Source organism: Lygodium microphyllum, chromosome 8 (genome assembly GCF_053477565.2).
Source record: "Lygodium microphyllum isolate KBCC chromosome 8, Lygodium_microphyllum_v1.1.10, whole genome shotgun sequence".
Classification (NCBI taxonomy): Eukaryota; Viridiplantae; Streptophyta; class Polypodiopsida; order Schizaeales; family Lygodiaceae; genus Lygodium; species Lygodium microphyllum.
In genome coordinates, this window is record NC_141142.1 from 160,861,147 (window position 1) to 160,933,235 (window position 72,089).

At 41.0% G+C, this 72,089-nt stretch overlaps 1 protein-coding gene across 1 annotated transcript; it reads left to right on the top strand.

Annotated features, from left to right (window-relative positions):
* The first annotated feature begins 30,178 nt into the window (after nt 1-30,178).
* Nucleotides 30,179-31,820, top strand: LOC148033075 (pathogenesis-related protein PR-4-like). The gene is made up of 2 exons (XM_087683808.1): nt 30,179-30,625; nt 31,022-31,820. The coding sequence occupies exons 1-2, from the start codon at nt 30,356-30,358 to the stop codon at nt 31,184-31,186; spliced, it is 435 nt and encodes a 144-aa protein (XP_087539934.1). The 5' UTR covers nt 30,179-30,355; the 3' UTR covers nt 31,187-31,820.
* The last annotated feature ends 40,269 nt before the right edge of the window (nt 31,821-72,089 follow it).

Consider the following 72,089-nt stretch of genomic DNA (forward strand, 5'->3'; position numbering starts at 1 on the left):
ATCATACTCTTTGATAGGATCCATGGGCTTCTCTAACTATCGGCTAGGGAATGGTGCAACACCTACTTTCATCTTTCCTCTTTCTTCTAGTAGTGGAAACATTTGAACATCTTCTATTACTGGGGGTACTTCTGCATCCTCCAACTCTTGGACATCTGGTCCTGCTTCTATAACTATCTCTGTATCCTTTTGTGGCACTGAACTACTTTGTGTTGCACTGTTCTATTTTGTATTATTTTGTTTCTCTTTTGGAAGTTTGAACTGCATAGTTTTGGAAGAGTGAACATTCTCTTTTGGAACTGTGGATTTTCTTTTCTTGGCACACATTATTGCCGCAACTTTGACTTCTAGCAAGTTGGAGGTAGGTTCTTGGACCTTCAGTAGATTATCAATGGTGTTGGATTTCACAAGAGTTGGAATGGAACAATCTTTTATAGTGTGGCCTTCTCCTTTGCATCGCCTGCATAAGGGCTTGTAGTCCATGGACCTTCTAGGGTTTGGACAATTTGGTGAGATATGTCCATTTTCTCCACATCTATAATATTGCACTTTAGATCTTTGTCCAATGCCAAAGTGGCCTCCTTTGTAACTTTGAAAGGGGAATCTCCTTGGGTCAAAGTTAGGATCGAGCTCTCTAAGGTTTTGTCGAATGTCTTGGGTAATCATCTTGGATTCCAACAAGTTGAATCTTGCTTCCTCATCTTTTTTTCTTCATTTATGAATCTCTTTGAAAGAGAAAATATCCTCTATATAATTCTTCCTTAAACAGTACAAATAAAAGGCTCCACGGATAGTTGGTTATAGGGTACATTCAGGAGCTAAATGTCTTGCCTAATGGCACTTACCGCACCATGTATTGGATCAAACCACATCTCTCCCACCTCCTGTAGTACTAGATATGCTAGTGGTATTCACCTTCAATGTTTGCAGCTATTCTGTAATCACATCTATCAACTCTTTCTTGATGCTTGCAACTAAATTGGAAAAATAGTCCTTCAATTTTTCTCCTCCTAGAGTACTCATAGTAGGGTTTTGGAAATTCTCTGTAATCACTACATAGACTGATTGGGTTGGTCCAGAGGGTCCTCTATTTAGATTTAGATTTAGAGCTTTGGTTGAGATTGGGGGTTGTTGATTCAAGTTGGTAGGATTCCACTATTGTTGTTTAGTTGCAATTGGGGGAACTGTTTGAGGCAAATGCTACTATCATTGAACCATCATTTGAGGTACTGTTGACTGTGGTGATCACTGTGGATTTGGTGCACTATACAACTATAGTGTTTGCATCTAAGTGTAGGGATAGAGAAGAGTCCCTGGGAATGCATTTGGTGGATATACCATTCCTAACATGGAAGGAGGTAAGACTCCTCTTCTTAAGGTCATCGACACCTATGCTTTAACTTCATCATACAGTCTTGAACCTTCCATTATAGCTTGCAAGTTAACTGGCCATCTCAACTCCACAAACTTACGAACTTTTGGTTGTAGGCCTCTAAGAAAAACTCCATTTGGGATGCCTTTATCCAAGTGATGGCTTGTAACATTCTGCTTCCGCAAAGACATTTTCAATACTTCTCACCTTCATCGCATGCTTTTTCCTACAAACTTTTAAGTTAGTAAGTGTTAGAATGTTAGTAAGATTAGTTCTAAGGTTAATTAGTTATATAAGTTGGTTTGAATATTAGAAAATAGTTAGAATAGTTAGTGGTAAGTTGTAAGGATAATGTTAGTGGTTAGATAGGATAGTTTAAAAGGTTAATATATAGGTTAGTTTATATATATATATATATATATATATATATACATATATATATATATAAATGAAGAAAAGAACTGGTCATCGATGCCTTCTCACCATCCATGTCACAAGCCATCGCCAGCATCGTGATCATCACCCTCGTCATCTAAATCTTTGTCATCATGACGATCGTCTTCACGAGTCGCATCTCCCTCTCCTCGACAGACCTGCCGCCACTGTAATCTAGTCACCATGCAGAGTGGACAACTGGTGGCCTTGAGAGGCGATGTGGAGAGCATGGGGAGAGGGTAGGCTCCCCCTCCCAAGCCTATATAAGGCTTAAGACCCCCCTCCCATAACACACATTCAACAATGATGAAGAGACACTGCAGGGATTGAGAGAGAGAGAGAGAGAGAGAGAGAGAGAGAGAGAGAGAGAGGTGAGTAGAGAGAGAGAGAGAGAGAGAGAGAGAGAGAGAGAGAGAGGCAAGCCAATGCTAGAAGGAGAAGAGGAAAGCACTCTTGGAGCAATGGACTTCTTGCATCAAGGGTAGATCTGGAGTTGGAGATTATGAAAGTATCAACAAGTTGAAGAAAGACCAAGATTTCAACTGGGAGATGGCACTTGAAGAACTTTGGTGTTTTTGAACCCTTTTTCTATCTATGCTCACTGTTCTATTAGCCAGAATGAAAGAACTTCTATGGTTCTACACGCTCATAGGTCATAGTCTTCATTTTAATATCCATTGAAGGAAAAGGATACTCATAAAAGCTATATGTTGGTTATGTATTCTTTCATTCCTAGTTGTTCATAGATGTAGATAATCGTATGAAATTCCATATGTGATATTGCCTAGGCTAGATTAGTGAATCGTTCACATAAAATCATAGTTGTTACATCAACACCTTGAAATAGTCGCATGAAATGATAGATTGTGATAACCGAGGGCCTGATAAGTTAGGATCTTGTTGATGTACTTGATTAGAATAAGCAATCATTAAATGGATTAAAAACCCAAAAATTATGATAGCCTCGACTCTTGGTAAATTGGAAACTTATCTTGTAGATCAAACCAAGACAACTTGCAATCAATTGGATAATTTCTATTCAACCGAGCCAATCTAGGATCAAGTTGTTACTCCTAGGGGGGAAACTAGATGAACACTAGGGGGAACATGATTTCTCTAAGAAGAATTAAGAGAACTTAAGGTTGGAAAACCCCAGGAAGAAGAAGAGTATTGCATGCACTATGGTCCTGTTAGCAAAAATCCTTGCTAAGTAAACCCTAAGATACATATATATTGTTGATGTTAAGTTTAAGGCGGAATGCACCCTAGGCAAAAAGAATGGAGTGCTAAGAAAAATTATGTATAGTATCGTACTTGGGGATGAAAGGTTAGAGAGCTATTGTGTAGTAGACATTTGGACCTAAAACACACCCTTTGAAATAGGGCCTAAGTTATGATGAAACTTAATGACTAGCAAAGAAGGCTTGGAGTCTAGCTGTATAAACCCTAAAGGGAAGAGCCACCTAAGCTAATTAGGTGATTGTTATCTTAGAAGGATTTCTACCTTAGAAAAGTTTGTGTGTAAATTCCTTGAGAAAGTGTTTTAATACATCCAAGTTAAATTCTGGTTGTGCATGCAATGGGCTTGCGATGCCTTGAATCGAGTGGTTGTGCATTCAAATTGTTTGTTAATGTGGTTTTGGATGTTAATCCAAGTGGGGTGTGATTGATGATTTCATGGCCGGGTCTGTGATGATTGATTGCCATGGGGACAAATGATGTTTTCTTAGAAGATGACATTTGGCTGGTGACCTTGATTGTGTTTGATTCTTAAAAGGATTAATTAAGGAAGGATTCCTCTACTCCGACTCCCCCGGCTAGCAGTGATGCCCTATACCAAGGGGGTAATTTTATTTTCCACAGCGGGAGCTTGGACCGACTCCTGCTATGAGAGGTCTCTCCGCAGGGTTTACATTTAGGAGACACTGTGCTAAGGGTGCCCGGACATAGGCTGTAAATCCCTTTCACTGCCTAACCCCCTGCGTGAATCAGGATAGGATCCTGAGGCTCTAGATACTAGTTATAGGGAAGAATCTTGGTAGGATAAACCTTCAGGTTTTTATTTTCGGGATACAAAAGGATTATTTCTGCGGAGGCAGAAAGGGACACTTAATTCTCCTGTATGGGCGAGAGACAAACAATAACATGAAGATAAGTTAAGAAACTGTTTGATCTTGTTTTATCTTGTCTTTGTGTCCGTGTCCTAAATTACATAAAGGAACTTGTGATTAACGGGTTAATTAATGAAGTTGCTTTTATATGTCAAACATAATGTGTTGTAGGTAATTAGATAACTAAAACAGCCCCCGAGGAAAGCGTGGTGGATGTGACCCCGATGGGTCTATTCTACGGAAGGGTGGTCTCGGTTAAGTCGAGAGTTTTCCTCAAAGGAAATGTTAACGAGAAATGTTAGGAAAAGTCGGACGATGACCTTAGACAATGTTGGTTAGAACCCTGATTGATATCATTTTAGGGGACCGAAAAAATGGGACTATGCCCTATGGGCAGAGAGGTTGAGCGATACATCCCTCTCGTTTCCCATTCTCTTTGAACCAAGTGTGGTATGAGCCTGCTTTGGTCCAGTTGTATCTGCGCAAAGTGGAGCAGTTGTAGACCGATGCTAGAAGGCTGTTAGGAAAACTCGACTACTAGGAACCCGGACTTCAGGTCGATCCTAGTGGGAACGACTGTTGCGAGGTAGACTCGAGAGACCCTAGTTGGCAAACCCCGTGTCATTCCTTGGGAGTGCGATGTCTTCTAGATTTATCTCTCGATGGACTGCTAACATGTGTCATGCAATTTGAGGGATAGGCACGTTACATGGTTGGTCCATTGCTTCAATATGGATTCCATTCTAGAGACATTTTTCAATTTCTTGCATTAGGTACTTGGGTATTTTTGGAATAAAATTATTTATAGAAGGAATCACATCCATGTATTGTCAAGATTATGGGAGACAAGGAAGAAGTATCACTTGTAGCTTTCTTGCTTGCACAATGGGGGAATACACACACAGGTGGAGGCTGAAAATAGTTTTCCTTTTCTTAGTTGTGTAAGCCAAAAGAACTCTCGTACATAGAGATAGAAGAACCCTATATATGGGTCTCAAACCAAACTCAACTAACTAAGGTAGCATACTAATTGAGCCACAAACTAGAGTAGATAAGGATAGCTGTCATCTAGCTATTATTCATGGGCGGTATACTAACCGCATCTACAGCAAACAAGTCGGTGACATAAATGCACAACGGTCACCCTGGCATACCACGAGTGGAGCTCAATATGTCAACACTCCCCCTCGAGCTCAATCCCCACGACCTCTTTGGCTCCCCCTATCTCTAGAGTTACCACAACCTCCTCCATAGGAATAGTTTTCTTGAGTTTGCTGCATATTCGGATGTCTACCACGGCCTCCAGACCGGCCTCCTCTACCTCTGCCTTTACCTCTTCCAGCATTTGAGTAGAAGACAGCTTCTTTTGAAGTTCCTCCTGAAGAAGATGCACCACCATTTCTCTGCTCCTCAGAAATTAGAAGAGCAATCAACTCCTCAAAATCAGAAAATCTTTCACGGACGGAAATGGATGTTCGGAACTGTGCATAATCCCTTCCTAGACCATTCAAGGTCACAGAAACTAAATCATCATCTTCCACTGGCGACCCAATGGAAGCAAGTGCATCTGCAATCTTCTTCACCTTCATGTGGTAGTCATTGATGCTCATACTTTCTCTTTGCACATTGTGCAACTCTTGCTTGAGCTACATTTTCCTAGCTTGCGTATTGGTGCTATACATTTTTGACAAAGTATCCCATGCCTCCTTTGGCGTACTTGCATCTTGAATATGCACAATCATAGAGTCTGAAATGCTGATAGACAGCCAGTACATAACTTTCATGGCTCTCTCATGCCATGCTTTAAATGCCTGCATTTGCTGTTGATTGGGAACATCAGGAAGAACCGGTTCTTCTTCATTTCCTGCAACAAATTCCCAATATCCTTTTCCCATAAGGAAATTTGTCATTCTGAACTTCCATGCTTTGAAGTTGTTCTTGTCAAGCTTTTCAGTGACAATCTGTGAAAGAGAATCAGACGCCATTACAAAACACTGCAAAAAATTATGTCACTGCAAAGAACACAGTTTCAGCCTCACAAGGGAAAATCTGCAAAACTGACGAAAGTGGTATTTGACCACACAGTCACTTCCTAGTGATGATTTTGTATCAACAGGCAACAAGGATGATTTTGTAACTCCCAATGTCTCTGCGCACAGGTATACGATGCAATTTCTACAGTAACTTTTCATCGACCTGTAGAACAGTGGTCGCACAGCAAAAAACATGACCTTTTTCTAAGTGCATGCGGAAACCTTCCGCCTCCAAAACAGGCACCGAAATGGCATCGAATCAAAAAAACAGAGCAACCAAGGGCTAAAGCCCTATCCCACAGCATATACTGCCCTCTTGCTACACCGCGAAGGGCGTCTCAATTTGAGACAATGCACTCTTGAACTTTCGGGCTGTGCTACCTGCAGAGACTTGCTCCCAAAACAGAAAAATGAAAGCAACACTAGTCCTCTTACCAGAAAACCATGAACTTGGCTTGCTTTCTTGACCTCCTTACCCCGAACAAGGCTCGATACCATGTCAAGATTATGGGAGAGAAGGAAGGAGTCTCACTTGTAGTTTTCTTGCTTGCACAATGGGGGAATACACACATAAGTGGAGGCTGAAAACAATTTTCCTCTTCTTAGTTGTGTAAGCCAAAAGAACTCTCGTACATAGAGATAGAAGAACCCTATATATGGGTCTCAAACTAAACTGAACTAACTAAGGTGGCATACTAACTGAGCCACGAACTAGAGTAGATAAGGATAGCTGTCATCTAGCTATTATTCATGGGCGGTGTACCAACTGCATCTACAGCTAACAAGTCGGTGACATAAATGCATAACAGTCACCTTGGCATATCACGAGTGGAGCTCGATATCTCAACATGTATGTCCTCATCTATTTAACATGTTGAAAATTCTCATTACAAGATATAGGCCTTATATCAACGTTTAAAGCGACGAAAATGCAAATAATAAAATTTACCCCCGTCGTCGCAAAAAGTGTCGTTATTAGCGACTGTCAAGATCGTGGGAGAGAAGAAAGGAGTCTCACTTGTAGCTTTCTTGCTTGCACAATGGGGGAATACACACAAAGGTGGAGGCTGAAAACAGTTTTCCTCTTCTTAGTTGTGTAAGCCAAAAGAACTCTTATACAAAGAAATAGAAGAACCCTATATATGGGTCTCAAACCAAACTCAAACAACTAAGGTGGCATACTAACTAAGCCACGAACTAGAGTAGATAAGGATAGCTGTCATCTAGCTATTATTCATGGGCGGTGTACCAACCGCATCTGCAACACACAAGTCGGTGACATAAATGCACAACGGTCACCCTGGCATATCACGATTGGAGCTTGATATCTCAACACTCCCCCTCGAGCTCAATCCCAATTCCTGCACACCAAGCAGGTCTTTGAACTTGCGCAGCTTCTCTGTGCCCAATGCCTTCGTGAATATGTCAGCTACCTGATCCTCTGTGCTGACATAAACTAGATCAATATGTCAAGATTGTGGGAGAGAAGGAAGGAGTCTCACTTGTAGCTTTCTTGCTTGCACAATGGGGGAATACACATAAGGGTGGAGGCTGAAAACAGTTTTCCTCTTCTTAGTTGTGTAAGCCAAAAGAACTCAAGTACAAAGAAATAGAAGAACCCTATATATGGGTCTCAAACTAAACTCAACTAACTAAGGTGGCATACTAACTGAGCCACGAACTAGAGTAGATAAGGATAGCTATCATGTAGCTATTATTCATGGGCGGTGTACCAACCGCGTCTGCAACTGACAAGTCGGTGACATAAATACACAACGGTCACCCTAGCGTATCACGAGTGGAGCTCGATATCTCAACACTCCCCCTCGAGCTCAATTCCAATTCCTGCATACCAAGCAGGTCTCTGAACTTGCGTAGCTTCTCTACGCCCAATGCCTTCGTGAATATGTCAGCTACCTGATCCTCTGTGCTGACATAAACTAGATCAATAAGACCTAGTAAAACCCTCTCTCGCACATAGTGATAGTGCACCTCAATGTGCTTTGTTCTAGCATGATAGAGTGGGTTATTGGCCAAGTGTATACTACTCATGTTGTCACAATAAATGACAATTGTTCCATCTATAGACTGATGCATATCATAAAGTAGCTTATGCAACCAAGCTACCTCACATGCAGCCATTGCTGCACCCCTGTACTCAGCCTCTGTGCTCGACAAGGCAACTGTAGGCTGTTTCTTGCTGCTCCAAGTGACTGCAGCACTCCCAAAAGAGAACACATATCCACTGGTAGATCGTCTATCAGAAATACTACCAGCCCAATCAGCATCAGTGTATCCATGCAACTGTATCTGAACCTCAGTCTCATAAAATAGTCCATACTGCAATGTGGACTTCACATACCTGAGTATGCGTCTAGCCGCATCCAAATGTGGTTTCCTTGGAGCCTGCATAAACTGACTTACCAATCCAACAGCATAGCTCAAATCTGGCCTGGTAATAGTCATATAAATCAAACTTCCTACTATGCGTCTGTACATAGTAGGGTCTTCTAGAAGCTCACCTGCATCTGTGCTCAGCTTCACATTTTGCTCCAAAGGAACTGAAATAGGCTTATAGCCTGTCATCCCATATTTGGACAGCATGTCCAATCCATACTGCCTTTGCAAGAGCTGTATCCCACTTGGTGATCTAATCACGTCAATGCCCAAGAAATAACGCAGCTCTCCCAAATCCTTCATCTAAAACTTCTGCTTCAATAGCATTTTCACATGAAGGATATCTTCATCACTGTCACCTGTCATAATCAAATCATCAACATAAATGACAAGTAGCATAATACATTTCTCTGTTTTTCTCACATAAAGTGAGAAATCTGCCTTGGAAATTTGAAATCCAATAGTGACAAGATACGGTCCTATCTTGTCAGACCATGCTGTAGGTGCTTGCTTCAAGCCATACAAGGCTTTCTTCAACCTGCAAACAAACTCAGAATGAATAGCATGCACATAACCTGGTGGCTGCTCCATATAGACCTCTTCTTGCAAATCACCATGCAAGAAGGCATTTTTTACATCCATCTGATGTAAAGACCATCCCTTTGATGCAACCATAGCAATGACTGCTCTTACAGTTGCCATCATTGCAACTGGACTGAATGTTTCTTCATGGTCAATGCCATATGTTTGTGCATACCCCTTGACTACTAATCTTGCCTTGTATCTGTTCACAGAACCATCTGCATTGTGCTTCACCTTATAAACCCACTTACAGCCAATTGCATTCTTACCTTTAGGCAAAGGTACTAACTCCCATGTAGCATTTGCTTCCAAGGCATCCATTTCTTCATCCATGGCTTTCTCCCATTTTTCTTTTCCCATGGCTTGCTCAAAAGATGTGGGTTCTGGTTCCTGTATCACTTTGACCATATATGCATAGTGAATGGCTGTAAATCCATCATATTTCAGCCTATCCACAGGATACCTAGCTCTCGTAGACCTGCGCAAAGTAGGTTCACTCCCAGGTGCTCTCAAAACATCCCTGGTCTTCCTTACTCCAGGTGTAACAATAGAAGGAATACCCAACTCATCATCAATGCTCTGTTCTGAGCCACTGGATTCACCATCCACATAAGAGTGACCTGCATTCACATCAAACATGGGCTGATCAACCTTCTCTTTTCCTTTTCGTGATACCTGCATACCACTATCTACATTGCTTTGAGAAGATTCTCATGATCTCAATCTGTCTGTCCATGGCGAAGAATGTGAACCACTGCTAGAGGACGCTCCAGGTCCACTAATATTTTGTGACTGCTGCTGTGAATTCTGTGCAGCATTACCATTTTGTGCATCTACATCATCAATCACATTTACTAGTTTATACCAGCTACTCATCTCATCAAAAACAACATCTCTGCTCACTGTAAACTTACGAGTAGAAGGGTTATAGCATCTATACCCTTTTTCCTGCAGAGAGTAACCAATAAAGATGCACTTCTTAGCTTTTGGATCCAACTTGGATCTCAACTCATCTGGCACATGTACATAGGCAATGCAACCAAAAATTTTCAAATGAGAAATATCTGGTTTCCTACCAGTATACCTCTCCTCTGGAGTCATCCCATGTATTGCTGCAGTGGGAGTCCTGTTCATTATATAGACTGCTGTAGCAACTGCTTCAGCCCAATAAAAATCTGGCAAGTCTTTTTCATTGAGCATGGCACGAGATACCTCTCCAATATGCCTGTTTTTCCTTTCTGCAATTCCATTTTGTTGTGGGGTATAACTGCATGAATATTGCTGCTTTATGCCATGCTCCTGCAAGAACTTTGCAAACTCATTTGAGAGGTACTCTCCCCCTCCATCTGACCTTAGGCATTTTATTTGCAAACCTGTTTCTTTTTCAGCCATAGCTTTAAGGGTTTTGAAATGCCCAAAAACTTCACTTTTCTTTTTTATAAAATACACCCAAACTTTTCTGCTATAGTCATTAATAAAAGTGACAAAATAATGACAGCCTCCAAGAGATGCAGCTTTAGTAGTCCACACATCAGAGTGGATTAATTCCAATGGCTTCTCACTCTCTTGAACATGTCTAGGAAATGGTTTCCTTGCCTGTTTTCCAAATTGACAGGCTTCACATGCCTTATGCATTTCTGCAACCTTGAATTTTGGCAATCCTGCAACAATATTTTGGGCCTGCATTGATTTAAGTCGCTGTAAATTAACATGACCAATGCATTTATGCCAGATATCAATATCTGCAACTACACCGGTCCCATGTGCAAACATTGCTGCACTCAATTCAGACATGTCTGCATCCAATGTAAACATTATGCCCTTCTTCTTTCCTTTTGCTATCAAGCGACCTTTATTTTTCATATCCTCAACAAAACATCCATGAGGATTAAATCTGACCTGCAAGCCCTGCTCAACCATTTGACCAACTGAAACCAGATTCTTGGTGATATTCGGGACATGAAATACATCGGACATGTATTTCTTTTTCCCATCCTGCATAGACAAAAGAATTTTTCCAATCTGCACAATCGGATGTGCAGTATCATCACTAGTCTCCACAAATCCTGGTTTTCCCATTTTCCTTGCATCCTCCATCCATTCTGCATGACCTGTCATGTGGTTTGATGCACCTGAGTCAACATACCATACATCGTTGCTTTCTTCTGCACTTGTCACAGAATTGTTCATGTGCTGCACCATAAACAAATGCTCATTTCTGTCATCACCCTGTCTACTAGAAGATGCATAATTCCCTTGTTGCAGTTTTCCATTCATTATGTCATTCTGCTTTTTATAGCAGTCTTTAGCCATATGACCCATTTTACCACAGTAGTAGCATTCAACATTACTGTTTGCATTTTGGCCTCTTTGCCATCCACCACGACCTCTTTGGCTCCCCCTGCCTCTAGAGTTACCACGTCCTCCTCCATAGGACTGGTTTTCTTGAGTTTGCTGCATATTCTGATTTCTACCACGGCCTCCAAATCGGCCTCCTCTACCTTTGCCTCTACCTCTTCCAGCATTTGAGTAGAAGACAGCTTCTTTTGAAGTTCCTCCTGAAGAAGATGCACCACCATTTCTCTGCTCCTCAGAAATTAGAAGAGCAATCAACTCCTCAAAATTAGGAAATCTTTCACGAACTGAAATGGATATCCGAAACTGTGCATAATCCTTTCTTAGACCATTCAAGGTCACAGAAACTAAATCATCATCTTCCACTGGCGACCCAATGGAAGCAAGTGCATCTGCAATCTTCTTCACCTTCATGTGGTAGTCATTGATGCTCGTATTTTCTCTTTGCACATTATGCAACTCTTGCTTGAGCTGCATTTTTCTGGCTTGAGTATTTGTGCTATACATTTTTGACAAAGTATCCCATGCCTCCTTTGGCGTACTTGCATCCTGAATATGCACAATCATAGAGTCTGAAATACTGATAGACAGTCAGTACATAACTTTCCTGGCTCTCTCATGCCATGCTTTAAATGCCTGCATTTGCTGTTGATTGGGAACATTAGGAAGAACTGGTTCTTCTTCATTTCCTGCAACAAATTCCCAATATCCTTTTCCCATAAGGAAATTCGTCATTCTAAACTTCCATGTATGGAAGTTGTTCTTGTCAAGCTTTTCAGTGACAATCTGTGAAAGAGAATCAGACGCCATTACAGAACACTGCAAAAAACACAGCTTCACCCTCACAAGGGCAAATCTGCAAAACTGGCGAAAGTGGTATTTGACCACACAGTCACTTCCTAGTGACGATTTTGCATAAACAGGAACCAAGGATGATTCTGTAACTCCCAATGTCTCTGCGCACAAGCATACGATGCAATTTCTACAGTAACTTTTCACCGACCTGTAGAACAGTGGCTGCACAGCATAAAACAGGGCCTTTTCCTGAGTGCGTGCAGAAAACTTTCGCCTCCAAAACAGGCCCCGAAATGGCCTCAAATAAAAAAAACAAGCTCGGCAAGGGCTAAAGCCCACTCCCGCAGCATATACTGCCCTCTTGCTTCACCGCGAAGGGTGTCTCAACCTGAGACAATGCACTCCTGCACTTTCCGGCTGTGCTACCTGTAGAGATATGCTCCCAAAACAGAAAATGAAAGCAACACTGCTCCTCTTACCAGAACACCGCGAGCTTGGCTTGCTTTCTTCAGCTCCTTACCACGAACAAGGCTCTGATACCATGTCAAGATTGTGGGAGAGAAGGAAGGAGTCTCACTTGTAGCTTTCTTGCTTGCACAATGGGGGAATACACACAAGGGTGGAGGCTGAAAACAGTTTTCCTCTTCTTAGTTGTGTAAGCCAAAAGAACTCAAGTACAAAGAAATAGAAGAACCCTATATATGGGTCTCAAACCAAACTCAACTAACTAAGGTGGCATACTAACTGAGCCACGAACTAGAGTAGATAAGGATAGCTATCATGTAGCTATTATTCATGGGCGGTGTACCAACCGAGTCTGCAACTGACAAGTCGGTGACATAAATACACAACGGTCACCCTGGCGTATCACGAGTGGAGCTCGATATCTCAACACAATAAGACCTAGTAAAACCCTCTCCCGCACATAGTGATAATGCACCTCAATGTGCTTTGTTCTAGCATGATAGACTGGGTTATTTGCCAAGTGTATACTACTCATGTTGTCACAATAAATGACAACTAGCCCATCTGTAGGCTGATGCATATCATAAAGTAGCTTATGCAACCAAGCTACCTCACATGCAGCCATTGCTGCACCCCTGTACTCAGCCTCTGTGCTCGACAAGGCAACTGTAGGCTGTTTCTTGCTGCTCCAAGTGACTGCAGCACTCCCAAAAGAGAACACATACCCACTGGTAGATCATCTATCAGAAATACTACCAGCCCAATCAGCATCAATGTATCCATGCAACTGTATCTGAACCCCAGTCTCATAAAATAGTCCATACTGCAATGTGGACTTCACATACCTGAGTATGCGTCTAGCCGCATCCAAATGCGATTTCCTTGGAGCCTGCATAAACTGACTTACTAATCCAACAGCATAGCTCAAATCTGGCCTAGTAATAGTCATATAAATCAACTTCCTCCTATGCGTCTGTACATAGTAGGGTCTTCCAGAAGCTCACCTGCATCTACGCTCAGCTTCACATTCTGCTCCAAAGGAACTGAAATAGGCTTACAGCCTGTCATCCCATATTTGGACAGTATGTCCAATCCATAATGCCTCTGCAAGAGCTGTATCCCACTTGGTGATCTAATCACCTCAATGCCCAAGAAATAACGCAGCTCTCCCAAATCCTTCATCTCAAACTTTTGCTTCAATAGCATTTTCACATGAAGGATATCTTCATCACTGTCACCTGTCATAATCAAATCATCAACATAAATGACAAGTAGCATAATACCTTTCTCTGTTTTTCTCACATAAAGTGAGAAATCTGCCTTGGAAATTTGAAAGCCAATAGTGACAAGATACTATCCTATCTTGTCAGACCATGCTCTAGGTGCTTGCTTCAAGCCATACAAGGCTTTCTTCAACCTGCAAACAAACTCAGGATGAACAGCATGCACATCACCTGGTGGCTGCTCCATATAGACCTCTTCTTGCAAATCACCATGCAAGAAGGCATTCTTTACATCCATCTGATGTAAAGACCATTCCTTTGATGCAGCCATAGCAATAATTGCTCTTACGGTTGCCGTCCTTGCAACCGGACTGAATGTTTCTTCATGGTCAATGCCATATGTTTGTGCATACCCCTTGACTACTAATCTTGCCTTGTATCTGTTCACAGAACCATCTGCATTGTGCTTCACCTTATAAACCCACTTACAATCAATTGCATTTTTACCTTTAGGCAAAGATACCAATTTCCATGTAGCATTTGCTTTCAAGGCATCCATTTCTTCATCCATGGCTTTCTCCCATTTTTATTTTCCCATGGCTTGCTCAAAAGAAGTGGGTTCTGGTTCCTGTATCACTTTGACCATATATGCATAGTGAATGGCTGTAAATCCATCATATTTCAGCCTATCCACAGGATACCTAACTCTGGTAGACCTGTGCAAAGTAGGTTCACTCCCAGGTGCTCTCAAAACATCCCTGGTCTTCCTTACTCCAGGTGTAACAATAGAAGGAATACCCAACTCATCATCAATGCTCTGTTCTGAGCCACTGAATTCACCATCCACATAAGAGTGACCTGCATTCACATCAAAACATTGGCTGATCTACCTTCTCTTTTCCTTTTCGTGATACTTGCATACCACTATCTACATTGCTTTGAGAAGATTCTCCTGATCTCAATCTGCCTGTCCATGGCGAAGAATGTGAACCACTGCTAGAGGACGCTCCAGGTCCACTAATATTTTGTGACTGCTGCTGTGAATTCTGTGCAGCATTACCATTTTGTGCATCTACATCATCAATCACATTTACTGGTTTATACCAGCTACTCATCTCATCAAAAACAACATCTCTGCTCACTGTAAACTTACGAGTAGAAGGGTTATAGCATCTATACCCTTTTTGCTGCAGAGAGTAACCAATAAAGATGCACTTCTCAGCTTTTGGATCCAACTTGGATCTCAACTTATCTGGCACATGAACATAGGCAATGCAACCAAAAATCTTCAAATGAGAAATATCTGGTTTCCTACTAGTATACCTCTCCTCTGGAGTCATCCCATGTATTGCTGCAGTGGGAGTCCTGTTCATTATGTAGAGTGTTGTAGCAACTGCCTTAGCCCAATAAAAATCTGGCAAGTATTTTTCATTGAGCATGGCACAAGATACCTCTCCAATATGCCTGTTTTTCCTTTCTACAATTCCATTTTGTTGTGGTTTATGACTGCATGAATATTGTTGCTTTATGCCATGCTCCTACAGGGACCTTGCAAACTCATTTGAGAGGTACTCTCCCCCTCCATCTGACCTTAGGCTTTTTATTTGCAGGCCTGTTTCTTTTTCAACCATAGCTTTAAGAGTTTTGAAATGCCCAAAAATTTCACTTTTCTTTTTCATAAAATACACCTAAACTTTTCTACTATAGTCATCAATAAAAGTAACAAAATAATGACAGCCTCCAATAGATGCAGCTTTAGTAGTCCACACATCAGAGTGGATTAATTCCAATGGCTTCTTACTCTCTTGAACATGTCTAGGAAATGGTTTCCTTGCCTTTTTTCCAAATTGACAGGCTTCACATATCTTATGCATTTCTGCAACCTTGAATTTAGGCAATCCTACAACAATATTTTGGGCCTGCATTGATTTAAGTCGCTGTACATTACCATGACCAATGCGTTTATGCCAGATATCAATATCTGCAACTACACCAGTCCCAGGTGCAAACATTACTGCACTCAATTCAGGCATGTCTGCATCCAACGTAAACATTCTGCCTTTCTTCTTTCCTTTTGCTATCAAGCGACCTTTATTTTTCATATCCTCAACAAAGCATCCATGAGGATTAAATCTGACCTGCAAGCCCTGCTCAACCATTTGACCAACATAAACCAGATTCTTGCTGATATTCGGGACATGAAATACGTCGGACATGTATTTCTTTTTCCCATCCTGCATAGAGAAATGAATTTTTCCAATATGCACAATAGGATGTGCAGTATCATCACCAGTCTCCACAAATCCTGGTTTTTCCATTTTCCTTACATCTTCCATCCATTCTGCATGACCTGTCATGTGGTTTGATGCACCTGAGTCAACATACCATACATCATTACTTTTTTATGCACTTGTCACAGAATTGTTCATGTGCTGCACCATAAACAAATGCTCATTTCTGTCATCACCCTGTCTACTAGAAGATGCATAATTCCCTTGTTGCAATTTTTCATTCATGATGTCATTCTACTTTTTATAGCAGTCTTTAGCCATATGACCCATTTTACCACAGTAGTAGCATTCAACATTACTATTTGCGTTTTGGCCTCTTTGCCATCTACCACAACCTCTTTGGCTCCCCCTACCTCTAGAGTTATCACATCCTCCTCCATAGGACTGGTTTTCTTGAGTTTGCTGCATATTCTGATTTCTACCACAGCCTCCAGATCGGCCTCCTCTACCTCTACCTCTACCTCTTCTAGCATTTGAGTAGAAGACAGCTTCCTTTGAAGTTCCTCCTGAAGAAGATGCACCACCATTTCTCTACTCCTCAGAAATTAGAAGAGCAATCAACTCCTCAAAATCAAAAAATCTTTCATGAACTGAAATGGATGTCCGAAGCTATGCATAATTCTTTCCTAGACCATTCAAGGTTACAGAAACTAAATCATCATCTTCCACTGGCGACCCAATGGAAGCAAGTGCATCTGCAATCTTCTTCACCTTCATGTGGTAGTCATTGATGCTCATATTTTCTCTTTGCACATTATGCAACTATTGCTTGAGCTGCATTTTCTTGGCTTGCGTATTTATGCTATAAATTTTTGACAAAGTATCCCATGCCTCCTTTGGTATACTTGAATCCTGAATATGCACAATCATAGAGTCTGGAATGCTGATAGATATCCAATACATAACTTTCCTGGCTCTCTCATGCCATGCTTTAAATGCCTGCATTTGCTGTTGATTGGGAACATCAGGAAGAACTGGTTCTTATTCATTTCCTGCAACAAATTCCCAATATCATTTTCCCATAAGGAAATTTGTCATTCTAAACTTCCATGCTTGGAAGTTGTTCTTGTCAAGCTTTTTAGTTACAATCTGTGAAAGAGAATCAGACGCCATTACAGAACACTGTAAAAAATTCTGTCACTGCAAAAAAAACACAGCTTCACCCTCACAAGGGAAAATCTGCAAAACTGGCGAAAGTAGTATTTGACCACACAGTCACTCCCGCAGCATATACTGCCCTCTTGCTTCACCGCGAAGGGCGTCTCAACCTGAGACAATGCACTCTTGCAATTTCCGGCTGTGCTACTTGTAGAGATCTGCTCCCAAAACAGAAAATGAAAGCAACACTGCTCCTCTTACCAAAACACCGCGAGCTTGGCTTGCTTTCTTGAGCTCCTTACCACGAACAAGGCTCTCATAACATGTCAAGATTGTGGGAGAGAAGGAATGAGTCTCACATATAGCTTTCTTGCTTGCACAATGGGGGAATACACACAAAGGTGGAGGCTGAAAACAGTTTTTCTCTTCTTAGTTGTGTAAGCCAAAAGAACTCTTATACAAAGAAATAGAAGAACCCTATATATGGGTCTCAAACCAAACTCAAATAACTAAGGTGGCATACTAACTGAGCCACGAACTAGAGTAGATAAGGATAGCTGTCATCTAGCTATTATTCATGGGCAGTGTACCAACCGCATCTGCAACAGACAAGTCGGTGACATAAATGCACAACGTTCACCCTGGCATATCACGAGTGGAGCTCGATATCTCAACAGCGATGCCATAGAACAGTCAGTATTATCGTCGCTATCAACGTCGGTATTGGCGTCGCTATCAACGTCGCAAATGCGATGCTGATAGCGACGCCAATACCGACGTTGATAGCGACGGTTTGAGACATACATAACAACGCCAATAACGACACGAGCAATAAAATTTATGATGCTAATAGCAATGGTAACAGGGAAAAAAAAATTTGTGGCAAGGCAGCATATAGCACTGTGTACTTTATGAGAGTCATACAAAATAGTTTCTACACTACTGTGTACAATGCGGTTGCAAACAAAAACAATGTATACTGAAATCATAAAACTGATACATGAAATAAATACATGATCTCATAAAAAGCGATTGGTACAATCATGAAAAGATATCACTAATACATAGAAAATGTCTACATAGATCAGGCGACTCAAAAATAAAGGTGTGTGAGCTCCAGGAATCCAAGGGCGAGCTACGCATCCTCGTCCCCCAAAAGCTCGTCCCGCCACAAAGGAGCATCGAACGGACTCTGCAGAAAAAGAAACAACATATCAGTCCACCATACAATAATGCATTCAAATATCTCATGGTAACTACGGACAAGAAAGATGAGTGACTTACAGGGCCGCCGCGTCTATATAATCGGTCGATCAATGCAGTGAGACCGTGCCTCTCTGCATATCGAGTCTCAAGGCCAGTCGGATTGTGATTTGTAATGGAGTGCTGCAAAGAAAACAAAATGCTAACTGTTAGAAACATGATTGTTAGTACAAAGAATATTTCAAAAAAATAAACAAGCAAAACAAAAGAAAAACTTACAGTCCTCCAAGTATGTCCTGTGGCTGCCACTCCCAAGATGATGGACCACTCTGGCCTCGAGTCGTGCCCTCGCCGCCTCGCACTGCTGAATCCAACGTCCTGGAGAATTTGTAGCCTCCTCCCTAAGCACTAGTAGTTTGTATCTAACCACTCAGGCTTTGCATCCCCACTCTTGATTGCCTTGCGTTCATCAGATCATCTATATGACATGTATGCACGCATGCAATCCATCATCCAGCTCATAGAGAATCTATCTACTATGGCTAGCACCAGAAACTCCTCATGCAAGGATGCTACTATGTAGTCCTTGCTCCCCTCCGGTATGTTCTTCCAATTATCCAAACGTTGTGCCGAAAAACTTTTTGGCACAACTCTCTCATGTGAGCCATCACCCTCCTCCCCTCATCATTCATGATGATGGCTCCTGACCTACTATCGACTAGATATCCATAACCCCCTGGAGTCTACCTAAGATAGGTCCTCTCCCATCTGCGTCTACAATCCTGGGCATATCCAGGAGACCCTTGTGCATCCGGTGTACCGATGGGGGTAATATCTCTCGGAGTGGCACCCACAGGGGTGCCACTCTGTTGACGACTATGCAAAAGCCATAGTAACTGAAGTAGACGTCCCCACAGGTGTGACAAATCCTAGAGGTGACACAGCTCCATTTGAACGACGAGACAGAGACACCGCGTTCGTGTCTCCACAGCATCCACCTGAGCTTGAGGCACACTCCCTGGAAGGGCCACGAGAGTGAGGAGTCGCACCTGTATCCCATGTCGACTGCGGGCTCACTACCTCTGTATCTCTGCAGCATCCCCCTGATCCCAATGCACTCCCTCCCTCTGGCCCAAGTCGTGAGCGTTGAGCTTGTCTGTTTGAAGCCAAAGCATCCGATCGCGCTGAAGCAGATCTAGCAGAGCGCATTGACGAAGACCGAGCTCCTGGTCTGCCATCTCTCTGAATCTGGTGATCTGGTCTAGAGACATGAGTGCAAAGATGTCCTGTAACTCCTCATCGCTCATCCATCGACTCATCCTAAAAATGTCACCTACATAGACAAAAAATTGATGTTAGAATAATCAATTTAAATCACACAAAGCACAGTAATATAAATCATTAAAAAAAATCTCACTTAAAATGCATATTTTATGTACCTTTATAAGCGATTGGTCAACGAATTGAGTAAGTGGATGCTCCAGGTATGAAGTATCCTATGGTCCCATATTAATCTCCTAACACAACTCTGCATATACTGGAAGGTCGATAGACATGTCACCACAAAAGAATGAGTCCGCCTCATTCTCAAAGAATTCTTGGACTCCTGTATTTCCATCATTGTTAGTCAATGCTGGCTCCAAGCTTTTGACAACCTCTACCTCTTGCAATATCGACCCCTCTATTTGCATATTATCTTCATCTATGCCCGGAACATTACTTTGATCATATACTCTCGCACTTCGGGGAGTTGAAGGTATAACATACCACCATCGAGGTTGTCGGGGGTTTGGATAGAAGATTACCTGTTCACAAACACGTACAAGAGAGTTCAAACCATTGTGACATAAACCATGTCGTAATACAATTAGCAAGCAAATGAGTCCATGCACCTATTCACAATGGGCTGGAAACACAAAGGTGTTATGCAAATCCGTCCACTTTTTTTTGAAATCTATTTTGAGAAATCTAGATGGACCTCATCGAACTGTTGCTCCAGCTCCTCCAAGTACCACTTTGAACCACTCCACGTCGAATAATATCATGGAGAAGCTACGGTAATCCACCGTAACAATACTTTGTAAGTTCCCAAAATACTCCATCTTATCCACAACCGTGTTTGGATCCGTTGCTCGTCGCCGGCTCTCTTGCTCGAACCTTGCCATGACACCACAGTCCATTGTGGAGCGCATGTTGTCAATACGCTCCACGCGAAAATGCCGTCCGCGCGCTATATATTTTATATTGTACATTGAAACACTCAAATTATATGTCTTATATAAAATTTAGATACGACAGATTCTAAACCCCTCATCACCTTTGGACTACATCCCCTTGAGAATTCCCACTCCTCCATTAAGACCTCTATCCCTTCGCGAGACGCTGCGGTCAAGGCTCCATGCAACCATTGCGTTGACATAAACCGCGGCATCTCCTCCATGCCTTCAGGATATCAAATCGGTCGATGACGCATACTACGTCGGAATTCAGCTCGCGCTTCCTCTTGATCTTGCCTAACGATCTGGTACTTGGTGAGCCACGTCTCCATAGAGGCATGGTGTAACATACAAAAGCGATTCACCTTCTCTTCCATTGAGGCATCCATTCTTTTTTCTACCCCATTTCCAACCACCACATCTCCAGTCAGTCTATCATCATCCTTCAGCGACCATAGCATTTCATTGTTTGGTTTCACCGTTAGTAGCCATTGTGAAATATGCACTAGTGCCTCAGACACCAACCAACCTTCGGCCATGCTACCTTTTGGCCGAGCTCATTGTCGCACAAAGCCTTTTAGGGTTTTCATGAAGCACTCCAAGAAGAACATCCATCGTGTATGGACAGGTCCAGCAATCTCCACTTCATCCACAAGATGCACAAGAAGGTGGATTTTGTGAGAATGAGCGGGATCTAGGACATGGCAGTGAGTTATGGTGGATGGAAGGAGAAGAGTAAACTCATGATGGAGGAGACAAAGACACTGTTTGTTACACAAGTGAATTAGGTTCCAAGATTGAGACTTGGACTCATAAACACAATCTTGTGTATGTGGACAATGACACTGACACTTTACTGATAAGAAAAGAGTACTATCATTGCATTAAGAAAAGAAAGCAAGTACAATTCTTTATAGGAAAGTAGGAAACTCCAGTAGGCACCACTGTGCATATGGGATTGGTAAGCCTGCATGTCCTTGGCCCTGAAGCTCCATACAAAGAGGCTGTTAGTGAGTGTGATTGCTGAATCTCAACACCCCTCCTCAATTACAACTAGAAAGGCACAAAGTGTGTAGAGGCTGTAATGAGAACCACCTGCAAAGTGTGGGCACACCACAAACATGGTAGACACCAGAGGCTGTTGCAGAAAAGACTAAGTGTGGGCACCAAAACATGATGGACATCCAGAGGCTGTAACAGGGGCCTCACAAAGTGTACAGGGACTGTAGTGCCAGGTTACATGAGGAGTTTACAAAGCTTATGACAAGAAGCATTAGGGCAAGGAAATACAAGGCTTTTAAAACGGTCTATCAGAGTAATGAGAGTAGAAGGACTTATGAGTCTTGTCCTTCCGATCTTGGTGGTCTTCATCTTCATCTTCATCTTCATCTTCATCTTCATCTTCATCTTTTGGTCCATGGTCGTCTTCTTCTTTCACAGCTGCAAGATAGGCCTTTTGGGACCTCGTCCTAGCATGACAGAACTTCTCAATGTGTCCGGTCCTTTTGCAGAAGTCACAGAAGAGTGGTTCCTTTTTACCTTTGTATCTGTTGTTCACATATAACATTTGTTCATCCTTTGAAATTCTAGGCTCTTCTTTGCTTTTAAGTTTCTTTTCTTCCTCTAGCAGAGAGGCTTTAATATCAACAAGTTGAGGATCAGGCATATTGGTTAGAGTGGTTGATACATTATCATAGGCAGGAGGTAGACTTTTTAACAAGATACCAATACAAACATCTTCATCCATTTTTAGCTTTATCCCTGCAAGCTGGGTTAGGAGACTTTCCATGTAATTTAGATGGGATGCCAGGGATGTATGAGGCTTCATATCAAGTTGGAAAAATTCAATCAATAGACCATACTTAGACAACTTTGACTGTGCACCAAATAAGGTATCCAATTTGTCCCAAGTGTCATGGGACGTGTCACAAGCATCCACATGATGAATGTAGCTATCATCCAATTCCAACTTAATGATGGCTTGTGCCTTGTCATCATTCTTCTGCCAAGTAACTGCAAGGTCTGCATCTCGAGGTTTCTTTTCTTTGCCATTGGTGATGGCCCAGAGTCCCTTCTTCATCAGGATGAGCTTGATGCGGGTTTTCCAGGTGTGAAACCCGATTCCCTTGAACCGAGCATTTGGAGAGTCTTTTCCCATGTTGGATGACTAGAGCAGCAGAAAATCAGCTGCAAGATTCTCAGATTTTACAAGTGAAGGAGTAGATTACAATGTGTCAAGAGACACAAGTAATGGTAGTGTGATAACACACTATGTAGAGACTTGATGTTGAGCTTGAATCTTCCTTGCTTGGGGTCGTTGATCCTTCTTCAATCTTCTCAGGTCCTTCCTCTCCTTGATTTGGTGCTGGGACAGTAGATCAGAGTGGCAGTGGATTGCTCCAGGTGGCAGGAGAGAGAAAATGATGAGATTTTTGAGCTTTGATGAAACTGGCTATGGCTGACACTTTAGGGTTTTAGACAGGGGCCGGGTTTTTTGCAAATTGCAAGAGCTATGGTTGATCATTTCCAAAACTTTTTTAATGGAAATGTAGCTCTTTCCAAGGCCTATCAAAGCCCTATGATTTTCATCATCATCGTGACGTGTGCATGCCGAATTCGGCATATAAATAGCAGACGGCGGAGTCTGGACAGCGAGCTTGTATTCACGCAATGCTGGAGTACACGTCGACGAGCAATGTCAAACTTTGATGTGGTATAGAGGAGCGTCTAGAGCAGAGGAGAAGTTCTCCAAAAGAAAGTACTCAAAGATATGCTCTAGTTTGAGAGATCCAGAAGCTCCAAGGAGGTAGGGTGCAGGCTTGGCTATGGCTGCCACAGGTCAAGTGGAGATAGAGTTTAGAAATGAGCTCATTAGCTGGGACTCAGCTGTGGACTTGAGCTGACCTGAGTGAAGATGAGTTGAGAGAGGAGTGAAATGAGCTAGGCCATGCTCGACTGTGCTCTGATACCATGTGAGAATGAGCGGGATCTAGGACATGGCAGTGAGTTATGGTAGATGGAAGGAGAAGAGTAAACTCATGATGGAGGAGACAAAGACATTATTTGTTACACAAGTGAATTAGGTTCCAAGATTGAGACTTGGACTCATCAACACAATCTTGTGTATGTGGACAATGACACTGACACTTTACTGATAAGAAAAGAGTACTATCATTGCATTAAGAAAAGAAAGCAAGTACAATGCTTTCTTGGAAAGTAGGAAACTGCAGTAGGCACCACTGTGCATATGGGATTGGTAAGCATGCATGTCCTTGGCCCTGAAGCTCCATACAAAGAGGCTGTTAGTGAGTGTGATTGCTGAATATCAATAGATTTGTATCGTGAGCATGCTGGTGGGCAGGTATTTCTCAAAGAGACAGACCATCTCCACTGCTCCCTGCCTCGCGGATTCAATAGAGGACGTCTTAATCTCCTTCTGTGAGATCCATTGCACCAAAGATGACAACCTGTAAATGGCCCCGCATATTTTTGGAGTGAGACATCCTGCGATTGCGATCGGTAGTACAAACTGCCACAAATGAGAAAGCATGCTACATTCCAATTAGCAAAATGCCCACGCTAATTACAATCCATTCATAGTACAAACCTGACATATCTTATGCCAGTCATGGGATTTTAGCCCTGATAATTGGTCATCTTTAGAAAATGCAGACCTGAGAGAATGCATCATATCCATCGGAGTGTGGATATACTGTATTACTTACTTCACAATGCACTCTTCTTTAGTGGACAAAACCCAAGGAGCGCGAGGAAGTTGCACACGACCATCAGCACTTGACTGCGGCCAAAGTGCCTCCATCTTACCTACCTCCTTCAAATCTATTCGTGCCCCTATAGTGTCTCTCTTTCCTATGATGGGGTCCCATAATAAGCTGCCCACATTCTTGAAAATATGCATGGGATCCAACAAGTGGTTGACCTGTAAGTGGGTCCAATATGGCAACTCGTAGAAAACTAAGAACCGCCACATTCCATTTGGATGTAGCCCATGCCAAGCTTCCGTAAAACATGCCGTGCATCATCACGAGACTCAGTCATGGTATTTGTAGGTGGTAATATATGATTTGTAAAAGCATAAAACACCTTGAAAAAGCACAAATATTTGTAATAATAGTACCGAAAAAAAAATCAATGAAGCGTATGTACAAGGTACTTGAACAACTCGGTCACACTCGTATCGCTCCACCCGTATTTTGCTTGCACACTTAAGAGTGCAAGCAGTGTCTTCAGCCAAGATACTCGGCACCCATCATTTAATGGTATGGATGCTTCCTCTCTAAGCGGATCAGAAGTCTCGACATCCATGGGAATCAATACATCGATCATTGCCTCCATCTCAGGCTCTAAGATTGTAGGTAGGTCTGGAAGGTTGCATGTCTCCTCTGGCATTGATAGTATAGATTGGCCTTGCGAGTGGTGGATTGGCTCCTGCACTCCATCCATCGCACGCCCACATACTCTTCTAATTGGCCGCAAAGGGTGCACTCTCCCTTGGGACGAGACATCACCTCCCTGGATAGAAAATTTGCCAGCAAGACCCAATCTTATTGTATATGGTATTCAATTAGCTTGCGAGTACAATGCATGATTGATATTAACTTCAAATTACCGTTTGCTGAAAATCCGCAATCGCCTGATCAATGATCTCAGATTGAAACTCGCCAAATCGCCGTACGTGTTCTATAGACAATCGACGTTTTCGTCTAATTGCCAACTTGCATTGAGAGCAAGGACATGGGACACGTTGATTAAGATACGCCTCGCGATCTTGAACAATAGGACCTTCGTTTTCCATTTTGTCTACGTTACAACAAACAATTTGTTTTTGTTATCATTCTTTTCTTTTCTTAGATTGTTATCCTCTCCTTCCATCTCTCTCTTTTTCTATGACCTAGTATATAGTATCATAGAACACTAGTATTTAGTACCTCGCTCTTTCCCTCTCTCATTTCCTCTCCCTCCCTCGCCCTCACCCTCTCTTTCTCTCTTTCCCTATTAGATTTAATGATATTTCTCTTTTTTTCTCTCCTCTCTCTCTCTCATTTCCTTTTCTCTCTCCTCTCCCTCTCATTCCTCTCCCTCCCTCTCTCTTTTTCTCTCTCCTCTCTCTCTCATTCCTTTTTCTCTCTCCTCTCCCTCTCATTCCTCTCCCTCCCTCTCTCTTTTTCTCTTTCCTCTCTCTCTCTCATTCCTCTCCCTCCCTTGCTCTCTCTCTCATTCCTTTTTCTCTCTCATCTCTCTCTCCTTTCCTTTTTCTCTCTCCTCTCCCTCTCTCATTTCCTCTCCCTCCCTCGCCCTCACCCTCTCTTTCTCTCTTTCTCTATTAGGTATAATGATATTTCTCTTTTTCTCTCTCCTCTCTCTCTCTCTCATTTCCTTTTCTCTCTCTACTCTCCCTCTCATTCCTCTCCCTCCCTCTCTCTTTTTCTCTCTCCTCTCTCTCTCATTCCTCTCCCTCCCTTGCCCTCTCTCATTCTATTTTCTCTCTCCTCTCTCTCTCTCATTTCTTTTTCTCTCTCTCCTCTCCCTCTCTCATTTCCTCTCCCTCCCTCGCCCTCACCCTCTCTTTCTCTCTTTCCCTATTAGGTTTAATGGTTTTTCTCTCTTTTTCTCTCTCTTCTCTCTCTCTCTCTCTCTTTTCTCTCTCCTCTCCCTCTCTCATTTCGTTTTCTCTCTTCCTCTCCCTCTCTCATTTCCTCTCCCTCTCTTGCCCTCACCCTCTCTTTCTATCTCTCTTTCCCTGTTAGTTTTAATGATTTTTCTCTCTCCTCTCATTCTCTTTTTTTCTCTCTCCTCTCCCTCTCTCATTTCTTTTTGCTCTCTTCCTCTCCTTCTCTCATTTCTTCTCCCTCCCTCTCCCTCTCTCATTTCCCTATTATGTTTTCATCTCTCCTCCCCCTCCCTCTCCCTCTCTCATTTTCTCTCTCTTCCTCCCCGTCCCTCTCTCATTTCCTCTTCCCCTCCCTCTCCCTCTCTTTAATTTCCCTCTCTTTTTCCCTCTCCCTCTCCCTCATTTCTTCTCCATTTCTCATTACATACAAATATACAAAAAATAAATAAAAAAGAGAGAGAATACACTCTCCCTCTCTCATTCTCTCTCTCTCTTCCTCTCTTTCTCTCTCATTTTCCCCCTCCCTCTCCCATTTCCTCCCTCTCCCTCTCTTTAATTTCACTCTCTTTCTCCCTCTCTCTCTCCCTCATTTCTTCTCCCTCTCACATTATATATAAATTATACAAAAAATAAATAAATAAGAGAGAGAATACACTCTCCCTCTCTCTCGTTCTCTCATTTCATCCCCCTCCCTCTTTCATTTCCTCCCTCTCACTCTCCTTTCCTCCCCCTCTCCCTCCCTCCCCCATTTCCTCCCTCTCCCTCTCTTTGTCTCTCATTTCCTCTCCCTCTCTCAATATATATACACAAATTATAAAAGAAAAAGGAAGAGGGAGAGAGAGAATGCACTCTCTCTCCCTCTCCCTCTCTCATTTCCTCCCCATCCTTCTCCCTCTCCCTCTCTCTCTTTCTCTTTCTCTCCCTCTCTCGTTTCCTTTTTCTCTCTCCTCTCCCTCTCTCATTTCCTCTCCCTCCCTCGCCCTCACCCTCTCTTTCTCTCTTTCCCTATTAGGTTTAATGGTTTTTCACTCTTTTTCTCTCTACTCTCTCTCTCTCTCATTTTTTCTCTCTCCTCTCCCTCTCTCATTTCATTTTCTCTCTTCCTCTCCCTCTCTTGCCCTCACCCTCTCTTTCTATCTCTCTTTCCCTATTAGGTTTAATGATTTTTCTGTCTCCTCTCATTCTCTCTTTTTTTCCTCTCTCCTCTCCCTCTCTCATTTCCTTTTGCTCTCTTCCTCTCCTTCTCTTCTCCCTCTCTCTCCCTCTCTCATTTCCCTATTATGTTTTCGTCTCTCCCCCCTCTCCCTCTCCCTCTCTCAATTTCTCTCTCTTCCTCCCCCTCCCTCTCTCATTTCCTCTTCCCCTCCCTCTCCCTCTCTTTAATTTCCCTCTCTTTTTCCCTCTCCCTCTCCCTCATTTCTTCTCCCTTTCTCATTACATACAAATTATATAAAAAATAAATAAATAAGAGAGAGAATACACTCTCCCTCTCTTAATCCCTCTCATTCCCTTTCTCTCTCATTTTCTCCCCCTCCCTCTCCATCTCTTTAATTTCACTCTCTTTCTCCCTCTCCCTCTCCCTCTCCCTCATTCCTTCTCCCTCTTAGATTATATACAAATTATACAAAAATCAAATGAATAAGAGAGAGAATACACTCTCCCTCTCTCTGGTTCTCTCATTTCATCCCCCTCCCTCTTCCATTTCCTCCCTCTCACTCTCCCTTCCTCTCCCTCTCCCTCTCTCCCCCATTTCCTCCCTCTCCCTCTCTTTCTCTCTCATTTCCTCTCCCTCTCTCAATATATATACACAAATTATAAAAGCAAAAGGGAGAGGGAGAGAGAGAGTGCACTCTCCCTCCCTCTCCCTCTCCCTCTCCTTTTCTTTCTCTCCCTCTCTCATTTCCTCCCCCTCCCTCTCCCTCCCTTTCTCTTTCTCTTTCTCTTTCTCTTTCTCTTTCTCTCCCTCCCTCTCCCTCTTCCTCTCTTTCTCTCTCATTTCCTCTCCTAAACAAGCAAAAGAGAAAGAGAATTAAACCCTAAACAAGCAAAAGAATGAGAGAATGGACTCATCGATGAGATATGACGAGGGTTTGGCGGCTCCTCTTCGTAATGAAGGCTCCTTCTCTCCTTTGCGAATGACGGCGGTGGCAGCGGCGGTGGCGGCAAGCCTTCTTCCTCTCCCTCTCTCATGACGGTCGCTCTCTCTCTCGCTCTCCCTCTCAAAACGATCGACGAAAATGCGCGAAATGAACCCGCGCTCAGTTTCGGCCTGTTTTTTTCCCTGTGGGGCGTCGCTATTTGCGTCGCTATCTGCGTCGCTATTTGACGCAGATAACGACGCAAATAGCGACGCCGCTACCTGCGTCGCTACCCGCCGTCGCTATAGGTTTAAATCCTTGTAGCGTCTCTTGCTATCCATGATTCTTTGAAAGGTTAAAATTAGATATTCCTCTATTCCATAAATTGGAAGGGGGGGCTGAACTATTTCTTTGACTCTTGAAGTGCCACCATGTTCATAAATTGAGTGTGCAAATTGACAGGTTAGTTTAGACTTTTCATTATCATTAGGGAGTAGCAAACCATTATCATTAAAATGCTAATTGCTTAGAAAAAGTAACCATGCTTAGGCTTTTTCTAATCTCCATTAATTTGAGTTAGATCAAGAACCTCCAAAATGGGCCTCATCTTGACCATGAGCTTCTAGAATGTCCAAGAACCCCCTATTTCTTCTTTGTATCTTCTCCAAGAACCCCAAAAAAAGTCAAGACTTACTACAAAGAACTCTAGCTAGTCACAATTTGAATTGTACCAAGTTCTGTAACCAAATCTTGCACTCTAGTTATCTTGTATAACGGTGCTAATAACTAGCTCTAAGCTTGGAAACAACCTTGCCAATGGATCAAATACAAGGCTTTGATACACTAAAGTATTTGAGTATTGCCCTATTGCTCCATGCAAAGAGGCTGTCACATGGGTGTGATTGCATAAATCTGAACACCCCTCCTCAATCACAACCATAAAGAAAGCACCATGTGTACAAAGGCTGTCATGAGTAGAACCTTGCTAAGTGGGGGTATGCCACAAACATGGTGATCATCTAGAGGTTGTCATAGAAAAGGCTAAGTGTGGGTACAAAAAAACATGGCTAACATCCAAGGACTATTCCAAGGCCTCACTAAGTGTGTAGAGGCTGTTATGCATAGGCTACAGGAGGAGTTTTACAGGGCGTATGACAGGAGCATCCATGGCAAGTACATACAATAAAAAATTCTAGTGAAAAGTAGAGACAATGACCGACAGGATACAAAATCTAATCTTATCTTATATATTTTAAGAAGACAACGACAGATTTTTTGATACATCGTGTAGGCGTAAAAAGAGGCGCTGTATGACTGTTGCACAAGCCGTAGCAGATAGAGAGTTTTCAAAGAGTACTCTTTGCTCTTGCAACAAGTGACACGTCTCCTTTACAAAAAGTAGGGAATCCACTATTGGTGGGAAGAAAACTCAAGTGCGAAAACTTCCTTTCTTCTTCTCCTTCATTCGAAGACTTAACTAACAAGTTTGAAAATTGAGATATTGCGTGCCCTTGACAAATGTCAATTTCATAGTCTTCAGATAATTAAGACTTGTTAAGATCGCTAGGATTTTGGGAAGACCGGGTGGAGAGAGAAGTGTGCAATTGGTCTTAGTAGGATACATGATGCGCGTATAATCAACATTACCCTACCTGCCAGACCACGTGGGATGAATTTCCCGGAGGGCCAAAAGCCAAATTACACGTACTAACCGGAGAAAAGCGAGAGGCCGATGTTTCGTAGTGAGAGAGAGAGAGAGAGAGAGAGAGAGAGGGAGAGTCACGGAAGGTGAATTACTGCACATTGTCGAGCTTCCGCGTTAGAACCAGTCAAGCGGCTTTTCTTGACTACATTGCAGTCAGAAATCAGGAGCCCCGTCGACATGGAAATTGCCATCCCCTTCAATCCCTCCATGTTCGGCCAGCCAGCTACATAAGAGCCAAGATCCCTCTCCTTCAATCCCTCCATGTTCGGCCAGCCAGCTACATAAGAGCCAAGATCTCGCTCCTTCTTCTTTCTGTAGCAGCAGCAGCAGCAGCAGCAGTCAGTCAGTCAGTCAGTCCCAGACCATGGCACGCTCCGCACAATTCCTCGCTCTCTCACTTCTCATCCTGTCAGTGGTAGTGCAACATGCACGAGCTCAAAGCGCTACTAACGTTCGAGCGACTTATAACAACTACAACCCGGAGAGCATCGGGTGGAATCTGTACACTGCAAGCGTTTACTGTGCTACTTGGGATGGCAACCAGTCGTTAGACTGGAGGAAACAATACGGGTGGACCGCTTTCTGTGGCCCGGCCGGTGAGCAGGGCCAAGCTTCCTGTGGAAAATGCTTACGGGTAAGCACAAGCGCCCGCTTTACTCATTCGTTTATTTGTTTACTTATTGGACGTTCCCATGTGGAAAAGGGCAGATCTTATCCCTTGTTTTTCCCCCACATATAGTATTCGACATCATGCGCTTCTAAGAGGGAGGGATCCCATATGTACAAGGCATTGTAGATATGGAAGGGATCCCATATCTACAAGGCATTGTCGGCAGCCCGAAGCATGGCGTCTCTCCCTCACAAAACCTCATAATGTTGTCATCATTCATAATCTAGGAGCAATTTCCCAAAATCCTCCTCCTCCTCCTCTCTCTCTCTCTCTCTCTCTCTCTCTCTCTCTCTCTCTCTCTCAATTCGTCCCTTCCCCCCTATTGATGTTTGCTTAACTCCTCCATTTTGTCACTTGTAGGTCACAAATATAGACACGCAAGCCCAAGTGACCGTGAGAATCGTCGATCAATGCAGCAATGGGGGCCTCGATCTTGATACCACCCCTTTCAACCAACTTGATACAAATGGAAATGGTTATGCAGCTGGCCACCTCATGGTGGACTACGAATTTGTGAGTTGCTAGTCAGTGGGATTTTAAATTCCCACTGTACTTAAAGAATCCGTACATGTAAGAACAAAAGAGGTTCTCGCATTGCAAGAATAAGACAATAATACGACTCTTGGATATCATTGTTATTCCATGCACACGTGCGTGCACACGCACACACACACAGAGTTAACCACAATAACATCTTATGTTTGATGGACACAAAACATCAAAAAGGCCATACATGATTTAAGAGGCATACGCAATCGACAAAAGTCTCATTCTTCCAAAGAAACCTAAGTTATACCCATTCCTCTATAGTAGATTGTGATCTCATGCATTTGAGAAAGCATATTTGCATGTTACACCCATTTCTCCTATTGTCATATGCTGGCACGCACCTCTCCTTACACTCCTGCCCCATCAACACACCTATTTACACCATGCAAAAACACATGCAACAGTCATATTTATAAATGGTACCACTGCTCATAATATGTAGGCTTATACTCCTACGTTTACCCTTCTTGGAAACTCAATAATGTGTTGGAATGCCAAAGCAATGCACAACATGGTTTACTCTACTGATTTCCCAATGTGATTTTAGACATAAATTTCCAAGAGAAAATTGGAAGTGTCAAAATTAAAAGGCCTATTAGGACAAAGCATCTAACCAACGAAGTGCCACGATATAATTTTTGTGTACATATTGTTTATGCAACTCAATGGCGAGGACACAAACAAGACTGTGCTCTTTTTAAGTAAAAGCTCTGCAAAATAGCGCTTTTTTTTTCTTTTTCTTGAAGGAGTCTTCAAAACATGTAGCAACAACTAAGTAAGCATCACAGCATAATTTTTTTGTGCATTTATACTATATTACTAACTAGCATGGTCTACATTGCCAGCACGGCCCACTAACCATGGTTTGCACAATTGCATTCCTTTGCTCACAAAGAACGAAACAAAGAGCACATTTCACATGCAACAACCAACATGCTTTGCATGTAATAATACCTATATAAAAGATGCGTATAGGTATGACAAAATTCTTGGATAGTGAATATAAGTTTACGTGATTCAAACAATTCATATTTTTTATATCTTCAATTTTCATAAACCTTCAAACAATGCATGTCTCGCATCCTTAGATACATGTGCACTTTAGATACATCCTTTAGTTGTTCCTAACCTATAATGTTAAGGTTTATATACTATAAAAATCACCCATATCTAGAATACCTTCTCTCTCTCTCTCTCTCTCTCTCTCTCTCGCTCTCTCTCTAAAAAATCACTCATATCTAGAATACATTCTCTCTCTCTCTCTCTCTCTCTCTCTCTCTCTCTCTCTCTCTCTCTCTCTCTCTCTCTCTCTCTCTCTCTCTCTCTCTCTCTCTACATACTCATGTTGTATGTGTGTGCGTTCATATGTATCACACACTCAAAGAGATCATGTTCACATATGCCCTAAGTAAGTAACGTTTTAGTTCAGATGCCCATCATTGGTATTATTATTGTTGTGTTAGTTACTTCTAGTAAAGAGAAACATGTCCATCCTATATCCTCAAAAGGATTTAAGAGTTCTAATTACACCCACATATGTTTATATATCTAGTTTGTCAAATATTCATGTGAGATGCCTATCTCATGGTACTGCTTTCTATGTCAATAATTCCTATATGCACAAGCATAGATCTTAAGGTGCCCATATAGTGAGGATATAATGCACTCCCCTCCCCTCCTCTTGGCACCTATGGTGTCTTTACACATCTAGTTTTGCCAAATACTCATGTAAGAAGGCCATGTCATGGTGTTGCCATTCATGTCAATAATTACCACCCTTCCCCTTTTTTTTCAAGTGACTTTCCTACATCATGTTATGCAATGTTGTCCTATTTGGAAACCTTACTAGAAAATCCATTCATAACATTAGCATGTAACTCCCGTAAGTTCTTCCTGAACGATGGATACAACTCAACAAGTTTGGCATACAATGTTGCCAATAAAGGACCAACCCATCTTCTTTGCTACATATGCCTAACATTAGGCACACATGTCACTAAATTGATTGCTTATTATGCACTCTATTTAAAAATATAACTTCACAAGGGGGGGGATTGGCCCATCTTCGAGTCCCTAGTGTGTTGTCAATCTCTCTCTCTCTCTCTCTCTCTCTCTCTCTCTCTCTCTCTCTCTACATCTTTCTTTTCTCTCATCTATTCTTTCTTTGTGCCAGCATAATATTCACCATATATATTTTTAAGTATATAAGAAAGTTGAGCGTGTATCTCGGATCTTATAATAGTGGTATCCAAGCAGGTCTCTTTGCTTTTCTCAAAGTAAAGGTGATCCTTGCAAGAAGAAGGTATTATGACAACTGATGAAGTGCCTAGAAGTGAGCAATTACAGGCTCAATTGACATAGTATCATAGCTTGTTGGAAATTCCTAAAGTACATCAATTGATTGATAGCTTAAGGGCAAGGGAGGAAGCTACTTATGAAGGACTGAATCCTCCAAAAGATGGTGATATTGGAGGAAACGCCATTGCACCAATTGATGGTGAAGGTGCAAAGCATCCAATTGTTGAGAAGATTCCTAGAAGGAAGAAGGACTCTCGGGTCAAGAAGAGTAAAAAGACCTCACCTCGATTGAGGTGGATAAGGAGGGAGTCATCTCCCTCAGCAACCAGCTACTCCCCTGATTGCTCAAGTTCCTCCTCCTCCTCATCAACTTCTAGTTCCTACTCTCTTGGTTCTAAGTCTCGTGCAATTTGCAAACGGACAAAGAGGGACCATAAGAGGAGCAAGCTTAAGAAGACTAAGACTTTCAAGTCTCGGAATAAGGACATAAAGTTTGACTCTTACTCTAGTAAGAGAGATTCTACTAAGGCATTAGCCTTTGTCAGGAACTTTGAAGTTTCTTTTTTTGATGGTAATTTCTCAGAAAAGTCCAAGCTCAGGAATGTAGACATGCACTTGAAAGACACCGCTAGCAATTGGTGGTTAACTCTCATTTTGGAGGGAAGGAAACCCATGACTTGAGAAAAGTTCAAGAAGAAATTTTATGCTCAGTTCTTGCCTCCTGATCTTGAGAATGATGTCAAGGAGTGGGATTGGCTAGGCCAGAAAGAGCATGAGAAGGTCACTAGTTATGTGGACAAGTTTTAGTCTACTCTTCTCAAGGTTACTCCTTTCATGGAGATCAACAATTAAGAGAAGAAAAGGAAGTTTGAAGCTGGCCTACTCCCTCATTTACATAGAACCATGAAGGTGTATCCACATGAAACCTTATCTCGCATGATGGAGTCTGCCATCATAGCTGAAAGTTTGCATACACCTAGTACATCTCGAAAGTTGGAGATGAGTTCTTATAGAGATAGATAAGAGCAGCTCTATGATCAACCAAGAGACATGACTAATCAAAGAAGACCTATCTTTACCCATGACCAATATTCAAAGCCAGAAGGTAACAAGAAGAAGCGCAAGTAGCTCTCACCCTCTGAGATACAAAAGTACAAAGAGGAAGGAAGGTGCTTTCTTTGTGGTGAGTTAGGGCATATGAAGCTTGATTATCCTCATAAAAGGAAGGAAGAAAATGTGGTTAAAGATCCTCCTCTGCCATTCTCAAATTCTATTCTGGATGTGCAAGCTAACACTCATTCATATGAGAAGAAAAGACAACTCTTAAAGGGTTGGGGGACACTGAACATTCAACGAGTTTTGATACTCTTTGATCCAGGGTCCACAGATAATTTTGTGTCAGCAGATACTACTGAAAGGCTAAAAAATCCACTAGATCGATTAGGAACACCAATTGGGTCAAGTTCGATATTTGAAGGACTTAAAACCAATTCTACTCCTATCCAAGGGAAGTTGAATCTTAGAATTAAGGATTACCGCGACCAAGAATCTATTCTACTTGCACCCATTGGTAATTGTGATGTTATCTTAGGTATGCCTTGGCATTACAAGATTAGACCTCTTCCTAATTCTGTTAAGACCCTTGCATTTCAATTCAAGGGTTAGAACATAGTATGCATTGTTGATGCTGGAGATTGGCATGTGCCAATGGTTAGTCATGTTAGCATTTCTAAAGAAATGAAGAAAGTTATTTCTGCGTACATGATTTTTGTGAGAGATTCAAAAGAAGCTAATGAATCAAGGGCACTTGATGCCTCTAATGAACACACAATACCAACTAATGGTTCTAAGTCTCGGACTTTAAAAGAACCCTTCTCTTTAATTGATCAAGTCAAACATGATTTTGTTAAACAACATGAAGATTGTTTTAGTGATTCACTCCCAGGAAAGTTGCCTCCTAAGCACCCGAAAAATTGATCTTATCCCAAGCAATTCACCACCTAACCAACCGCCTTACGGAGTAAGTGCAAGTCAGCAAGAGGAGATCTTAAAACAAGTAAACGAACTATTGGAAAAAGGGTTAGTTCAACCTAGCTCTTCTCCACACTGCTCTCCAGTCTTACTTGTTCAAAAGAAAGATGGTTCTTTCCATATGTGCATAGACTATAGATCTTTGAATAAGATCACAATCAAGAATCATTTTCCTATCCCAAGGATAGATGATATCTTGGATAAGTTGTAAGGGGATAGTATCTTTAATCGCATTGATCTCAAGAGCATCTATCACCAGATATGGATAGCACATGAAGATGTTTATAAGATAGCTTTTTGTACAACATTTGGACTATACCAAATTTTAGTCATGCCATTTGGTTTGACTAATGCACTTGCCACATTCAATCAAATGATGGAAATAATTTTCAAACCTCACTCAAAGTTCATAGGTGTCTTCTTTAATGACATTCTAATATTTTCACAGTCTGAAGAACAACATAGAATACATCTATATATTGTTTTTCAAGAGCTTCACAAGCATAGACTACACGTCAATGCTAAGAAGAGTGAATTCTTCCTTTCGAAAATTCATTACTTGGCCCATATTGTTTCTCACAATTTGGTGAGAATGGATCTTGAGAAGATTTGAGCCATTGTTGGTTGGCCTACACCTACTTCTATACATGAAGTTAGAAGTTTCTTGGGCCTATGTTCATACTATAGGAGGTTCATACAAGGTTTTGTGTATGTTGCATCTCCTCTACATGACCTTACTAAGAAGCAAATGCCTTTTTGCTGGGGATCAAGGCAACTATATTGGAGCTGTGCTTAACCAAGAGCATCATGAGTAGCATTTAAGAGCCGACGCCTCAAGGATGATGAGCTACATGCTCCAGTATATGAGAAAGAGCTTATGGCAGTGGTATATGCTTTTCAAGTATGGAAACACTATTTACTTGGTGCCGATTTTGTTATTAAAACAGATCACCAAAGTCTAAGATACTTCCTAACTCAGAAGAAGCTCTCAGAGAAACATATGCGTTGGGAAAATTTCTTATCTATGTTTCATTTTCAAATCCTTCAGACATCTAGAACTAAGAATATGGTAGCAGATGCTCTATCACAGCGACCTCGAGTGAATGTAATCACAACTGTCTACCATAACGAGTTCATGGATTTACCCAAAATGTATGTAATTAATTCCAACTTCTCAACTATATGGGATTAGCTTAACTGAGGTCAATCAATTACACCTTACTCGATTCAAGATGGTTATTTATATCATCATCAAGCAATTTATATAGCATTACCATTGCGACACAAGGTAATGGATGAAGCACATGCATCTCCATATGCTGGACATAGGGGTATTCTACCCACTACTCAAGCATTGGAAATATATTTCTTTTTGCCCACTCTTAGAGCTAACATTGAAAGATATGTCTGCGAGTGCAAGATATGCCAAAAAGTAAAGTATGACAGGCATAAATCACCTAGTCTACTGAAGCCATTACCTATTCCAAATGAGCCTTGGGAAAGTATAGCCATGGAATTTATCATGGAGCTTCCTCGCACACAAGTAGACAACGATGCAATCTGGACTATCATTGATAGATTCAGTAAGCAAGCTCACTTTATACTTGTGCAAAAGACAATCAAAGCTGATCATATGGCTAAGCTATTCATTGCTCATATTTTCAAGCAACATGACATGCCTAAACTCATTATAAGTGATCGAGATCCCCACATGACTAGCCTCTTTTGTTGGCAAGCTCTCTTCGAGAACCTTGGGACAAAGTTAAAGTTTTCATCCTCTTATCATCCTCAAATGGATGGGCAAAGTGAAAGTGCTAATTCTACTATTCTGGATCTTTTGAAATCCTATGTCTCTGATAATTAGAGAGAATGGAAAAAGTATTTGCCTTTAGTAGAGTTTGCATACAATAATACGGTGCACTCTAGTACTAGTAAGGCACCCTTTGAGATCAACTATGGTAAGCCTCATTTACCACCCAGTCTTCTTACAAAGGATAAGATGTTTGCAACAGATGAGTTTGTTAGAGGCATTGATACAACTTTCACTCAAGTAAAAGCTGCTATCAAAAGGACATAGAGAAGCATAAACGTGAAGCTGATAAGCATCGTCGTAAGTAGATCTCAAGATGGGACAGCATGTTCTTCTTAAGTTTGAGAAGGCTTGCTTGAAGAAGCCAAAATGTCAAAAGGGAAAAGTGGTTAAGATTTCTAATCACTAGTATGGCCCTTTCAAGATCACAGATAAAATAAATGATGTGACTTTTTGTTTGGATCTACCAAGCCATTGGAACATTCATAATGCTTTCCATGTAAGTTTGCTATGTCCCTATATTGGAGAACCTCCAATGGAACCAATCAAGGAATATTTACTTGACATAGAAGAAATAGAAGAGTTCCTTGTGTGTGAAAGAATTTTTTACCATTAGGACAATACTCTAAGGTCAGGTAAGGTATTACGAAAGTAACTGGTTAAGTTTAAGAATTATCCCCCATTGGACACTCAGTTTATGACTGAGAGAGAACTACAAGACTTTCCAGATCCTCTTAAGGACTATGTATCCCCTCTACAGTTGAGGTCAACTATTTAGAAGCCAAAGGGATGTCACTAAATTGATTGCTTATTACACATTCTTTATTTAAAAAATTTATATCAATAAATTAATGACTCACTTTTCTTTAAGTGTTGATGATGATCTAGCATGGCCATGAGACCATTTAGAGACAAGTATTCCTAGTGCATTACTTAATGGGGTGATCAGAGCACTATGACGAGGATATTCGGTACAGGCATTACAAGTTATAAAGGGGGAAAGAAGTGTCTGCTAAGTGTAAGAGCATACACAAGAACCAATGAGTTACATATAAATGAAGATGGATTAATTTCTAAGAAGAGGAAGTGTATTAGCATTGTGTATATATATTTATGTATGCATCCGGGGATGCCTGGGAAGTTTACTTGTGTGTAATGAGCATTGCATTCATTTGGGGTCATCCTCTCCCTTACAAGTCAAGGTTTAAGGTCTTTTCTTTCATTAAGAAAGATGAGAAAGGCAATTGTCTCACTAAGAAAGACAAGAGATGTGATCCTGTGGAAGTGAGGAGAGAAGTGATTTTCACTTTCTAAGGTCTAAAATGACACAAGCTTTTGTGTGGAAGTCAATCTTAAGGTTGAGGCCAAAGGCTCAAGTCTCTCTCCAAGAAGAGAAGCTCTTGAAAGCCTATAAAAAAGGAGGCTCTCCTTGGAAGAGAGCTGAAGGAAGCATCACTTTGCATGCATCCAAGAGGACAAGAGAATGTGCAAGTGCTGCAAAAGCTCTGCTGAAAAAAAGTGTTGCGGAAGCTCTACTGAAATCAAGTTTCAAGAGGAGAAGAGAAGGTGCAAGAGCTGCGGAAGCTTTGTTGCTGAAATCAAGTTCCAAGAGGAGAAGAGAAGGTGCAAGTTCTGTGGAAGCTTTGCTGAAATCAAGCTCCAAGAGGAGAGCCGTACACATAGTTTGTTGGAGAGAAGGAGACTCAAGAAGGATCAAAAGGTGCCAACTTCCAAGTTGTGCAAGTGGTAGCTGGTTGTATACCATGCAAGGAACCGTAAACTTGTTTCCAAGATATACAAGTAAGAACTGGTTTATGTGTAACGGAGGAGCTTGCTCCTTGTCAATAATATAACTCCACAAGGGGGGGGGGGGACTGGCCCATCTTCGAGTCCCTAGTGTGTTGTCCATGTCTCTCTCTCTCTCTCTCTACATCTTTCTTTTCTCTCATCTATTCTCTCTTTGCACCAGCATAATATTCACCATACATATTTTAAGTATATAAGAAAGTCGAGTATGTATCTCAGATCTTATAACACACACCTACCATAAGCTTACCATGAAGTGTATCAACCCTATTCACGTGGGATTATTCTTTTCAAACCACAATATACCATAGGTATCCCAAGGAATGGTATCATTCATAATGAACAACATAAACTTCTCCATGAACCACCAAATGGGTGCTTCCTCAAAGGATCCAAGTGTCATAGCATATATTGGTTTCTATTACCTACTAGCTATCCAAATTTAGATTAAATCACCTCTTCAATGCATCACCAATGTTTAACATTATCATTAAAGTCTATGTGACAGAACTCAACCGAGATTGTGCTAAATTCCAATTTTCCCCATGAAGGGAGGTGAGCCCTTAAGTGCAAGCATGAGTGGGAGCAAGAGCTATGGTGGAAGGAGCAAGAATAAGAGAGAGAGATACATATAATATGGGAACTCCAACAGTAACAATGTGCGACCAGCCTTCCCTTTATTCAAATGTCACTGAAAGAATAAAGAATGAAGTGAGAATTATGGGCACACACCGCCCCTGTAGTGTATAGGTGCAAGTACTATCAGTGTAGAAATACATTGGAGGCTAGGCAGAGGCACCTTGACCCCCAATAACCTCCCATTTAAAGGTGAATCTTCCAGGAATGAAAAGAAAAAGAAAAGACAATGCAACATATACATAGATACAACAAGATGAGAAAATATGTTATCTCATCCAATACCCATCAACCTCCTAAGGAAGGCAAAGTGCTCTATAGAAAGGCTTTTCGTGAGCAAGTCTACAAGATTTTGGTGAGTTGAGATCTTGAAAAGGTCAACAGACCTGTCCTCAATGACCTCAAGAATGAAGCGATACCTCACCTCAATGTGTTTTGTCTTCGCATGATGGAAGATGAATTTTTGGCTAACTGGATAGCACTCATAGAATTTGAATGCAATGTAGGGATAGCATCTACAATACCAAGGTCAGCGAACCAAACATCCCAACCAAATGGCCTCCTTGCAAGCCTCAGTGGCTGCAATATACTCGGCCTATGTAGTAGTAGAAATGGATGTGCATTTTTGCACCTTGGACATCCATGACACAACACCTCTAGCAAAAGTGAACACATAGCAAGAAGTGGACTTCCTACTATGTGCATGTCTGGCATAGTTAGAGTCAGTGCATCCCACGATTCCTGTATCCTAGGTTGCCATAACATATGTGCATATCAGTAGTGCCCTTCACATACCTCATGACACCCTTCATAGCATCCCAATGCCTCTTGCTAGGTGTAGCCATATAACGTGCCACAACACCAACTTCAATTGCAAGGTGGTTATCATGGCATACATAAAGACTGTCCCATTGCGGATGCATAGGGAATCTTAGCCATCTCGTCTCTCTGCTCATCTATTTATAGACAACAAGCCTATGATACCTTCACATAAGAAGACGATGGACAACGAATAGGCTTCACATCCTACATACAAAAAGCGTTCAAGGACTTTATGGATATACTCCTTCTGTGAGACAGATAGAGTAGTCCCTGAGATCTGCCACGCATAATGCACATACCAAGTATATGAGAGGTTTGTCCCAAATCTTTCAACTCAAATCTCTTCTTGAGCTGAGCCTTAAGAGCATCTAGCTCATCATGAGCTTTCCTTGCTAAAATCATGTCATCCACATAGAGTACCAAAATTAGTAATGAACCATTACAAGCTTTCTTCTTGTACAAGCACAGATCCATAGCACTATCACTATAGCCCTGTGACTACATGAATGCATCAAATTTTTGGTACCATTCCCTAGGTGCCTCCTTCAACCATAAAGATTCTTTCTCAATTTTCACACTAGGTGTTCCTTGCCAGGCTCTACAAAGCCCTTAGGTTGCTCCATGTATATCTCATCATGCAAGTCCCCTTGTAAGAAAGCTGTCTTGACATCCAACTAATACAAGTCCAAGTCAAGTGAGCAGCCAAAGCCAAGACTAAATGTAGGGTGGTCATCCTAACCACAAGAGAGAAGACCTCATCAAAGTCAATACCATGCTCCTTCTTTAAACCCTTTGCTACCAATTTGGCCTTGTATGCCGATGTGGGATGTCTAGGATACTTTTCAATGTGTACACCCACTTTCAAGGTAGAGCCATTTGCCTAGCAAGCAAGGAAACAAAATGCCACATATGATTCTTATGCAATGAGTCAATCTCAGTCTGCATAGCCCTCTCCCAAGAGTAACTATCACCCCTACGCATAGCCATATCATAAGTGAGAGGCTCTCCTGCATTTGTAACCAAGACATAATCTATAGAGAACTCATAACGGTCGAGAGGTCATCTATCTCTAGTAGAATGCCTCAATGCAGGCTTTGTTGCTTCCCCAACATCCTGTCTAACATCCTATCTAACATCTTAGCCATGAGGACCAACTACTGGCACAGGTTGTCTAGCTGGCTATGCGGGAGCGGGGGCTTCTCATGAAAGATAAACCTACGTATCTCAACAACTTTCTCAAGCTGCATATTTCCTCATGGAACACAACATCATGGCTGTGGATCACTTTTCACGCATGCAGATCCCAAAGAAAATATCCCATCTTATATGCATCTCCATATCCAAGAAAATTGCATTTCACACTTTAGGATCCAACTTACTGTGTTTGTCCTTGGGTACATGGTAAAAGGCCTTGCATCCAAAGATATACAAATGAGCATATGAGGGAGGCTTTCCTGTCCATATCTCCTCTAAAACCTGGAAGTCAATACCACTGTAAGGTGACTTGTTAATGAGATGTACAATAGAGCAGAGACTGCCTTTTCCCAAAAAGGTGATGATAAGCCTACTTGGCTAAGCATATTGTAGATCCTCTCCTAGATAGTCCTATTTATATGCTCAACCATACCATTTTGGGGAGGGGTGTAAGTGGCAGTCAACTGATGTTTAATACCTCGCTTGTCAATCAAAAAACTTCTCAAAGGCACGTGGGACATACTCACCCCCATTATCAGTCCTTAGGCATTTCAGCATATACCTAGACTGATTCTCAACGAGAGCAAGCCAATGTTGAAAGACAACCAAGGTATTAGATTTTTGTTTTATGAGATAAGCCCAAACCTTACGTGAATAATCATCAATAAATGTGACAAAGTACTTCTTTGCACCAAAAAAAGTGTTACTATAGGGAAACTATAGAGTGATATCACCAATGCCAACAATAGCAAGAGATAGATTATCACCTAAGCGCAAAGTACCAGACACACTGCAATAGGTATGAAACCACTCATGGTAGGGGGTCACATGAAAAGACACACCTGAATCCAGGAGCCAACACTGTGCATGCATATAATAAGCCTTGGTCAGTTGAGAGGCATCACATGAAGAGGTTGCTAGGATGTAGTCACCATTGGACTCCTCAGGCTGCATGACATTTATCTCCTCAATCTTTATGCTGGACTTTGCAGGTATAATGTTGCAATCATTGGATTTATCCTCCACTTTTTCTTTCCCCTTTTCTTTGCACTTGTCATCATGCATCTTATGGCTTTGCGACCATATGTGCCTTGCTTTCCAACAATATTGGCATGTAAGATCTGACTTACGTCCATGGGACTTGCTTGTGTCCACGTGACTTAGACCGGGACTTGTGAGAGTCCTTCCCATGACAATCATTATCTTTCTTGCCACTTCTGCCACCTCTAATGGATAAAGCATGTGAAATGTGGGAAGAATCATTATTTTTCGAGTTAATTTCTTCAATCAAAAGAGCACTCTCTACATCTTTCAATTTCAGCCCATCAAGTTTGTTGGTACAGATTGCAGTGTGAAATACATCCCAAGACTCAAGCAAAGTGCTGAGTACAAACAAAGGATGTAGATTATCCTGAAACTCAATACCTTGTTGAAGCATATTCTTCACAATAGATTAAAACTAGCTAAAGTGGGTAGACAATGGGGTCCCCTCCTTCGTGCGGAGATCCATCAACTATTTAAGCTAATACATCTGTGAAGCAAGGCTCTACTTTGCATAAAGTTCTTGAATCTTTTCCCATAGATTCCATGCACTTCGATCTTCATCTTCAACAACATTATTGTGGACCTCTTCAGAGAGTGATAAAATGATAGTGGACTTGCATAGTGCATCTAAATCATCCCATTCATCATCATCCATGTTCTCGAGTTTAATACCTTTATTTCTTAGTGGCTTAATTTGGAATCTCTGCACCAAAACCTACCATATTTGAGACTTGAAGTAGCCATAGCTAGTGTATTCAACTTGGTAATGTTAAAAAAAGCTGTATCTTTGAGATGACCAGCCATAATGAGTCAAACAGAGGCAGACAATGTAGAAAATAGCATGACATATATTAGCAGTAAATATACCAAAACCACTGCCAAAACAAGCTAAGAATAAAGAAACTGCTAAAATGACTAGCTATCCACCAAATAATCTGCATAAAACAACTTGATGTAATAAATCACAATAGTGAGAAAAAGAGAGCAAACAATGAGCTAACAGTGATCCAAAGTCAAGTAACTGCCATGTCATATCCTACATGAAGCGGGCATGTAATAAACACTGTAGTTTCCAAGAACCATGATCCAAACACCCAAATGTGTTAGAGAAATAGATGTTAGTAGAAGGATATAAGCCTTGGCATAAAGAACTCAGAGAGTAAGCCAAGCTAAGTGTATGCCTAACTGATAGGACCTGACAAAGGTCGGTGTATGCTCAAAGAGAAGATGGATCAAATCAGCCCAAAAGCATCCAATGCAGACAAGTATCTATCAAGAGCATAGACATGTAAGAGATCTTGGTCTCATCTACTTAAGAAGCTCAACTGCATAAACCACAATCTCTGCAATATCCAGAGATAGCATGAAGCTCCACCGGCAATCAAACAACCAAGCTCAAAGATAGTATGTGAATACATAAGGCCTCATGGAGCCAAGACTGTATATCAATGGAGCATCCAAAGCAAGGGATCAATCAAGCATCACCTATAACATCCAATACATCATGTAACAGTAAATGTCAAATCTCTAACAACCCAAATAAGCATCCAAGAGCTCCAAAGTATGAAAATGAAAGCCCAACTGAAGCTCCAAGTGGTAATCAAACACAGACAATGTAAGGAGCATGCATTTTTGACATATGCATCAAAGCATGTACTGAAGGGTCAAGCATAGACCATACATATAATAATTGTCACAAAGCATACTACTGTAGACCAATGCCAATCAAATTCCAACCAAGATAGAGCTTGATCAAAGCTCAAAAGACATTCTAGAGCAATACAAGACATATGCCAACCTCTGTATACATCCATGTAGTCATATGAGTCATATATTGACCAAATAGGGTTTAGCCTTGGTTATTATAGTAGTAAATTCACTATCAAAAGTGAGTAAATCAATCCTCAAATCAATCTCAAAGTCACCTCAGATCATGGGCATATGATATACTAATGTACTAGCATCAATGGTAAACATCAGTAGTGCATATAGAATAATGAATCATGGCGAGGAGCAATAGGCATACAAAATCCTTGTTAAAAGAGATTCAACCCTACTGTATACATCAATGAATACACTGTCAAACAAAGCTATTTCAATACCAAAATTAGCTCCAAATCCAATCCATAACATGGGTATAGCATTCCCATACATGAATACATCACCCCAGCATAACCATACATCGTAAGAACAATAAAGATGACCATAGAAGCACCCTCGGGGGGTTCACTATATATATATTCTCTATATAACATGCATTCATGGCCTATTTATAAATATCCTAATCTGTGAATTTTTCTTGAATAAAACACAACCCTTTTCTATTGAATCTGTAAGTAACCCCTTTATATGACACCCTTTTGTATGTAAAAAATGGTGTTTTAAAAACTCCTTATTTTGAACTCACGTTATATATATATATATATTCATGAGTGACCCCCCCCCCCCCCCCCCCCCCGAGGAAGCACCAAATAGAGTGCTACCTTATATTTCCAACCAACAAACCTTAGCCAAAATAGAGTAAATAAAGTGGTTAAATCAGTCCAAAATAAACTCCAAGCAATTACATAGCATCCCCAAATATATTAACATCAGCCGGGCATAATCGAGCATTATCCAACCAATGGCAATGTGTGTCGCTATCAAAGATAAGTGCTACCATATTTTATGATAGTCTGTGGATTGTTATAACAGTCCAAAATTGAAGCTTAGCACTCAAATTGAATGCCAAGAGTGGAAGGATCAATGCCAAGCATCAAAACCAAGTGTATAAGTGTTTGTATAATTATCCAATGAAGAATATATGTTGTAGTGTAATAAAGCATAATGCCTTAGTCTAGGGGAAGTATAAAAGGTGGAGGTGTAACATGTGAATCATCTTTTTGCCATTATACAACATTAGTTGTTTGAGGTCTCAACCTCCCACCATCTTAGACGGTGAATACTCTTGGCCACCATAGCTTGGGTACCTTACTGCAGCTACTCATCATTTGATTCTCAACCAACATTGGCAATACCATTTTATGCCAAGCTACCTTGGCTATGGCTTCTTGGCATTTTATGTCTATTTCTTATATTTTAAGTTTAAAATCTTGATGTGGAAATTAGCTTGTTTACATTGGTATCAGAGCATGGACTTTGATCCATGGAAAGAGTCATTGTCTTGGAGAATTTAGTCACAGGGACAGGAACTAGTTAATTGGAGCACCAAGATTCAGTCACAGGGTTTGGTACATTTCAAACCGTGACTAGTTAGAGCTCTTTGCAACAAGTAGAGACTAATTTTGAAGGCTTCTTGAAGAAGATCTTGAGGAAGATGGAGGTTCTCGGCTGAAATAGCAGAACATGGTCAAATGGAGGTCCATTTTGAAGGTTTTTGACTCTAATTGGAGTCTAAACTGGCATTATAGGGGTTTAACCTTGATTACTTTTCGTGACCAGCTTCTCTCTCTTCTTTCTCTCAAACTTTCTTCAAGCTTTCATGGTTGATCTTGACTTTGTTCTTCTCTCAGGCCCTTCATTGGTTCAAGTGACCTCCAAGACCTTATTCTTCATGCTTTAAGCTTTCCATAGAGTAGCCATATGCCTTGATCAAGGCAACTAACATCAGTAGTACAACAAGCTGAATTTGCGCATTTTGCGTTGAATTGATCCTCTCTTCCTCCACAAAAATCTGCAGCATGTGGCATTGGCTATGGCTTTTACAAGCTATGACAATGATTCTCTGAGTCTTCTAACAAGCATACTGAACTATATCTCATTCTCTTGAACATTCTTAATCTCTCAAACCCTAGCCATGGCAGATTCAAGAGAGCAGTGATTTTTTCTGAAATTTCTTCAAAGATTAAAGGTCTTTTGCTCTAACAAGTATCCTGGAGCTTCTTCAACACTCAAGGGACTAACATTGAAGCATTCTTGGACGTGAAGCTTCAAAGAATGGTGGATATGGAGTCAAAACAAGGTAGCAAGCTTTAAGAATCCAATTTTTGGATTATTTCATTCAATTTCATGGGGCTTTTGTTGTCTACAACCCCGGGACGATTCAATTGAAGGTGTTCTTCAAAGATTGGGCTCACATTGAAGAAATTCTTCAAGTTTGAAAGCATTTTCAGCCTCTTGAACATGGCAATGTTTGAAAATTCATGGAATCTATGATTCTAATGAGAATTTACATTCATTAAAGCTCAAAGGATCTTCTCCAACAAGCTATTGTAGACTTCCATCAAATCATTGACTTCTTTTGATTGCATTGTAGCAATCTTATTGATCGGCTGAAGATTAATAATGGCAGCAACGGAGAAGAAGGAGAGATTAAAGAGAAAGTGTGTTCTCCAACCTCCAAAAGAAGATGATAACCAACCAAAGTTAGGGTCACTTATATAAATAGCCTAAGCCTACCAAATTTGGCCAACCATGCAAAAAATGTAGTAGCCAACCTATAATAAATAAAAAAAGTTACGTTCCCATCATAAATGCAAACCACCCATAAATGTGGACACAAAACTAGCTAAAACACAAAATAGCCAATCTGAGTACACATCCAACATTTTGAAAAAATTATGCATGATAGAATGGGCTCAAATAGTGAAAACTCCAATGTCTCCATTAGAATTTGATGGAGCTCACAACCAAGAGATGGTAGATTGACAAAAAACAAGTTAATAACCCCTCTCAAATCTTGGGACTAGCTAAATACCCAAAGACCAAATGTAATGAAACGAAGAGGTCTGCTAAATTGTCCTTCATGGGATAGTACACCACCACTAACTCGAAATCTAAAATCCACTCCTAAACAAAATGGTACCGAACCTCAATGTGCTTTTGTGAGAGTATGAAACACTAGGTTTTTTGTTATAGCTAGAGTATTCTAGTTATTCACACATTTGAGTGAGTCTTGTCTATGGAAAGCCAATCTCCCCATGAACAACCAACAAAGCCAAACTACCTCCTATGCTATAGAACAAAGAGCACGATACTCTACCTATGTATAAGATAATGCCATGGTAGACTACTTCTTAGTGCTTCATGAGATAGCTCTAGATCCAAGTGAGAAAGCAAAACTTGTAGTACAATGTCTAGACTCCATATCTCTTGCCCAATCAGAGTCATTCAATCCATTAAGAGTGCCCCCCCCTCCATACACGATTCCAAAGGATCTTATTCCCTACAAATACCACAACACACGCAAGGTGGCTTTCCAATGAGTCTAAGTAGGTGTCTTCATGAAAGATGACAACAATACCACCACAAAGAAAATATCTAGCTAAGTATGGATAAGTTAGATCAAGGAGTCGACAAGGCACCTATACATAGTGCCATCTAGGAGGGGACCTTTGGCTATTGGGGGCGGGGGGTCACTCATAAATATGTGTGCATAATACATGGATTCAAAAGAATGGATTTTTAAAGTAATATTTTTATACATTTTTTGCATGTATAAGGGTTCCACATAAAAGGTTAGTTACATATTTATTAAAAATGGATGTATTTTATTTCATGAGGATTCACAGTAAGTGTATTTTTCAATATGCATTGAATGCATGTGATATAGAGGGTTTACATATAATAGACTCCTCAAGATATTTGGTAGAAATTAACTTGGACTCTAGGTCCATGGGACAAGAAATAGACCAACATTTCCATTGATTTTTGAGTTCGCCATTTGCAATAACAAAGGAAATAGTACCTATACCCTCAGGAGGACATTTTTTATAATTCCCAACCATCATTGTAATGGATTCTTACAGAGGCTTAATAGAACTATATAGACCTTTCTTGTTGGTCATCTAATAGGAGGCACCACTATCCAACACCCATGAGTCAATGTTAGATAGTTCTTGCACTCAGGAACACACTTCCTTAATGGTCGCCATGAATAACTTCAACTCTGCTTCACTCAAGTATTTGTAGCTCAAGGATCCAAATGTAAAACATAGTCCATAAAAGGAATAACCTTGTGTGATGCTAAGTAACTTTGTGTTGCAAACCTAGTAGTAACCATCAGCATGTTTGTTGGCTAGGATCTCAAGTGGACTTTCACTCCATTCAAGGTCATTTCCATCCTCATCTTATTGCCCACAAAGTCATTTGATAGAAAGCTTTTGCACCTTCTTTGCATAGTTTTAACCATGGTTACAAGTTGAGCATGTGTAGAGAAGTGACAATATGGCAAAGAAATATGAATATGATTGTCTCCTTCCTATCTATGTATCATTGAAGTGATTTGGAGATTGAGTCTATAGTGATGGTGAGCCTTGATCAAATGTACTGACTACAAGGGCTGAGAACTGTTTCTGACATGTCTTGTGAATAGGAATCTCACTTCTTTTCCAAACTGACAAGTAGAGCATACATGTCCAAGATCAATGTACTTGAACTTTGGCAAGCCAAGTACAACCTCTTTCTGCTGGATATTTTTTAGATTTTGTACATTAACATGACCGATGTGTTTGTAGAAGATTTCTACATCCCAAATTGCTCCATTATCATGGGCAAACATGGCTTTTTTCAATTCCGAGATAGATGCATCCAAGATAAACATTCTGCCATCTCTCTTGCTTTTGGCAATCAATTTACAACCATTGCCATAATCTTCAATAAAGCAACCATCCCTATTGAATCTGACTTGTAGATTCTATTTTGCCATTAGTCCAACTGATAGTAAATTCTCGATAATAAAAGGTACATGTAGTATATCATGTAGGCTCTTCTTTTTGCCATCAGGGCATAAGCACAGAACCACACCTATATGCTGAATATTATGTTATGTATCAATACCAGTACATATAAATCCATGAGACCCTACTACTAACTCATCAAACCATTTGCCATGAGGAGTCATATGATTGGATGCTCTTGAGTCTATGTACCATTTCTTATCCTTGCCTTGCTTAGGTGTATTCTTTCATACATGCTGCATAGCAAATAGTCTATCTCCCCGGTCATCTTGAGTACCACTGGAAGATGCATAATGTCCATGCTACCTACCTTTTGCCTTCATATCATCTTGCTTTTTATGGTAATCTTTCGCTATATTTCCATATCTTTTGCAATAATGACAGTCTTTATCCCTGTTAAAATACGCATACAACTGTCAAGAGCCACCTCTGCCTTTAGTTGATCTCCCCTTGCCTCTAAAGGCTCCAGATCCTCATTGTCCTTATGTATTTGGGACTATGCCAAGCATGTTGCTACTGGCCATGTGTGTTTCGAGTGTCTTCTCAACCCTGAAAAGCTCCACGAGCTCTATTGCCTCTAGCTCATTACCTAAAGTAAAAGATAATGTCTCTGCCCTGAGATGTGCTTCAACGTGTATTCAAGCCAAGCTTTACTTCTTCATGTAGCAAAAGTGCAAGGAGCTCATCCCAATCAAGGGGTTTTGTTCTCATAGAAATGGGCGTATCAAATGCCTTATACTCCTTGACTAACCCACGTAATGTCACTACAATCATATCATCCTCTTAAACACAAGAACCAATAGTAACCATTTGATCAGCTATGGTCTTTATTTCCATCATGTATGCTTAAATACTCCTGCCATTCCTAAACATGTTGTTGAACTACTGCTTGAGCTATATCTTCCTTACATGCGTTACATTACCATAATTCTTCATGAGTGCATCCCAAGCATCCTTCGCGGAATGGAAACTAGTAATTTGCATAGCCATTGCATTAGAAATGCACAAAGAAAATCAAAGCATTACTTTGCTAGCTCTTTCCAACCATTGATAGTGAACTCCCCATTGTTCCTATGTCAGATTCTGTTCAGGAAATTTGGGTTCAACTTCATCCCTCGTACATAAATCCCAATAACATCTGCCAATTAAAAATGTTTGCATCTTACTTCCATAGAGTGAAGTTTTTGTTGTCGAGTTTCTCACCGACAATCTGAGTGATGTTGTCAATACCTTGAGCATTTTCCATTGTTGCAAATTCAGTGTTCACTAAATGCCTAACTCCTTGCACACCCCTTAGGTGTTTATGAAAGTTTTAGTTCAATAATTTGTTTCAATAAAAAATAGTAGTAAATAGTGTATTTCAGCCCATATGTATGTCAACCAGTCATGTGGCAAACCATCTAGGTGTAGTGCTATTCCAAATAGATAGCATGTATTTGTATAGTAGACATGCAGGTGTAAGAAGATAGGGAGAGAGAGATGAGGCAACAAGGAGTAGTCAACCCCCACATTCCACTAATTTCATATATCTCACCCACATACATAAAATGACTAGAAAGATCTAGGTCTACTCAACTAACTCTACCAAATTTACGTGTACCCAACTTACTATGACTCACATGCTAGAGACAATTAGACACTAGCTATCATGTCAGTGTACGTAGGTTGAGCTTGAAGTCTCAACAACTGAGACCATAGCTCAGCTCATACACAAATACATAACATAATCCATGATCCATGATGTTTCCATCCATTGATTGTTATAGGTATTCACCTCAAAATTACATGTAAACTTCAAACTAGTAGTGGTAGAAGTCACTATAACCAAGACACATATCAAATGCTCCTATCAAATCCCTATCAAAGCTAAAGAAACACTTCAGTGCTATCAATAGTAGTGTATTACAGCCCTCAATCAAGGCTCCAAAATGCATACAAATCCAATCATAAGCCTCTCTAATGAATGCCCAAGGTTGACCTACTATTTAGGGACCATATCCAATACATACATTCACTTAGATCACTTGCAAGCTCTCCCAAATTGAGTGAATTGTGGGTTGCCCTATTTATAATAGTTTTAAATAGTCAAAAATAGCCCATAGATCAAGAAAAATTTGTAATGTGCATGAGTCGCAACACATTTTAGTAGCCCGTCGGGAGTCTAATCTAAAAGATGCCGCCTGGCACTCCCATGGAATGTCACACGGTTTTTCATCTACTCTACAACAAAGCGTATTGGCCAATGTTGTTAGGATTGACCTAAAACTTTCTAGGTTTCTAATGGTCAAGTCATGCTACAACCTTCTAGCATTGGTCTTTAGATGATCTACTTTGTGCAGAGCATCTAAATTGAGGCAGACTCATATCGCGCTTGGTTCAAAAAGAATGGAAAACAAGAGAGATGCATCGCTTGACCTCTCTACCCGTAGGGTAAAGTCCCATTTTGATCCCCTAAAACAATATGAGCCAGGGTTCTACCCTACATTATCTAAGGTTAATATGTCATTTCAATTTGAATGTTGAGAAGTCTCCTAGTTCTCTGGGACCACCCTGTCGTAGGATGGACCCATTAGGGGTTCTACCCACCCCCTTTCCTTGATAGCTTTAGTTTTCTTCTTACCTAAGGCACATTAGTGGTAACACATTCAAGAAGCTTTCTTAATTCTTGAAACGAAAAAAAGTTCAAGAAAATGTAAACATTTCAATTGAGATACAAATTCCTTCTATAGGACAATACCCGCAATCCATAAGGATGTCTTATTTCCCTCCAAGTTTCTGCCCTTGTACTAGTAACACGGCCACAATATTCCATCTCAAGTCATGTAGATCATTTGAGTAGGACATGGAGACAGAGGATTTACGGCCAGAGCCCCCCCGGCATCCAAGTGTCCTCCTACATTCAAACTAATCCACGGAGAGACCTCTCGTGGTGGGTTCGGTCCATATTCCCATCATGGTTATTTAGAATCCCCTTGAATAGGGTTGGAAACCAACTGGGGGTGGTTTGGCATGCTCTCCATGAATTTATCCTGATTCATTATACCAGTTTCTTATAAGAGGCTGGGTAAAATAATCCTTTCACAAATAGTGCTCCTAAATTTACAAACACAAACAATAATGTGTACGATGCTTAGAACACCTACTAAGGTGGAGTTCCTTTTTGAATGCTTAGCATTCAACCTTTGGATTTTTCTTGCCTTAGTGTCAAATGAAATGGCACTCTGTGGGGGTAGGAAATACCCATGTTCCATCCCTCATTCTTATGCGATAAGAACGAGAATTTATGCAACTGGTTTTACATCCAATCAGCAGCACCCATTAGTTTCTGGCTCGTAAATTTTTACTAGGTTCTATAGCTCATGGGTTGGGTTTTTGGCATGATCTTAGATAATCCAATCTAGGATCCTCAAGGACCGTTTGAGGATGGCTCCATCCTCTTGAGATTCCATTTCAAATTTTCAATCCCGCTTCTATTAAGAGCTTCTTTCCTCTAGGGTTCCATGATGGAAATCGTTCGTTCAATCCTCTTGCGAGGGTAAGGGTAGCCTAGCTCTTGTCCAATTGCAAGCTTTAGGTATGATATTTGACTAGTGGAGAGGTTCCTCCCCTTGACGTTTGATGCGTCAATAAAAATGGTATCATGCCCAAAAAGTTTATCTAGAGGGATTCTTGAATCTAGTAATGGCTGATGACAAGGTTTGATCTTCTCACTTATGTTAGATTGACTAAAACTAACTCATTTTTGTAACATTTTTCGATCTACCCTGTGGTTGAGTTCCTGGTTTATTATGGTCGAAAGAATGTCCTGGCGAATGCCCCTTCTACAAGCTATCCTTAGTATAAATTACGATGATGACCATGTCCTTTGTGCAGTACAATCAAAATTATATCTACGATATCGAGAAAAATCAACATGCAAGTTTTAACACCCTTGAGAGTAATTTCTTTTCATGTAATGTGTTTCTTCATGCTTATGCAAGCTATTTATTCTAAGCACACCTTAAGATACCATCCCTTACAATAATTCAATTTTAGAAGTCTAAAGATTCATCTTATAACTAAAGAGGTATTGGCGCATACACCTAGGAGTACAAATTTATGAGTCAAGATAAAGATTTTTAACTCTTTCTATGAGTTACTTAACACATATATCTACTCTTTGTGTGTGGCTTAATGCACACATTGCTAGCTGTGTGATTTTATGATTGAGAATGACCCATGAATTACAGGTAGATCTCTGTTGAATTAACTCTAATTTCATGCACCAATTGTTCAATGTTATGCAATAAAACATGATCATTTCAATAGACCATTTCAATGCAAGACCATTTCAATTTAAGGTAGTACAATATTTTGTAAGTAAAAACTATATCCTTTATCTACTATTTTCCACGTAGAAAAAATTATCGATAGCACCTGATTATTCAAGGATGTATTATTTGTTGAGATATACTTGTGATATGCCAGGGTGACCGTTGTGCATTTATGTCACCGACTTGTCAGTTGCAGATGCGGTTGGTACACCGCCCATGAATAATAGCTAGATGACAGCTATCCTTATCTACTCTAGTTCGTGGCTCAGTTAGTATGCCACCTTAGTTAGTTGAATTTGGTTTGAGACCCATATATAGGGTTCTTCTATTTCTATGTACTAGAGTTCTTTTTGGCTTACACAGCTAAGAAGAGGAAAACTGTTTTCAGCCTCCACCCTTGTTTGTATTCCCCCATTGTGCAAGCAAGAAAGCTACAAGTGAGACTCCTTCCTTCTCTCCCACAATCTTGACATGGTATCAGAGCCTTGTTCGTGGTAAGGAGCTCAAGAAAGCAAGCCAAGTTCACGGTGTTCTGATAAGAGGACCAGTGTTGCTTCCATTTTTCTGGTTTGAAAGCAAGTCTCTGCAGGTAGCATAGCCGAAAAGTGCAAGAGTGCATTGTCTCAGATTGAGACGCCCTTCGCGGGTGTGGCAAGAGGGCAGTATATGCTGCAATGAGGGCTTTAGGCCTCGGTATCCCTGTTTTTTTGATTTGAGGCCATTTCGGGGCCTGTTTTGGAGGCGGAAGTTTTCTGCACGCACTCAGGAAAAGGCCCTGTTTTATGCTGTGCAACCACTATTCTACAAGTCGTTGGAAAGTTACTGCAGAAATTGCATCGTATGCCTGTGCGCAGAGACATTGGGAGTTACAGAATCATCCTTGTTGCCTGTTGATGCAAAATCGTTACTAGGAAGTGACTGTGTGGTCAAGTACCACTTTCGTTAGTTTTGCAGATTTGCCCTTGTGAGGCTGAAGCTGTGTTTTTTGCAGTGATAGAATTTTTTGCAGTGTTCTGTAATGGCGTCTGATTCTCTTTCAGAGATTGTCACTTAGCATGGAAGTTTAGAATGACGAATTTCCTTATGGGAAAAGGATATTGGGAATTTGTTGCAGGAAATGAAGAAGAATCAGTTCTTCCTGATGTTCCCAATCAACAGCAAATGCAGGCATTTAAAGCATGGCATGAGAGAGCCAGGAAAGTTATGTACTGGCTGTCTATCAGCATTTCAGACTCTATGATTGTGCATATTCAAGATGCAAGTACGCCAAAGGAGGCATGGGATACTTTGTCAAAAATGTATAGCACAAATACGCAAGCCAGGAAAATGCAGCTCAAGCAAGAGTTGCACAATGTGCAAAGAGAAAATATGAGCATCAATGACTACCACATGAAGGTGAAGAAGATTGCACATGCATTTGCTTCCATTGGGTCGCCAGTGGAAGATGATGATTTAGTTTCTGTGACCTTGAATGGTCTAGGAAAGGATTATGCACAGTTCTGAACATCCATTTCCGTCCGTGAAAGATTTTCTGATTTTGAGGAGTTGATTGCTCTTCTAATTTCTGAGGAGCAGAGAAATGGTGGTGCATCTTCTTCAGGAGGAACTTCAAAAGAAGCTGTCTTCTACTCAAATGCTGGAAGAGGTAGAGGCAGAGGTAGAGGAGGCCGATCTAGAGACCGTGGTAAAAATCAAAATATGCAGCAAATGCAAGAAAACCAATCCTATGGAGGAGGACGTGGTAACTCTAGAGGCAGGGGGAGCCAAAGAGGTCGTGGTGAATGGCAAAGAGGCCAAAATGCAAACAGTAATGTTGAATGCTACTACTGTGGTAAAATGGGTCATATGGCTAAAGACTGCTATAAAAAGCAGAATGACATCATGAATGGAAAATTGCAACAAGGGAATTATGCATCTTCTAGTAGACAGAGTGATGACAGAAATGAGCATTTGTTTATGGTGCAGCACATGAACAATTCTGTGATAAGTGTAGAAGAAAGCAACGATGTATGGTATGTTGACTCAGGTGCATCAAACCACATGACAGGTCATGCAGAATGGATGGAGGATGCAAGGAAAATGGAAAACCCAGGATTTGTGGAGACTGGTGATGATACTACACATCCTATTGTGCAGATTGGAAAAATTCCTTTTGTCTATGCAGGATGGGAAAAATAAATACCTGTTCAATGTATTTCATGTCCCGAATATCACCAAGAATCTGGTTTCTATTGGTCAAATGGTTGAGCAGGGCTTGCAGGTCAGATTTAATCCTCATGGATGCTTTGTTGAGGATATGAAAAATAAAGGTCGCTTGATAGCAAAAGAAAAGAAGAAGGGCAAAATGTTTACGTTGGATGCAGATATGCCTGAATTGAGTGCAGCAATGTTTGCACATGGGACCAGTGTAGTTGTAGATATTGATATCTGGCATAAACGCATTGATCATGTTAATGTACAACAACTTAAATCAATGCAGGCCCAAAATATTGTTGCAGGATTGCCTAAATTCAAGGTTGCAGAAATGCATAAGGTATGTGAAGCCTGTCAATTTGGAAAACAGGCAAGGAAACCATTTCCTAGACATGTTCAAGAGAGTAAGAAGCCATTGGAATTAATCCACTCTGATATGTGGACTACTAAAGCTGCATCTCTTGGAGGCTGTCATTATTTTGTCACTTTTATTTATGACTATAGCAAAAAAGTTTGGGTGTATTTTATGAAAAAGAAAAGTGAAGTTTTTGGGCATTTCAAAACTCTTAAAGCTATGGTTGAAAAAGAAACAGGCCTGCAAATAAAATGCCTAAGGTCAGATGGAGGGGGAGAGTACCTCTCAAATGAGTTTGCAAGGTTCTTGCAGAAGCATGGCATAAAGCAGCAATATTCATGCAGTCATACCCCACAACAAAATGGAATTGCGGAAAGGAAAAACAGGCATATTGGAGAGGTATCTCATGCCATGCTCAACGAAAAAGACTTACCAGATTTTTACTAGGCTGAAGCAGTTGCTACAGTAGTCTACATAATGAACAAGACTCCCACTGCAGCAATACATGGGATGACTCCAGAGGAGAGGTATACTGGTAGGAAACCAGATATTTCTCATTTGAAAATTTTTTGTTGCATTGCCTATGTTCATGTGCCAGATGAGTTGAGATCCAAGTTGGATCCAAAAGCTGAGAAATGCATCTTTATTGGTTACTCTCTGCAGCAGAAAGGATATAGATGCTATAACCCTTCTACTTGTAAGTTTACAGTGAGAAAAGATGTTTTTTTTAATGAGATGAGTAGATGGTATAAACCAGTAAATGTGATTGATGATGTAGATGCACAAAATGGTAATGCTGCACAGAATTTATAACAACAATCACAAAATATTAGTGGACCTGGAGCGTCCTCTAGCAGTGGTTCACATTCTTCACCATGGACAGGCAGATTGAGATCAGGAGAATCTTCTCAAAGCAATACAAATAGTGGTATGCAGGTATCATGAAAAGGAAAATAGAAGGTAGATCAGCCCATGTTTGATGTGAATGCAGGTCACTCTTATGTGGATGGTGAATCCAGTGGCTTAGAACAGAGCATTGATGATGAGTTGGGTATTCCTTCTATTGTTACACCTAGAGTAAGGAAGACCAGGGATGTTTTGAGAGCACCTGGGAGTGAACCTACTTTATGCAGGTCTACCAGAGCTAGGTATCCTGTGGATAGGCTGAAATATGATGGATTTACAGCCATTCACTATGCCTATATGGTCAAAGTGATACAGGAACTAGAACCCACTTCTTTTGAGCAAGCCATGGGAAAAGAAAAATGGGAGAAAGCCATGGATGAAGAAATGGATGCCTTGGAAGCAAATGCTACATGGGAATTGGTACCTTTGCCTAAAGGTAAGAATGCAATTGGCTGTAAGTGGGTTTATAAGGTGAAGCACAATGCAGATGGTTCTGTGAATAGATACAAGGCAAGATTAGTAGTCAAGGGGTATGCACAAACATATGGCATTGATTATGAAGAAACATTCAGTCCGGTTGCAAGGATGGCAACCGTAAGAGCAGTCACTGCTATGGCTGCATCAAAGGAATGGTCTTTACATCAGATGGATGTAAAGAATGCCTTCTTGCATGGCGATTTGCAAGAAGAGGTATATATGGAGCAGCCACCAGGTTATGTGCATGCTGTTCATCCTGAGTTTGTTTGCAGGTTGAAGAAAGCCTTGTATGGCTTGAAGCAAGCACCTAGAGCATGGTCTGACAAGATAGGACAGTATCTTGCCACTATTGGCTTTCAGATTTCCAAGGCAGATTTCTCACTTTTTGTGAGAAAAATAGAGAAAGGTATTAGGCTACTTGTCATTTATGTTGATGATTTGATTATGACAAGTGACAGTGATGAAGATATCCTTCATTTGAAAATGCTATTGAAGCAAAAGTTTGAGATGAAGGATTTGGGAGAGCTGCGTTATTTCTTGGGCATTGAGGTGATTAGATCACCAACTGGGATATGGCTCTTGCAAAGGCAGTATGGATTGGACATGCTGTCCAAATATGACATGACAGGCTGTAAGCCTATTTGAGTTCCTTTGGAGCAGAATGTGAAGCTGAGCGCAGATGCAGGTGAGCTTCTGGAAGACCCTACTATGTACAGACACATAGTAGGAAGTTTGATTTATATGACTATCACCAGGCCAGATTTGAGCTATGCTGTTGGATTGGTAAGTCAGTTTATGCAGGCTCCAAGGAAATCGCATTTGGATGCGGCTAGACGCATACTCAGGTATGTGAAGTCCACATTGTAGTATGGACTACTTTATGAGATAGGGGTTCAGATACAGTTGCATGGATACACTGATGCTGATTGGGCTGGTAGTATTTCTGATAGACGATCTACCAGTGGATATGTATTCTCTTTTGGGAGTGCTACAATCACTTGGAGCAGCAAGAAATAACCTATAGTTGCCTTGTCAAGCACAGAGGCTGAGTACAGGGGCGCAGCAATGACTGCATGTGAGGTAGCTTGGTTGCATAAGCTACTTTATGATATGCATCAGCCTACAGATGGGCCAGTTGTCATTTATTGTGACAACATGAGTAGTATACACTTGGCAAATAACCCAGTCTATCATGCTAGAACAAAGCACATTGAGGTGCATTATCACTATGTGTGGGAGAGGGTTTTACTAGGTCTTATTGATCTAGTTTATGTCAGCACAGAGGATCAGGTAGCTGACATATTCACGAAGGCATTGGGTGCAGAGAAGCTGTGCAAGTTCAGAGACCTGCTTGGTGTGCAAGAATCAGGATTGAGCTTGAGGGGGAGTGTTGAGATATTGAGCTCGACTCGTGATATGCCAGGGTGACCGTAGTGCATTTATGTCACGGACTTGTCAGTTTGCAGATGCGGTTGGTACACCGCCCATGAATAATAGCTAGATGACAGCTATCCTTATCTACTCTAGTTCGTGGCTCAGTTAGTATGCCACCTTAGTTAGTTGAGTTTGGTTTGAGACCCATATATAGGGTTCTTCTATTTCTATGTACTAGAGTTCTTTTTGGCTTATACAACTAAGAAGAGGAAAACTGTTTTCAGCCTCCACCCTTGTTTGTATTCCCCCATTGTGCAAGCAAGAAATCTACAAGTGATACTCCTTCCTTCTCTCCCACAATCTTGACATTATCTACACCTGATCTTAAGTTGTTGTTTGTCATACCACCTTGACCAATAACTCCGGTGAGGTTTGTGGGTCCTCTTAGTAGATGTCTTGCTCCCTTATGAGGGCTAGTGCGTGGGAACCCTCTCAAGGGGGGTTTTGAAACTTCTCTCTCTCTCTCTCTCTCTCTCTCTCTCTCTCACAGACTCTCTCTCTCTCTCTCTCATTCTTTCTCTCAGAGCCTCTCTCTCTCTTTCTCTCTCTATCTCACTCACAAACACACACACACACACACAATCTCTCTCTCTCTCTCTCTCTCTCTCTCTCTCTCTCTCTCTCTCTCTCTCTCTCTCTCTCTCTCTCTCTCTCTCTCTCTCTCTCTCTCTCTCTCTCTCTCTCTCTCTCTCTCTCTCTCTCTCTCTCTCTCTCTCTCTCTCTCTCAACTGGTAGCAGGGTCGTACACGAATAAAAACCATATCTCCTTATTTGAAGAGTTAATCTTGTTTATTTAGATCTACATAGGCTTTCTACATATCCTTGGAAACTCTAATGTCTTGTCTGATGGCCTTGATCTGCTCATCCATTTCCTCTAGCATTTTCTTGGAAGCTTCTACCCTTAAGGTAGCATCTAAAAAATTCAATGGCGTATGAAAATCATGGCCATACATTTCTTGAAAAGGTGTCATTTGAATGCTCTATTGGTAAGAAGCATTATAAGAGAACTCTACCAATGGTAGATATTGGATCCATTTCTTAGGTTTGCAGCAACAATATGCTCTAAGAATATCTTCAATGACTTGGTTGACTCTTTCTGTTTGGCCATCAGTTTGAGGGTGATAAGTTGTATTGAAATAGAGTTGAGTCCCAACTGCCTCGAATATCCCTCTCCAAAAGTGGGATGTAAAGAGGGAGTTTCAATCACTAACAATCCTTCTGGGCAACCCATGGAGTTTGAATATCTCCTTAATGAATAATCTGGCAATATCTGAAGCTTTATAGTTTGGGGTTTTGGTCCTTTTAAAAATATCCTTTATCATCTTCAGATATTCTGGGTCGTACCTAGCTTCCTCCTTAGTCATATCCTTGCAGAACCTCAATCCAACAACATTGCCTCATATTGAGGTCAGCCTGGGTGAAGATCCATTTGAGGCTATTGTGGTCTATGGACCAAAGAGAACTTATTGCTAAGCAAATATTGTTGCCAAAGTTTGAGAGCATGAATAACTTCTAACAACTCCAAGTCATAAGTAGCATAGTTATTTTCATGGGTTTTTCGCTTCCTTGAAGAATACGCTATACGATGACCTTCTTGCTCTAGTACAAGCCTAGTGCAAGTGAGCTAGCATCCGTGACAACTTCAAATTTCTTGCTCAACTCAGGGAGTTTCAAAATTGGTGTTTTCACTAAGCTATGCTTAAGTTGATCAAAACTTGATTGTTCAATGGGCGTCCATAGTATGGCAACCTGCTTTTTAAGTAGATTTGTGAGGGGTGGTACAATTAAGGCATGGTCCTTAATGAAGATCCTGTACCATCCTGTTAGTCCAAGAAACCTATGCATTTCTTTGATAGTAGTTGGTGGGGGCCACTCTTAGACATCCTTAACCTTTGTGGGGTCTACAGAGATTCCTTCTTTTGACACAATAAATCTAAGATATTCGATCTGTCTCTTGAGGAAGGCACAATTTTTCCTCTTAGCATAGAGCCTATTATTCTCATGGTCTCAAGAACGATGCGAACTTGGGGTTCATGATCTTCCTCTTCCTTGGAATAAACCAAGGTGTCATCAAAGAAGACAAGTACAAAATCATCAAGATATGATCTAAAAATGTCCTGCATTAGCCTATTAAATGTGGCAGGGGAATCACTCAATCCAAAGGACATTATTGTGAATTCAAAATGACCATATCTGGTATTGAATGTCATCTTAGGAATATCCTCATCCTTGACACGAATCTGGTAGTATCCTGACCTCAAATCAATTTTGAAGAATATTTTTGCTCCCTACAATCGATCAAGTAACTTGTCTATCCTTGGGATAGGATATTTATTTTTAATGGTTACTTGGTTCAGGCCTCTATAATCAATGCAAAGGCAAAGTTGACCATCCTTCTTCTTCTGGAATAAGGCTAGAGCCTGTCAAGAATCATGTGGTGGGGGGACTTGCTTGAGTTGCTCCGCCAAATACACACTGTATACACCAGAGGAAGCTCACTCAAGAACACAATAAGAGAGATGGAGGCCAAAACGTTTTCTTGCTGGTTTTTTCTTCTTCTTTCACCCACTATACAATGTACACAAAGTATAGATAAGATACAACATAAAGGAAAGTGGCCTACTAAGTCAAACAGTGCATAACCGACTACACTAATCGATTGGTGCCACGTCTTTGTCAGCTATAGGTAGGTGTAACAAACTAAATATAATAAGTGGTAAGTCAGTGGCCATGTGAGCATCATAATGACCACCATCATGCTAAGTGTAGACATGTGGATCCATCTAGCCAGGTGGTCCATCATCAATGTCCGCACGTGTTGAGCTTGCCATCTCAACACTCCCCCTCAAGCTCAACTCTATCTCTACAATTTCGAGTAAGATTTGGAACTTTCGAAGCTTCTCTGCATCCAATGCCTTTGTGAAAATGTCAGCTATTTGATCCTGTGTGCTGACATATACCAAGTCAATCTCTCTTGCAAGTACCTTCTCTCTCACGAAGTGGTAGTGCACCTCAATGTGTTTTGTCCTAGCATGGAACACTGGATTCCTAGCTAGCTGTATGCTGCTCATGTTGTCACAATGAATGACAACTGGACCATCTCCCTGCACATCCAAATCACCTAATAACTTTTGCAGCCATACCACCTCACATGCTGCCATAGCAGCACCTCTATACTCAGCCTCTGTACTCGATAAAGCAACTGTAGGTTGCTTTTTGCTGCTCCATGTAACTGCTGCACTATCAATGGAAAACATGAATCCACTTGTAGATCTTCTGTCTGACATGCTACCAGCCCAATCTGCATCTGTGTATCCAAAGACCTGTACGTCCTTACCTGCCTCATAAAAAAGTCCATAATGTAAAGTGGACTTCACATACCTCAATATATGTCTAACTACATCCAAATGAGGCTTTCTAGGCATCTGCATAAACTGACTGACAAGGCCAACAACATAGCTCAAGTCTGGCCTTGTGATAGTCATATAAATCAAACTCCCTACTATCCTCCTAAACATAGTAGGGTCTTCTATCTCATCTCCAACATCAGCACTCAACTTCACATTTTGCTCCAATAGTACTGAAAGAGGCTTACATGCTGTCATACCATACTTGGATAACATATCCAAGCCATACTGCCTTTGGGATAGCCATATACCATCATCACATCTGATCACCTCAATACCAAGAAAGTATCTCAGCTCACCCAAATATTTCATCTCAAACTTCTTCTTCAAGAAGTCCTTAACTTCAGCAATCCCATTGTCATTGTCACATGTAATAATCAAGTCATCCACATAGATGACTATGATGACCAACCTTGCATCTCTCTTTCTCACATAAAGTGAGTGATCAGCATCAGAAATACAAAAACTAATATTGACAAGATACTCTCCAATCTTGTAAGACCATGCTCTAGGTGCTTGCTTCAGCCCATAGAGTGCCTTCTTTAACCTGCACACATATGTGGGATGCTCTAAATCCTCATAACCTATTGGCTACTCCATATACACTTCTTCTTGCAATTCACCATGCAAGAAGGCATTCTTAACATCCATTTGCTGCAAACTCCAACCTTTGGCTGCTGCCAAGGAAATCACACACCTAACAGTTGCCATCCTAGCAACTAGACTGAATGTCTCTTCATAATCTGTGCCATATGTTTAAGCATAGCCTTTTGCAACTAGCCTAGCCTTATACCTACTAACTGAACCATCTGCATTATGCTTGACTTTGTAAACCCACTTACAGCCAATAGCTTTCTTACCCTTAGGTAAGGCTACCAAATCCCAAGTCTTATTGGCTTCTAATGCAGCCATCTCCTCATCCATTGCTGCATCCCAATGAACATGACCAACAGCATCCTCAAAACAAGTGGGCTCAACATCCTCAACTAGTTTCACCATATAACCATAATGGTGAGCTGCATAACCTTCAAAACCAAATCTTTTAACAGGGTATCTGACCCTGCTAGATCTGCGTACCACCGGATGACTCAATGGATCCTTTACATTACTATGAGCTCTCTGTACACCTGGTGTCCTAACAGAAGGAATACCAAGCTCATCATCCAAGCTCTCCGAACCACTAGAATCTCCATCCAATCCAAAATGACTGGTAGATGCATCATTACCATCCAGCACTTTCTTCTTTCCTTTGTCCTTCCTTGCAACACTTATAGATCCACCTGAAGATGTGGGGCTACTACTTAGTCTCCCAGACCAAGGGCTCACTGTAGGTGTAGTACCAGATGATGTTTCTGGTCCACTAAGACTCCATTATTCTTGTTTATATTTCTGCGCATAGCTATTCTGATCATTATCATCATCCAAAAACTAGAGGTCTAGGAGATAAAAGAGGTGGAGATTCTTCTAATCTTCAAGTTGGGTAAAGCACTTATCCCATTCTTGATGAACAAAGGAAAATGAAAATGGACATCATCACATTCCCAAGCTGATTATAAAAGTTGTGAAACCAATTAACAAGTATGATCTAATCAAGGACATGGACACATTCTATCCCCAACCTAACATTTTTTCAATTGTTGATGTTGCTTTCCATGCCTACATCAAAAGTCAATAAAGCTCCAAAGCATGTAAAAGAAGTGGATGTGGTCATTGCCTTCGTATGTCTTGGTACTCCAGAGAGTACTATATGGATTAAAGAATGTTACATTGTAGTTGTGTTGATTGATGGAGGTTATTCAAAGACTATCATGATAAATGTGATTATGAAGGACTTAGGATTGTAGGGCATGTAGCTAGCTCAATGGCTCATTTGGTTAGTAGATCAAAGAAGAATAAAGTCTTTAGGCATTCTCCCCTATCACCAGCAGGTGTATACCAACTTCCCATCTCATCAAAGATAACATCCCTGCTCACTCTGAACTCACCTGTATGACAGGGTTATAATAGCGATACCCTTTCTATTCTAAAGAGTATCCAATAAAAACACATTTTTCTGCCTTTGGATCAAGCTTCTTTCGTAGCTCATCTAGCACATGAACATATGCAACATAGCCAAATACCTTCAAGTGCAATACATCAGGCTTCTTGCCAGTAAAGCATTCCTTAGGAGTCATCCCATGAACTGCAGCTGTGGGAGTTCTGTTCATAATGTAAACAGCAGTATGGACAGCCTCAGACCAAAAATGTTTGGGCATATTCTTTTCAGCCATTAATGCCCGTGCAACTTCTGCAATTTGCCTGTTTTTTCTTTCTGCAACACCACTTTGCTGTGGGGTATACCTGTAAGTAAATTGCCTCTTTATCCCATGAGTCCTCAAGAAGCCACTGAACTCATTAGAGAGGTACTCTCCCCCTCCATCTGATCTCAAGCACTTTACTTTTAAGCGTGTTTCTATTTCAACAGATGCCTTAAAAGATTTGAAGTGCTCAAACACATCACTTTTTTTCTTCATGAAGTATACCCATAACTTCCTTGAACAATCATCAATAAATGTGACAAAGTATTTGCTGTCACCAAGAGATACATTCTGTGTAGGCCCCCAAACATCACTATGCACTACATCAAGTATTTTTCTACTCGCTTCTCTGTCATGTGAGAAGGGTTGTCTTGCCTGCTTACCAAACTGGCATGCTTCATAGACTTTATGCAGCTCTGCAACTGTAAAAGAAGGAAACCCTGAAACCAATCCTCTAGACTGCATTAATTTCAGCCTTTGCACATTTGCATGTCCAATACATTTATGCCATATTTCAATATCTGCAACTACTCCTTTTCCTTTAGCATACATAGCAGCATCCATTGCAGGAATTCCAACATCTAAAGTGAACATTCGACCAACTCTACTTCCTTTTGCGACCAACCTGCAATTATCATTAAACTCTTCTACAAAACAACCTTTTGCATTAAATCGGACCTGCAATCCCTGCTCTACTATTTGCCCAACAGATACTAGATTGTTTGTAATTGATGGCACATGTAATACGTCTGTCAAACTCTTTGTCTAGCCATCACACAAGGACAAGGGAACCTTTTCAATGTGTGAAATTGGGTGGCATGAATCATCACCCATCTACACATAACCTGGGTTTTGTAAGTCCTGCATCTCTCCAAACCATTCAATATGACTGGTCATATGATTAGATGCACCTAAATCAACATACCATACATCATCATGTGTCCCCTTTCCTGTAACTGCATTCATCATATACTGCATAACAAATAGATGCTCATTTTTGTCTTCATTCTGTCGTGAAGATGATACATAGTTTCTTGTTGCAATTTACCACTGCGAATATCATCCTTCTTTACATAGCATTGGGCTGCAATATGGCCTGTTTTGCCACAATAATGGCAAACAATAGCAAAATTTCCAGAATCTCTATTCTGCCATCCACCTCTTCCTCTAGAGCTCCCCTTGCCTCTAAAGTTTCCTATGCCTCCAAAAACCTGTATTTCACCAAATTGTTGATTGAACTTGCTTTGCTGGTTATCGCCAGCACATCCCATACCACGGCCTCTCGAAGAGGATCTACCACGTCCCCTTCCTGAACTCGAGTAAAATGCTTGGACGTGTTCAACATTTCTTTCAGACGAATCACCCTGCATATTGATCTCTTCAATAATCATGAGAGAGATCAGCTCATCAAAATCTGGAAATGGCTTCCATACATATATTGAAGTAACAAATGATTTCCATGCCTTCTCATTGTTAAGGCCACTCAGAGTGGATGAAACCAAATCATCATCATCCAGCATTGCATCAATCGCTGCTAAAGCATCTGCAATGCTCCTCACCTTCAACACATACTCATTGACATACATTTTCCCTTTCTTCAAGGCATTCAACTCTTGCTTGAGTTGAATCTTTCGTGCCTTTGTATTTACTAAAAACATGCTCTCAAAAATTGTCCAAGCTGCATGTGAAGTTTCTGCTGATATGTCCCAACATAGTATTGTCAATTACTGTAGATAGCTAGTACATCGCCTTTTTGTCTTTTGCATTCCACTCTTTCCATGCTTTTAACTCATCTGCAGTCGGAGGGATACCTAGCTCTGGCTCCTTTTCTTCACCTGAGACAAACTCATAAAGGCCCTTTCCAATGAGGAAGTTTGTCACATGGAACTTCCATAAAGGGTAGTTGTTCCTGTCGAGCTTCTGAATAATGGGATTTCCACTACCATTATCACAAACAAGGATATAACACAGCAAGCTAGTCTTCTGCAATCTTCCACAACACGTGCACAGTAATACACCAAGTAACCTTTTGCACTGATTTCTCAACAGTACATGTAATCTACAACCTGTTTGCAGATAAACCTTATGTTTGCTTCCTACAAACACCTAAAAAATTATAGATTCACAATCTATAACCTGCGCACCCACTTTCAGTCAATACATCCAAAATCATAGTGTACCCTGAAACTGCTGTCCGCAACCTTGCGGCTTTAAAATGGGGCCTAAAACGGCCTCAGATGCCCAAAATAACTGTGGATAAGCCCTAAAGGGCTTGATTGCAGAATATACAATGATCTGCTCACACACTAAATCTCACAACAATCTGAGATTTTTGCTCAACCCTGCTTCCGGTGCCTCCACAAGCACTATCCAAGAGAGAGAGTGGAAAAATGGGAGAGCTTCTTACATGTTGCTTACTTGCTCAAACCTTGCTTGCTTGCTTGCTCAAACCTTGCTTCTTCTCCTTCACTTCAGCCTCTCTCAGTGGCGTGGCTCTGATACCATGTCAAGAATCCGCCTAGTAGGAGCTCTTAGTTGTGTTGTCCCTAGTTAGGTAGGTAGTTCAGACCACCACTTAGGGCGATCTCTTTGATAGTTCTTTTTAGTTTGGCTGTGTTGGAGAAATTGGTTATTAGTGACTAGCTTTGGACCTTCTATTAGATTATGCTAGTCCTACTCCTTGTGGATGTCATGCCTTAGTTTTGTGAGGGGGTAGGGTGAGCATTGTGCTGTGTTTTAATATGTATCTATTTTGTATGAGCTTGATGCTTCCTTTGGTTGTTTTGTGCAGATCTATTGTGGGATTCGACGGGCTGAGTCGACCTATCCCGTGGTTGCCAATGAGAGCAGAGTTTTGAGCCCAGGACGTATCTAAAATTTGCCAAAAAATCTGGAATTTAAGAGAAAAATATTTAACATCGAAGGCGACGGCTCCAGCTAGGACGATTTTAAGCACCAAGTGAAATACAACTTTTAAAAGGTACCAGAGCAACACTTGTTGATTTTTGATAAATTTTCAGACTGTTGTGCTAGGTGTCAAGAGTTGCCAGCCAATGCGGGATGTCAAGCCGGATGCCCAAAAATTTACAGCACTTGAATCGGATGCCGGATGGGGAAATGGCTACAAATTGGGCAAGATATGAAGAGGTGGACTTGTTTTGGCCAAAAGTGGGCATGACCTTTGGGGCCCTTGGAGCATTTTATGCAACATAAAATCGTGATGAAAAAGCCTGCTGGTCACTGTGCTTTCGGTGATTGCTAATCAGGCCACCCTGACTACCATGCCATCACTCCAGCTCTGCCAATTGCTGTGTTTTAAGTTTTCCAGACTTTTTGGTGCTAGCTTGATCTATGTTTTCATCTATAGCAGGTCACTTTTGCATTTTCGGCACTTTTCTTCATTGGTCTCTACTCTGACTAGTGGTTACTGCACTCAGGATCCATCTCCAATGCACCACACACATCAACATCTTGCTCAGCCCACTTCCACAAGAGTCATCAGCTGTTCTACTACTCTGCCCTTAAACATTGCGTTCAGTCACTCATTCACATTCAGCATTCACTCACTCTCATCAGATTCCACCATCCCCTATTTTAACATGACCCGCAGTCCCACACCAAAACCGAGATCCTGAGATATGAAGCCTAAGCGGTATTACAATTTTTATGAAGGAAAAATGAGTTTTTATGCTATTTGTTTGATGAAACATTGTTCCCATGGGCTGATTATGCATCATGATGTTTTTTCTATGAGTTTCGACAATTATGATAAGAAAATCAGAAAATCATAAGTGATATGGCTGAAATTAATGTTATAAAATCCGAAAAACACGCATTTAAGGGGTAAAAATGGGGTTTTTTGCAAGATAAATGAGAAATATGAGACATAACACCTACAAAACCTGAAATTTTGCTATCAAGGAACCTAAGGGCCATAGCCCACAATCAATCTTAATTTCTAGTCATTTTTTATTGAATAAAATAGAGGAAAAATACCAAAAATGGTGAAAAATGGGTTTTAAATGGGAGAAAATTAGGAAACGGTAAAAGGAAAATTCTAGAAAATTGCGTGTGTGTTTGTGCAATGTATAATGAAGGTAGAGCACGAGTTTGGCCTTGGTTTACCCTCGTTTCTATGTTTTCGTCTGTGTTTATCGCTTTCTTTATAAGGAAATATACATAAAATGACATTTTCACCTATCAACGAATGCAAAACATTAAACGGTAGGGTGAGAGGGGAGGTTGAGCATCAAAATATGAATTAAAATCTGATTTATGTGTTGCATCATGCCTATAGGACGTTGTTTTAAAATAAAGGGAAAGGCAGCATGAGCATAAGGCTCGGTGTCTTTTCTCTTTGCAGTACATAAACGTTAGCATGGAAATGATGGAAAGATTGGTTTTGCACAATACACAATGCTGATTTCCTTTTGTTTGTGCACTAAACCATTCACATTATGCACTATGCATGGTTCATGGTATCAACGGAAAAGCGCATGGACTGCATAGCAATTGTTTTCTTAGGACTTTGACCTACGATTGAGAGTGAAAGGTTATCCCTTGCCGTAGGATAGAGAGTCAGTTTCCTAAGGGATTGTTAAGTAAGGACACATGGTATATCTCCTGGAAATACGAGAAATATAAAAGAGAGGAGTTTGTGTTCGTTTGTTTTATATGTTGAGCTATGCATCAAGGGGCCAATTCCTGCGATGTAGGAGAGCTGCAGTGGGGCTGCGATGTGCCTACCGAGAGGTTGCCTCCATGTATGTGATCGTGGCATTGCCAATGTGTATGGGTTATCCCTCTGAGGAGTTTATAAAAAAAGAAAACATTGGAATATAAACTATAAACGCATAGATTAGGCTTTAGGAAAGTTTTTCTTTTATCATATAAATGCTCCTGGTCCGCGAGGCCGCGAGGGCATGTTTGTTTGTCATGAGTATGAGGTCCGACTAGTGCCATAGCCAGTGCCGGCCCATTTTAGGTCCCATCATGCAACTCTCCTAAGGATGCTTGGGACATCCTAGTACTTGTCAGGAAGATCTAGTTAAAGCAAAAATTTAACAACATGGACAGAAAGAGCATATCTATACAAGATTATGTCATAGAGATCAAAACCATTGTACATCAGCTGGCATTTGTTGGATCACAGGTTGAAGATGAAGACATGGTTGCTATGACTTTGAATGGCTTGGGGCTTGAGTATAAGTCTTTTGATACTTCTGTGTTTGTATGGGTTGAAATGCGTGATTTCAATGAGCTGGTTGCATTGTTTATCCATGAGGAGGTTAAACTTGGCTTGGCTACAAGGTTAAGGAGTTCCAAAAGAAAGGATGTAGTCTTTATTCCAATCAATGCGGCCGTGGTAGCCGTGGTAGAGGCTATAGTTCTGGTAGAGGAGGCCAAAAAAATGCATCCTATGGCAATAACAACCAACATGTAGTATCGAATGTAAGAGGTGGTGGAAACTTTAAAGGCAGGGGGAGATCTAGCCCTAGAGGCAGAGGCTCATGGCAGTAGTAGCAATGTCCACCTGACAATCCGAATAAGGATAAGGATTGTCATTACTGTGGGAAGTATGGTCATATTGCCAAGGACTGCTGGAAGAAGTAGGGCAATCAGAAGGGCAAATATCATGGACATTTTGCTACGTCCAGTCAGGCAGATGATGCTTCAGGAGATAGATTGTTTGCCATGCAGTATGTGAAAGATAGGGCTGTTGAAAAATCCACTGATAATGCAATATGGTACATTGATTCAGGGGCATCGAACCACATGACCCCTCACGGTGATTGGTTCATTGACATGGTAGCTCAAAGACATGGCTATGTATGCACAGGTGATGACACGCAGCATAGCATTGAGCATAAAGGTAAAGTGCCTCTTGTGGTTCATGATGGCAGAAAGAAAAATTTGCATGATATACTGCATGTTCCATCGATAACGAAAAACTTAGTGTTTGTCGGTCAGATGACGAGGGGAGCAAAAATTGCAGGTTAGGTTCAATAAGCATGGATGCTTTATTGAAGAGTTTGGAAATGGATGCAAGTTGATTGCTCGCAGTCAAGGAATGGCAGAATGTTTACTCTTGACGCCACTTTGCCAGAGCTGAATTTAGCTATGTTTGCCCATGGTTCTGGCACTATCAGAGATTTGGAAATTTGGCATAAGAGAGTGGGATATGTGAATTTGCAGAGGTTGTAAATTATGTTGAAAAAACAACTTGTTACAAGTTTACCCAAGTTCCAATACACAGACATTGGTCATGTATGGGATGCTTGCCAGTTTGGTAAGCAGTTGAGGTTGCCATTTGTCAGGCATGTAAGACAGAGTACGCATCCGTTGTTGCAGTTAGTGTGCTCTCATGTCTAGGGGCTAGCCCATAGTGCATCTATGGGAGGCTTGAAGTACTATGTGACATTCATTGATGATTACAGTCGTTATACTTGGGTGTTTATTCTGCAGACAAAGGATGAGGTGTTTGTTGTTTTTCAGCAGTTTAAAAAGTAGGTTGAGAAGGAATTTGACTGTTATATCTCTTGCTTGAGATCAGATAGTAGTGGGGAGTATGTGTCAAATGAATTTGACAATTTTCTGGCTGAAAGTGGCATACATAGACAGCTTACCTCCAGCTATACCCTACAGCAAAATGGAGTGGCTGAACGTAAGAATAGAGTATTGATGGAAGATGCTCATGCCATAGTGAATGAGAAGAAGATGCCGCTCTATTATTGGGCTGAGACTATTATGACAACCATGTATATCTTGAATCGGACTCCCACTGCACGTATTCATGAGATGACACCATTTCAAAAGTTGTATGGCTATAAGCCGGATGTAAGTCACATGAAAGTCTTTGGCTGTCTTACTTATGTGCACATCCCAGATGAGAAAAGGAAGAAGCTGGATCCAAAAGCGCATAAGTGTGTTTTCATTGGATATTTGCAGGAGAAGAAGGCATACAAATGCTATGATCCCTCTATCAGGGAGACTTTGGTGAGCAGGGATGTTATCTTTGATGAGATGGCCTCTTTGTGAAGATGTGCAGGATCTAGAGCATGGCAGATGTGAAAGCTATGGAGGTTGAAAGAGAAAGGAGAAACTCATGAATATATTGACCTTGACAAAGACAAATTGTCACACAAGTGAATTAGGTTCCAAGATTGAGACTTGGACTCA

Excerpts from the sequence above, each read along its gene's own strand:
- LOC148033075 (XM_087683808.1), top strand. The coding sequence starts at position 30,356 with ATGGCACGCTCCGCACAATTCCTCGCTCTCTCACTTCTCATCCTGTCA. Across the intron at positions 30,626-31,021 it reads CCTGTGGAAAATGCTTACGG|GTCACAAATATAGACACGCA; the intron begins GTAAGCACAAGC and ends TGTCACTTGTAG.